Raw genomic sequence first — 66747 nt, forward strand, 5'->3', positions numbered from 1 at the left:
TAATTATTCAGTTTTTGTAACATTGAATGAAATAAGTGAACTTTCTCATTAAAAATTTTCTTTTGGCTAATCTTCAGTACTCTAGTCTTGCTCATAGTGAGCATTTTTATGGCAATAACCTTGAAACACTATTGTTCCAACTTCAAGAAGCCTGTGTCACATTGTAGAGCCAGTCACTTTTCTAGTTTTCCTTTGAAGCTTGGTTCCTTTGAAGGTCTTTGCTTGTTTTGTGATGATTAATCAGGCTATTTGGCAACAATAGATTTTTTCCTATTTCTCAGCATTAGGTTTTTATTTTTTGTTTTTGACTATGCTTTTCTTTGTGCTTCAAGGCAACTGATCCAGTTTCATTGCGGCCTTGAACGATCCTTGAAATGCTTTAGTGCCCGTATCCTACTATGGCTATATTGTGTCTACTAGTCATCGATTGTTGCATGTGTTTGTCTTTCATTCTTGAGGAGGACCATGACATCAGGGAAATGATGACATAACTTGTAGTTGGCTTTGATTTGAGTGAGAGACGGCTGTGCAAGGTCACCAGCCTCACTTTCTCCTCCAGAGCCATCTGGGTCCAGTGGCCTGATATCACTGGTCATTGAAGTGAGCTTAAGAGGAACTATACCTTTTGCTTTGGCTTTGCAATAATATTCATTCTTAAATATATATCTACCTCAAAGTGTTTCTATGAATATCAAGTGAGACAATATATGTAAAGCATTTTACAAAACTTAAAAGTGTTACATAAATGTTAGTAACTCTTATTATTAATATCAATAAAATGACATATTAAAAACACAACAAAAGAGAACAATGAAAGACAAGCATATGACATGAAATCCAGCACTCAACTGAAAAAGAACTAAATAAAGGATAAGAAATCTGATCAATCAGACTTCTTCTGGTCAAGTTCCGACTTCTAAGTAACCTAGTATCAATTACAGCACACACCAGAGGACTATTGCCCTCATAAAATGAAACAATTAAAAAAAACAACTTTATGGCTTGTCTAAAGTAACTTGCATAACACTATAGGTTCCTTCTAATGGGATAAGAGAGATAGATAGAAAGAGGGAATAACTGAACCTACTGAAGTCTGTTTATGTTTTTCACAAGGGGAGGATAGAGCAATGAGATTAGGCAGAGATAGTGAAGATTACCTGCTCTCTTCCTGGACCATCAATCTGAGTTTCCAACAAAAAACTCTTTCTGAAGGTTTGTGGGTTAGGACCCTCACCTTACTTGGCTTTTGAGTACCATCTTGATTAATTAGATCCTTTTAAAATTGACTTTCCTTCCAAATTTCAAAAGTTCACCCCTCATCAACACATATTTATTTATGTGCTTCCTGAGTAACCAGCTCAGTACCAGGTACTATAGGGCAAACAGAGAAGTGTAAATCAAAGCCCCTACCTACTACCAAGGTGTCAGTGTCTGAAGGTAGAATTAAGATTCCTACTCTGGGAACAGTGAAGGACCACTGGAAACTAGCCTGTGATTTCAATGACAGAAAAAACTCCATCCAAGGCAGAGGTGCCCCTACTTTGCAACTTATAGTCTTTGCAAGTTGCTAGAGCAGTGAGGTCAAATGCTAATAGAAAAGTGGGGGGATCCACCATAAGGATTCCTGTAGGCCACTTATTGACTAAGTTTTAAAATATGACATTATTTATGTTTTCTTAAAGTTTTATTAAATATCTTCAAATTACATTTTAATCTGATTCTGTCCTCACTGGGGAGTATTATAGGCCACTTACACCTGATATTTGACACCTCTGACCTTTAACATTAAGAGGTGGAATTTTCAGTCCTGGGTCACATAGCCAGTATGTGTCAGAGGTGGAACATGGCTTGAAGGCCCACTCTCTACATATTTCATCAAAGTGCCTCTGAATCAATATGCTATCAGAGCTAAATGGTGTGGGGTAGAATGGTGTGATCATGATATGCCCTTACATATTGCTTTAAGGTTTACAATGCTCATCACATGTTATCTCATTTGATCATCATAAAACCCTATATAATTAATATCTCCATTTTATAGAAAGGGAACTGAGAAAGAGAAGGTTAAGTGACTTGTCCAAGGTCATTAGTTTATGTCAGTCAGTGCCAGATATTGTGCTAGGTAATATCTGAGGAAAGATTCAAAATTTGTCTTTTTCTGATACTAAGTCAAGCACCCTAGCTACTGAACCACTTTGCTTCTTATAAATATTATTTTCTTCCCCAATAAAGGCAGAATCTTTTGTTAAAAATATGGAAGCATGCTTTGTTCTTAAAATTCGAACTCCCAGACTCTCTTGGATAGTTGAATTATATTCCACAATCACAACTTTGACCAACAGAGAAATCTAGTTTTTAGGAATCAAATTCAGCTCTCTGCTACCACCCCATGTTACTACCTCCCTTTCTCTTTCTTCATTCTGAAGTGGAGGAAGATTAGAGGCAGTTACACTTACCTGTATGTTGTAACTTAGTATGACGCTCATAGAAAGTCTCAAGAGTCATATCAAGTCAACAAGTATTTATTAAGTGATTGCAATGTACCAGGCACTATGCTAAACTGAGGATACAAAGAAAGGCAAAAGCATCCCCTACCCTTAAGGACCTCACAATCTAATAGGGAAAGCAACATGAAAAGACTATGTACATAGAGGGTAAATTGGACAAACTTTCAAATGAAAGACAAGGAGTGGAGCAAACAGAAAAGGTTCTTGCAAAAGGTAGGGATTGAAGTAAACAAAAGAGAGGATTCCATTCGTGGGGGACAGCTAGTAAAAAGTTATGAATTTGAGAGATGTCATGTCATGGCGGGAAGAGCAATAGAGAGTGGAGTATTTCTGGATCATAGAGTAAGTAGCAGGAGGAAATTGTAAAAATAATGAAAAAGGAGGAATACTTTAAAAGCCAGACAGGATTTATAAGCTCTTAGAACAAATGTTATAGGTAGCAAATACTAGAAGTGAAAGGGGCAACCATCGTACTTTATTGAGTGGAGTGGGATGGTCAGACTGGTACTTTAGGTAGGTCATTTTCGTAGCTGAAGAAAGGATGGACTGAATTGTGGAGATGCCTGAGGCAGGGAAACTAACCAAAAGGCTATTGCCATAATCCAGGTGTTAGGGCATGAGGGCTTTCAGAGTGGTGACCATGTCTAAGAGAACAAGGCATATACAAGAGATGTTTCAAATGTAAAAACTACAGAACTTTGAAACAGATTGAGCATAGGGAGAAGAGAATTAGGAGTCAAGGATCATACCTAGGTTGCGAGGATGGATAATCTAGAAGGTGGTGTTATCAAGGAAGTTGAGAAGGGAAGTTCCAGGAGGAAAGATGGTAAGTTCAGTTTTTAACATATTGAATATAAGATATCTAAAGGGCATTCAGATCAAGATGTCCAATAGGCACTTGGAGATGTTTATCTAAAGGTCAGGAGAGGGGTCGGTCTAGATAAATAACTTCTAGAGTACAGTAGATAGAGCACTGGGCCTAGAGTCAGTAAGACTTGAGTTCAAATCCAGCCTCAGACACTTACTAGCTTTGTGATCTTTGCCAAGTCATTTAACTTCTGTTTGCCTCAGGCATCATATAAATTAATTAGTAATAATAAATCTGAGAATCATATGCATATAGATGATAATTGAATCCAGAGAGAAGAGGTCTGGGATAGATCTTAGGGGATACTCATGGTTGGTACAAGCTAGATTCACAGTCAGTCAAGACCAAGAAGGAGTAGCCGGAGAGGTCAGGGCACAACCAAGAGAGAGCAGGGTCATGAAAACTTAGAGAGAAAAAATATCAGGGAGTAAAGGGTGACCAACAATGTCAAAGGCTGTACAAAAGTCAAGAAGAATGAGGAGTAAAAAAGAACCATCAGATTTGACAATTAGATTAATGGAATGTACAAGAAAGATGGAGAAGCTATACCAGTCAAACTACCAAATGATTACTTCATAAAACCAGGAAAAAAATTATACCAAAATTCATCTGGAGGAACAAAACATCAAGAATATCAAGGAAATTAGTGGAAACTTTTGAGGGAAGGGAGCATAATAGTACTAGGTCTCAAATTAGACTACAAAGCCATAATCATCAAAACCAAAATGGCACTCGGTAAGAAATAAAGGGATTGATCAGTGTAACAGATTAGATTCACAGTATAAAGAAACAAATGTGTAGGAGCTTAATGTTTAATAAACCCAAAGATCCCATCTATGGGGGGGTACTCACTATTTGACAAAAACTGTTGGGAAAACTAGAAAACATCTTATACTTTCTACCAAGATAAGCTCCAAATAGGTACATGATTTAAACATAAAGGTGGCATAATAAATAAATTAGAGGAACATCAAAGATGTCAACTCTACCGATAGGGGAAGCACTCATTGCCAAATAAGAGATAAAGAGGTTAACAAGAAGTAAAATGGACAATTTTGACTACATACACTTAAAACGTTTGTGTACAATCAAAACCAACCCAGCTAAAATTATAAGAGAAATAAGAAATGGGAAAACTCTTTGCAGCAAGTTTCTCTCATAAAGGTCTCATTTCTAATATATACATACATACATGTATATGTGTGTGCATATATGAAATATATATACAAAATTGATTCAAATTTCTAAGAATAAGAGCCATTCTCCAATTATGGTCAAAGGATATGAATAGGAAGTTTTCAAAGTAAGAAATCCAAGTTATCAATACCTATATGAAAAAACATTCTAAGCCACTAAAAGAGAAAATTCAAATTAAAACAACCCTAAGTTGCCACCGTATTCTCATCAGATTGGCATAATAGCAAAAGTGAAGAAGAAAAAAAGAAGATGACAAATTCTAGAGGGACTGTGGGGGAACAAAAAGGCACATTAATGCATTGTTGATAGAACTGTGAACTGGTCCAGCCATTATGGAAAGCATGTGGAACTATATAGGCATAGTTTTTTAAGCTTTTAATCTGTGCATGCCATTTATACCAGGAATACTTCTATTAGGTCTATACTCCAAAGAGATCAAAGAAAGAAGAAAATAACCCATATTGAAAAAATATTTATGACATCTATTGGTAGATAAGAATTAGAAATTGAGGCATAGCTGAACAAGCTATGGCATATGAATAATAAAATACTATTATGCTGTTATAAAAAAGTGAAGAAAGGAATAATTTCAGAGAAACCTGAGGTGACTTGCAATAATTGATGTGAAAATAAGTGAGCAGAACCAGGAGAAAAAAAAGGTATACAATAAAATAATCCTATAAAGACAAACGACTTTGAAAGACTTAGGCACTCTGATCAGTACAATGACCAATCACAATTCCAGATGTCTTATGATGAAGCATAGAACCCTCCTATAGATAGTGAGGTGATAGACTCAGAGTGAAAAAAAATGAAGTACTTGTATGTGTTTAAACTTATACTTATATAACACACACACAGCCAGTCCAATAATTTGTTTTGCTTGACTTTTTCTTGCTTTCTTTATGTGGAGGTAGTGGAAGTGAAGAGAGAGAGAATGTATAAGAAGGTAAAATCAAATTGACATTTTTAAAAACTCTTAAACAAGTTCTAAAATGAAATCATTGGTAATTTTGGAAAGAGTAGTTTCAATTGAACGATGAAATTGGAGGCCAAATTGCAGAGTCAAGACAGTGAAAGGAAAAGACATAGAAGCTCTTGTAGATGGCTTTCTCAAGGAGAGTAACTTTACAAAAGGGAGGGGAGATATAGGATAATAGCTAGCACATGCTCAGATCAAGTGAGAGGTAGTGTTATTTGGACAATGGAGATATAAGCATGTTTGTAGGCAGTAGCAAGCATCTAGTAGACAGAAAGATTAGTAAGAGAGTGGATGGAGATAGAGTAGAAAATCTGCTGAAGACAGGATAGAATAGGATCAAGGGTTTATGTTGCCTTTATATGGAGAAGGACTTCTTCATGTGAGGTGGGGTGAAGGAGGAGATAGTGAAAATAGGCAATTGTGATATGAGAAGAGGTGAAAGAAGAGGAAGCTTTCTGCAAATAGCTTCACTTTTCTCCCAATGATATATGAGGCAAGATTCTTATCTAAGTAGAGAGAAGAAGGGGAACAATCAGAAGCCTAATGAGGTATTTAAAAAAATTTGGAAAAGCCACTGAGGTGAGTGAAATAGTTAATTGATTAAAGAGGTTAAATGGGTTGCTTTTCTGCAATGAGGGCCCAGTTGAGACTATGTACCAAATTCGTAGTGGACCCAAGTCAACACAATTTCACAATTTTCTCCAGCTCTATTTAGTAATGAGTGAATATATGTGAAGGCAGCAGATGTGGGAGTAGTCCAAAGTTGGGTCTTGGCAACACATAATCAATGATAGATAAGGTATGAAAGATTTGAGTGTTGAGGAAAGAGTAAAGTTAAATTGGTTCACCAAGAGGTGAAGGCAAGGAAGGAGAATGTAGCCAGTGCAGGTGTGGTATGCTGGGAAAAAAACTAAAAGGTGGAGGAAGTCACAATGAGGATAAAGAACCAAGTTTGGGATTGTAAGGCAGAGGGAAAAATAGTATGATAAAATATTATGATCAGATGAAGGAATTTTTAAGTGTATGTATAGGAGAGGAATACATGTAGTTGATGGCAAAATCAGTGGTATGATCGTCTCTGAATTTAGCTGAGGTAGAATGGAGGAGTAAATCATAGAAAATGAGTAAATTGAAGAACTGGGACATTTGAGAGAGGTTTTTTGAGGGTGTGTCACTATGTAAATTGAAAACCCTTAGTATGAGGGCAGGAGTTGGGATGGAGAAAAAGACCTTGCTTGACCAAGTACTGAACTCATTGAGGAAGGAAGGATAATGTCCTCAGGTCAGTAGATAACAGTTACCAGAATCTTGACCGGGTATAAATGTAAATCAAATGACTCTAAATGGAGGACAGCTTCCTGAGTGTGGTAAAAGGAGAGTCTGGAAGTGACAATGGGGATTGAGGTATATTCAACCCCACTACTAGGACCAATGAATATAAGTGAAAGTGCAAGCTGTATTAGAAACGGCAGCCAGGGAATCCTTGTCATTAGAAGGGAGTCGGGTTTCAGTGAGTGCCAAAAGATTGAAAGAGAAAAGAAAAGATTTAAGATGAAAGGAAGCTGGAGTGGAACATTAAAGTGGTAGGGTTAGAGGTATGGGTGTAAGAGAGTAGGCAATTGAAGATGGGAAATAAGGTTTGTAGGGGGACATAGAAGTAGTCAGTATCTCTGAGACAGGGAGAGAATTATAGAGTAGGAGTATGGTAACTATGGAGGAATGAGTTCAAACAGATTGAAGAAGGTCCATAATTAGATGATTCAGGGCCCTCCCTGGATATCCAGTCTTGTGGCAGGAATTAATGATGAGTTCTGTGAGGCCTAAGAACCATTTCTGAAACACTGAAGAAGGTTCTAGGTTCATAGACAGTGATCAAAGCTTGGAGGGTATCTTGGATTGGGACCAACATAGGAGTTCCCTGGGAAAACTCAGGAGCGAGGAAGCCTCAGGAAGCAGTGGTTGGGATCAGTCAGTATAACATAAGGGTCTATTATGGGAGGAGTCCAGATTGATCATAAGAGAGTGAATTAATTTTCTTGTTTCAGCTCTGGAAAAAGTGCTCGATGATCCAGATCCTTCCATCAAGCGGATGGCTGATTTTACCTATATGTTATTTATGGAAGTAGACAATGAAGTGAAAGACAATAGGCTTAAAAAATATTTCAGAAAGTTAATCCATTTCTACCAATTCAAAGACACATTGCTTCTTTATAATTATGGAGGTAGAGATGCTCTTCTCTCTTTTGTAGAGAGTGACAAACACATAATAGAACATATGGAAACAGAGGGCAGTGAGAGCGTATCATAACATTCCAATACCAATATTTGATAGAGGCTTCGTGTCCACAAGACAAAATCTGGTTGAAGGCCTATTTGCCTAAATTGGTGTTGGAAGGCCCTGCCACTGCTTCATTTTTCTGTATCCAGGTATACAATTTAGGGAAAATCCATTGTGTATCAGTGTTAAACACAAAGGCTAGAAACTCTTATTTTGCCAGATGTACCAATAAAAAGAAAACAGAGGATGGTCATAATTATTTTGGATATGGCCCTAACTCTTTCACAAATGACATAGGTTTCACCCCTGTAGTATGTATGCTTACCGGTGAAATCCCAGATGCATGAAATAAGAGATTAAAATGTATAATATATTTACTATCATCTCCCAGGTCCCTAAATACATTATTTTCATTCCCACCTCAATTGTTACCTTGTCTCCTATCCAAAGCCTACATAATCTATAAAACCCTAACTCAGGTCTCCATGTTCTTCAGCTCACACAGATACTGCTGATCTCTGAGCTTCTGTTGCTCTGTAACTAACACCAGCACACATATAGTTACCATTTAACCCTCTAATAGTGGTTTCAAGTCTTTTATTTCCTCAAATTTATAAGCTCTCTGATGGCAGGTTTCATTCTTTAAGTGTCTTCTATATAGAGCATCCCAAAAGTCTTAGTGCAATTTTAACCTTCAAACCTAGGGTTTCTTGGTCAACCTCCTTTTGATAAGCTTTTCTGGAGTGAAGGAGGCTGATCCTTATATCAAAAGTGATATGGCCAAAAGTGATGCACCTAGTCAATACCAGGTCTTTACATCAAACATTTCAGCATAGCACTCACTCTGGAGTGGGTCTTCCAACACTCACTGGCACTAGTGGGTTGGATCCCCAGAGTTCAGGTGGTTAATTGTCACCTTAGAGTTCTTTGAGCAGCCCTGAGGATTTTGCTTTTCCACTGATGCTATAGCTCAAAAGCCCCTAAAAGTGTGCTTCCCTGCATGATTATTGGTTGATGTCAGTCAGATAATTCACTTTTTTTTAAATTAGATTTTTATTTTAGTTTACAGCACTTAGTTTTACATGTTCTTGAGTTTCAAATTTTCTTCCTTTCCCTTCCCTCTCCACTCTCCCCCAAGACGGCATGTAGTCCAATACAGATTCTACATAAACCATTGCATTAAACTTATTTACACAATAGTCATGTTGGAAAGAAGAATCATGACCAATGGAATGAATCATAAGAGAGAAGAAACAAAACGAAAAAAGAGAGAGAGAGTAAATAGTTTGCCTCAATCTGCATTCTGACTCCACAGTTCTTTCTCTGGATGTAGCTAGGTTTTTCCGTCATGAGTCCTTTGGAGCTGTCTTTGAGCCTTGTATTGCTGAGGAGATCCAAGTCTACTAAAGTTAGTCATCACGGAATCAACATGTCTGTTGTTGTGTACAATGTTCTCCTGGTTCTGCTTCTCTCACTCGGCATCATAATCATTCCAGGTTACTATGAAGTCTGTATCATCCCCATTTCCCCACAATAGTATTCTATTACATTCATATACCACAACTTGTTCAGCCATTCCCCAATTGATGGGCATCCCCTTATTCACTTTTTAAAAACAGGCATTTACTATGGTGTTATAATTAGCACAAAATACTCTCTCCCCACCCAATCCCCACCCCACCCCCCCAAAAAAAGTCTGTGACACTTCTCCACAAGTACATTCAGAGTCCAGGGGAAAGTGAGCTCAGGCTTAGAGCAGATGTGGCCAAGAGATCACAGACTTTAGTTTCTATAAGTCCTTTTCTTTTCCTGGGGGGTGGGTATTCATGAAGTTCATCCCATGTTTAACATTTCTATTGGATTCCTTGAAGAACTCTTAATCTATCTTTACTCATTGCATCCAGTCTGTCCCAAGCTCCCAACGAAGACACCGCCATCATGGTAATGTTGCAAGAATATGGATTTCAAAAAATCCAAATCATATGGTAATCTAAGATTCGCAAGGTCAAGGAAAGGGGAAGGAGGGAGTTGGTGAAAGAAACCCATGCCAAGGCCAAGAACTCTCTCCTGCCACCCAAGAAATTCCTTCTCAGGGGTGTGGCTAGAGGGTTCCATCACTAATCTAATGGGCTCTCAATTTTCTTATTCCAAACCAGTTCTCTTGTTTTATATGTGCCCCACAGAATGTGACCAAATCCTTCAATGAAGAGAAATGTATATTTAAATCTAGTTGAAATTCTTGGCTTGAGATATCCAGGCCTTTTTCATACCTAGGTCACTCCTCTAATTGAATCAATTGACTGACTTCTGACTTCTGAGGCAGCTAGGTAACCCATTGGATTAAGTGCTGGGCCTGGAGTCAGGATGATCTGAGTTCAAATAGTCTCTGTTTGCCTCAGTTTCTTTAACTGTACAGGGTGTCCCTAAAGTATGGACACATAGGCAAACATGCATAACTTGGAATATTAATAGATCTTAGCCCCCTTGACTTCTTTTCCTGGGATGTGCTAAAGGAGAAGGTGTACTTAATGAAAATCACAGATGCAACACAATTTATTGAATGCACAAAGAGTGAATTGCTAAAATTGATGGCAATGTGGAGTTACGGCATCGAGTTCACATGAATCCTGCAAAGCGCATCAACCTTTGCATCGCAAATGATGGAAATCATATTGAAGATGTTATTTGTTAATATTCCAATTAAATAAAATGTTGTCGAAAATTTCATTCATTTCATTTCTTGAAAATATATATTTTTGCCTATGTATCTAGACTGTAGGACCACCCTGTAAAATGGAGAGAGTAATAGCACCTTACCTCCTAGTGTTATTATAAAGGTCAAATGAGATATTTGTAAAAAAAAAAAAAAGCACTTAGTATAGTTCCTGGCACATAGTAGGTGCCACGTAAATACTTATGCAAATATGTATTTCCTTCTCTTCCTCCTTCTGATCTGACAGAGGTATCGCTAGTGATACATGGGGTAGGGGGATTTGACTGATCAACTCAATCAGTCCCAACATTTACACCCACTTGAGAAAATCTGCCATAACTTGCATCCTTCTGATGCCCACTGAGGGCTCACCTCCACACCATGGTGAAGCAGGGAAGGAGGATTTTAGAAAAGGAAAGGGCTAGATTATGAAGGGTTTTACAAGTCAAACAGAGGAATATTAACTTGATGCAGCAGGGGAAAGTAAATGAAGTCATAGGGAACTCCTTCTACCTCCTCCCTCAAGAGGAGAGGGGAAAGGAATAAGGAATAGTCATGGTCCCCAGTTCCGGTCCCTTAACACAGAGTAGAGAGAATGAGTAATGTGATTTAAGAGAAATTCCCATCCATCCTACCCTACCCAAAATATCACCATTAAACTGACTGAAAATCTGCCAATTAAACAATTCATTGGGTAGGACAGCTTTCAGAAATTTGCATTTTTAAATGGATTAATTTAATCTGATTGCTTCTTAACATCTTACTGAAATCCTGAACATGGGAATTTTGATGGAGGTGGGAGTATAAGATGGAACTTGTAGGAAGGCAGGTATGGGTAGGTCTGTAATATAAATGAAAACTTGGGGACCAAGAAGACTTTCTAGAAGGTACTGGTCTCCTAGAGAAAAGGAGCTATTATTGCTCAGCTGCCAAAGTGACTTGCCTGAAGTGCATATTTGACCATGTTACCTCCCCTACTCAATAAACTCCGGTGGTTCCCTATTGTGTCCAGGATCAAAAATAAAATCCTCTTTGACTTTTAAAGCCCTGCACATCCCTTCCTACATAAACAGATCAAATGACATAATATGCATCATGCTTCAAAAAATTAAAGTACTATATAAGTCCTAGCTGCTAGTATTAATAATTATTACTATAATTATTATCTGTTCATCCCTTCCATATACGTTCTCTGCAATCCAGCAACATTGGCCTTCTGGATGTTCCTCACACAAGACACTCCATCCCTGGACTCCCATAAATATCTTCCATGCATGGCATGCTTTCTCTCCTTACTTATGACTCCTGGCTACCCTGACTTTTTTTTGAGACTGTTCAAATCTCACTTTCTGCAAGAAATCTTTCCTGCTCTACTCCCCATTCACCTCCTCCATTACTAGTACTTTCAATCTGTAGTTACCTTCCATTTACAACTTTTTGCATCTGTCTGTCCAATTAAAATGTAAGTTCCTTGAGGGGAGGGAATATGGACCATATTTTTGCCTTTCTCTGTAACCCGAGTGCTGAGTCCAGGGGTTGACACATAGTAGGTACTTAATTAAAAAAATACTTTTTGATTGATAGTAAAAAATTGCTGGCTTGGGAATCAGAGAGCCTGAGCTCATACCCTGTTCTGTGGCTTCCTACAAGTGTATGTGTTGCAAATAGGCAAGTCACTCAATCTTTCTAGCTCCAGGTCCCATCTGCAGTTCTAAAGATAGAATATAATGTGAAATTTCATTTTATGCAGAGAGGGAAGTTTTAAGGAAATCCATTTGAAGCACTAAAAGATGACTCTTTACTTCCGGAGATAAGCCCCTCTCTTCAGGTGTTTAACCCTTGGATGAATTGTGGTTAGCTCAATCCAGAGGGATGGGGAGATAAGGAAAAAGAGGAATACAGAATTCCAGTATCAGCCCCACACATTTATGCCCACACTGGGACTTCAATAAGGGAAGTATTTAAGGAGAGAAATTACCAGAGGCAAATGCTAATATCATCTACAAGGGGCCAGTGCATGGTGCCTTGCAGAGAGCTGTGTGAGATGAGACCAGGTGAGATAAGAACAGTACAGTAATGTGGGCAGTCTTCTGGAGCTTCTGAGTACTTTTCCCTTTTGGATCTGCATTTGTATATGTGGCCATACACTACTCACCTGGGAGACCCGAGGAAGGTCAGGGGTCCGCATCCCTTGAGCTATCTACCTGGGTAGCTATTGGGAAACATCCTGGACTTCTCTAGATTGCAGACATTGGTCAGACCACTGGGGAGAAGAGAAATGATGGACTGTGTGTCAGCCTTGCTGACTTATCTAACCACAGGCTAAGCTTATCTACCATTCCTTGGGTACCACAACATATAATATATGAGCAAAGGTCTGGTGTGTCTTCTGGGCAGCTAGGTGGTACTTTGCATAGAGTGCTGGGTCTGGAGTCAGACTTATCTTTATGAATTCAAATCCAGTCTCAGACACTAGCTGTGTGACCCTGGGCCAGTCACTTAACCCTGTTTTCCTCAGTTTCCTCATCTATAAAATGAGTTACAGAAGGAAATAGAAAACCACTCCAGTATCTCTGCCAATAAAACCCCAAATGTTCGATTCCACCCAGAATTATACAAAAACTAAGGAGCCCACTCCTGAGAAGTCTTAAGTCAACTCTTTCAATGAGCATGAGCTCTCTGCATACCTAATACGATTCAATGCAACAAGCATGTATTAAGATCAGGAAAAAAACAGCTGAAGTATTAACTGGAACAGGATACCACTGAAATATAGAGGGCATTGGCAGCACTTGTATTCCACAGGTAGAAATCATTATGCCTAGCATCTATTTGTTGAAAATAATTCATTAAAATAGGAAGCTATATCAGATTGCTTGCCATCTTGGGGAGGAGGGAGAGGAAGGAGGGGGAAAATTTGGAATTCAAAAGCTTGTGGAACTGTATGTTTTAAACTAAAAATAAATAATTAAAAAAATAGGAAGCTATCAGGACATATTTCCTCCTTCAAGCAACCATGCCTTATGTGACCTCTTCTCCAGCATGATTTCACCATGTTCTCTCCTAACTTCTCACTGACACCATTACAACGCTCATTTCTTCTATGAATTTCTTCTTTGAAGGTTTTATTTGCAATGAGTGCTCTTTTCCTGAGGCTGTCTCTGTGTCTCATTAAGTGGTTCTTGCCCTGGGGGTCAGATTCCCTAGTTAAAGCTCTGAAAGAAGACCAGACACATAAGGACTCTGGAAAATGTTTTAGCATTAAATCATTTTTCGATTTAACAAACATTTACTTTTTAAATAAATGACCTTTTTATTATAAATATAAATATCAATAAGCACAAATGTGCTAATAAGTGAAGAATAATTTTTAAAAGGTTATTGCATATGAAACCATCAACTTCTGTTATATTTTTCCCACTAAGTATGTCTTTAAAAAAAAAAAGGTTTTTTTGGTAGAATTGAAATTGAACATGCTAATTCCTATATGGCCCTGCTTGTCTGTGTCTCCTGTTCTCTGTTTCTGTTTAAAATAATTCACATAATTCACTGATATTCTTTTCTTTTCATAGAATCACTTTCACTGTGCTTCCCCTTTACACTCCCCACCACCACCAAACCCCCCCCAAAACTAACAAGTATAGCCCCACAAAACACATGATCTTGTATGAAAATTTATGTCTCATTTTTCACCTTAAGTTTATCAATTTTTTCATTAAGAGGTAGGAAGTATGTTTCATCATCAGTCTTCCAAAGTCATTATATATATCAGAGTTCTTAACTAAGACTTTGAGGACACCCTGTATATATATACATACATATATATATATATATATATATATATATATATATATGTATGTATATATATACACACATGTATATGTATGTATGTATATGCAAATTGTGCAAGATATAAAATTGCATTATGTGTCACTTTTAAGACAACAAGTTTTAGGCAAGTTTATAAAATTGAGATATAGTGAAATCCTACTGGAGTCTGGTCATGGAAGACTGAATTATGTGTTATGGGCACACATCATGAAGATGGAAATGAGCACGAGACACCAAAAGGTTAAACAGACAGAGCAAAGACAAATTTTGTTCACTTCCAGGTTTTTCCCAAGACTGGCATGGCTATTATGGAGTAGTTATCATGCTGAGTCTTACACAAGAGGGAAAGTTCAGAGACTGCACCAAACCCTCTGTCTTCCTTATTCCTTAATTCCAGTAACATTATTTAAAAAAAAAGAGGAGATTGAGTAAAGCATTGGGAAAAAAACAATCATCTAAGGAGGCAAGTAAGTTAATCAATTGAAAACTGATTTTTAACAATTAAAAATGTATCTCCTAGGAAATCTCAGGCTAATTTTTTTTTCACTTTTTCCCATAAAAAGGGAGGAATTGCCTTTTGGGATGTGCAAACATGTCTTGCATCATTTATGAAGCTTTTGTTAGTAGCATCTACAATGAGAAGTTATGACTTTAGATACTGGGGCCAAACCTCTACAGCTGGAATTCCGTAGATGATTAGTGGTGGGAGGAGAATTTATTGGACTTGAATTACTCTAATACATGACTCTGATAAATCTAGGTACATAATAAATGTTATTGACCACCTTGCTGACAATCTCAGATAAGTAAGAGCAAGGTGGTAAAGAGTTTGGCTAAACCATTCAGGTGTTGTCTATACAGTCTAAATACATCAGATAATTGCTCATTTCTAAATAAACTATAATTTTTAAATCTCCTCTATTTATTGTTAGGATTTTTTTGAAGAACTCAACTATGGAGGAATCAACCTCAGTTTCTTCTTGAATGATAAAATGTTGCTGACAATGATTTTATCTTAGTATCCTTGGTACTCTATTTCTGTACTTCAATGGTGGCACCCTTGTAGGAGGTGATACAGTACCATACAAAGAGCACTGGATTTTATGAAAGAAGACATGGGTTTGAATCCCATTTTTGCTATTGACTCACCTGTGGAATCTTGGATGAATCAATCTAGACCTTAATTATTTCATCTACAAAGTGTATTCAGGACTGGGTGACCCCCTAAGATACCTTCCAGTGCCGAATCATCCAAAATCCTATGAATTGCTGTATGTTCTCAAGTCCACTTTAGTATAAAAAAACCATCTCCCTGAATGTCTGTTATGTGCAAGGCATTGTGCTTGACCCTGGTGATGTAAAAATGAATGATGAGAGACAACATGGTACAATGGAGGAAGTAGTGAACTTGGAGTCATGGGACCAGAGTCCAGATCCTGACTCTGTTACTTGCCTGTGTGACCTTGTGCAAAATTGCTTAGCCTCACTGGGCCTCAGTTTCCACATCTATAAAATGAAACATCAGATTACCTCAAAGGCTCTATCCAGATCTAGAAATATACGATCTTATGCCTTTTCAGGTTGGTTATGAGAAGAGCTGAGATAATTGACAAGATACTTCTAGTTCTACCAGGGTACCCGTCAGCTCTACATAACTGATCCCTAATTCTCTTCTGTAACTAGTCAGGCAAATTGGAGAACCTGACAATAGCATATCTGGATAACTCATGACTATCTTCCTCACCCATAAGTCACTCTTGCTTACCTAACATAAGCCAGAGGTGGAAAAATGAGGGTGTAAGAAAGACACAGAAATACAAACACACACACACACACACACACACACACACAGAGGAGATGAGAGAGAGAGAAAGAGAAAGAGAGAGAGGTGGGGGGAAGAAGGAAGGGAAGGGAAGGGAAGGGAAGGGAAGGGAAGGGAAGGGAAGGGAAGGGAAGGGAAGGGAAGGGAAGGGAAGGGAAGGGAAGGGAAGGGAAGGGAAGGGAGGGAAGGGAAGGGAAGGGAAGGGAAGGGAAGGGAAGGGAAGGGAAGGGAAGGGAAGGGAAAGGAAGGGAAGGGAAGGGAACGGAAGGGGATGGAAGGGAAGGGAACGGAAGGGCAGGGTAGGGGAGGGGAGGAAGGGAAGGGGAGGGGGGGGAGGGAGGGGAGGGGAGGGGAGGGAGGGGAGGGGAGGGGAGGGGAGGGGAGGGGAGGGGAGGGGAAAGGAAAGAAGGTGGTTAATTCCAAGTATGCAAAAACATGCCAAAAAAAACCATGCAAGACAGTCCCTGCCCTCAAGAAGTTTAGATTCAAATATAGGAAGACAATGCATAAAGGGTAAGGAGAAGCGGGTAGGAGATACTGCAGCAGCATGGTGTAGAGATGCCAGGAAGTAATTTGGAGGTAAGATAAGGTAACAGCTCAACTATCAAAGACCATCATACAAGGGGGTAGAATACAAGATGCTGGTGGGAAGGAAATGAAAATGAAGAGGCAGTACAGAAGCCAAGACAGAAATCCATCTGCCCTTCAGATGTGATTCTTTTCTGTGAATCAAAAGTTTCCTTTGTTCATCAAAAAGTCTTCTTTTCTTTTCTATGATAGTGGTTGTAATGTATGCATTTGTTTAAGGGTGGGGATTGTGGTGGGACTGCGGCTTGGGAATAGGTGGTGGAGACAGTAGATATCAAAGGACCTATCAGAGAACATCATACCAGGGCAGAGTGACTCCAGGGCTCTGGAGGGAGTGAAATGAAGATGAAGATAAAAGACAGACACCCACCTGTTCTGCTTTGACTTTATGCTGTGAATCCAAAGTTCCCTTTCTTCATCAAGACTCTTTTCCATGTCTAGTGCTATTTATTGTCCTTGCTTGAGATAGGGAAGAAAAGGGGGAGAAGGGAAATTTATTAAGCATCTATCATATAGCAGACATTGTGCTAAGTACTTTTCATTTGATTTTCACAGCAACACTGTAAAGGAAATGCTATTATTGTCCCATATTACAGTTAAGGAAACTGAGGCAGTCAGAGGTTCAGTCACACCACCGTTAAATGTTTGAGGCCAGATTTGAACTCCCTGATTACAGGCCTAATGCCTATATATATACTTCTTCAGGGTCAGAGGGCATCACAATCATGTGACTCAAACTCATGTGGCTTAGGCTTTCTTGTGACTTAAGCAGGTCATCAAAGACTCATGATTCAAACAAAGACAAGACTCAGTCAAAGGCACTTGATTGCCTTGGTGCCAAGAAGCACTCCAAAAGAAAAAAAAACAGCAAAAAGTCCCACTTTGCTTGCCATTACAGAGCTCTGGTTCACCCCTCCTTGTGCAGCCTAGTGGCCCCCCATTCCCAGGGCTTACCATATTGGTGCTGGACTTCATGTGGACCCCTGATTAACTTCAGCGCACTGCAGCTTAGAAATCTCAAGCTTGAGCAACTCACCAGCCACAGTTTCTCCAGTAGCAGGAATTAAAGGCATGTACCCAAGCTCATCCTGTGCCAGAGACCAGCTGAGGACTTTAGGATATGTAGCATATGTAAAAGAAAACTTAAGAGATCTTCAAATATTTTGTGGACTCTTCTTATAGGATTAGATTTGTTAAGTTGCAGAAACAGATTTTCAATCATTATCAATTAATCCTCATTTATTAAGCACCTACTATGTGCCTAGCACCATGCTAAGAGCTGGGGATACAAAATATCCCTATATCTAATACTCAGTATTAAAAAAAAACAGTCAGATCTAGCATTGAGATTGTGCCTCAGAGTTCCCTAAAAATGGGTGCACTCAAATAGAAGCTACCTGAATATTTGTCGGGACTCTGTGGAAAGGATTCCTCTTTTAATAAGTGATGACATCTTCTAGAGTTCTGACATTCTGTGATTCCATGAGTCAATGCTTCTACCATTAGGTGATATCTAAGCTCCCTTCCTTTCAGTTTTAACATTCAGTGTGATTCTGGTTCTGTTTGTGGGAATCTGGGAAGACTGTCTTGACTAGATAGAGTGTTTTATACAGTGGGAAGAACACAGGCTTTGGTATCAGAGAATCAGAGAACTGGCTGCCAATACTTAATGTCTGAGGGGCTTTGGGAAAATCATCTCACGTCCATAGGCCTTGGTTTTCTCAGCTGTAAAATTAGAGGTGAGGGGAGAGACACTCAAAGCCCTCTAAGCTCTCTTTAAGCTTTGAATCTATTAGCCCATAAGTATGGGAAGTTGGGGGCCAGGATGAAAGCTAGATGGTAGAGTGAGCAGAGCTCTGGACTTGGAGTTAGGAAAACCTGAGTTCAAATGTAGTCTCAGATTCTTGCTAGCTGTGTTACCCTGAGCAAGGCACTTAACCCCTATCTGTTTCCTTTTACTAATCAGTGAAATGGGATACTAACAGCACTTACCTCCCAGGAGTGTTGGGGAGATCAAATGAGATAATATTTGTAAAGTGTTTTGAAAATCTTAAAGCACTATGTAAAGGCCAGCTATCATTATTACTGTTATTATTTTGTTTGCTTTTCATGATAAGGCCACCTTAGAATAAGACTTCATGTTTAACCAGAAGTCACATTTTTACCTCCCCTTTTCCCATTTCTTGCACAAGGCCAACCAAAAGACAGTTTGCTCTGTCTTAGACACCAAAGGTCAATGACAGATGATAATATTAGAAAGTCATTCCCTCCCCTTCCTTTGAAACACAGCAAACTGTCCCTTAAGGCCAATAGCTAACTGATTATGAACCAGTATGAATGGGTTTCTGGATTCTGTAAGTACTAGTAACTCATATTTAGGAGTCTATTATGGAAGGTCTTAAAGGCCAAGAGGAGGCACTGAACAAATTAAGAAGTATTATATTTTACTTACTGTACTGATATTGTACTAAGAAATAGTGAACGATGGAAGTTTGAGCAGAAAATGACGCAATCACAGTGTTGTTTAAGGAAGATTAGCTTGAAAGTGGCCTGTAAGACAGTTTGGAAGTAGAGAGAGAACAGAATCCTGAAATGAGGTAGCCAGCATTTCAACTAAAAAGATGATGGTGGAAACAGAGGGTGTGGCCTTTCATTTATCTAAAGCTTTTAACTTTTCAAACCCAAGGTTTTTCTTTTCGCTTTTTACTAACATCTCTTTTCCCATTTTTATCCTTCTAACATCCGTTTGAGGTAGGCAGAATGAGCATGATACAGATTAAAAAACTGAAGGCCAAAGAGATTATGTAAGTTTCCTAAATTGAGGTTATACACTTGAATCTATATCTGACTTCAGTCCTACATTCTATCTACCTCATCCGGCTGTCTTCAAAAATGATTCCTTTTTTTGAAGACTCAGCGACAATAATTGAATTCAGCCAAAGAATTTCAAAACTGTAGCTCAGGGATATGTTTTTGTTCGGCTTCATTTTTTGATGTAGGCTTTTGATTTCAGCAGTGTGGCAAACTCCACCATCATAGATGAGTCACTCCTTTGTAAGGTATAGTCTTGGAGAGTGGGCTGGGGCATGAGAAGGTTAAGGGTTATCCCCCATGTTCACTCACCCAGCATATTTCAGAGACAGAACTTGAAACACAGGTCCTCCTGAGCCCAAGGTTGGGCCCTATATAGCCTTATTGTTGAAATATAGACTAGAAATCTATTTCCACGTATATTTATTTTAGTGAGACCAGAAGTGATTAACAGTCACAAATAATAACCTTGCTTTTTAGACATTAATATTTTAAGTGGGGGGTGGTGGTGGGAAGAGGGAAGGGGACAGGAGGAAAGGAGGAAGTAGGGCTTTATACCTCCCTCCTTGGTATGAGGAAACGAGCAGCTATGATATGAAGTAGAGCTAGTAACAGCTAATATTTATGTAGTGCTTGAAGGTTTGCAAAGTGCTTTACAAATAGTCTCACTTTATCCTCACAACAACTGCATGAGGTAGGTGCTTTTAAGGCAGACAGAGGTTAAGTGACATGCCCATGATCACAAAGCTAGTAAGTGTCTGAGGTCAAATCTGAACTCAGGTCTTTCTGACTCCATGTCCAGAACTCTATCCACTGTGTCACCAGCTGCCTGAGCTTGAATCCTGGTTCTATTACTTAATTCCTATGTGACCTTAAACAAGAGTCACCTTTCTGAATCTCGGTTTCCTCAGATGTAAAATGAGGCAACAAAATATAGTAGCTGGCTCAGAGAGTTGTAAGGATCAAATGGGATCCTTTAAAAAGTATATAGCCCTTTGCAACCCTAAGGTACAGTGGGTGTGCACCATGATTATCAATTAGGGGTAAGGGAGAGCCCTCCAACTGTTGCAAAACTTAGTGCCATTGAGAAGACTTGAATTTTCCATGAAAGAGATTGAGCCAATGGAGCAAAACATTTAGCAATGAGAGGCAGACCATCTCTGCCAAGATTTGTTGCAATGAGCAAACATTTAGGTGTAATAAAATAAAGAACAGCAGGTACTTGAAGGGGAATTTGGGAGTCATGAGTAACTTTCCAGGGGAGCCAGAGCAATTAAATCAGTAGGGTAGTCTTATTTATCCACAAGTGCTGCCATCCTCCCAGAATGTGAGATATTTTGGTTACTCCTTGATTATAAGTAAATCAATAAAATCCATCATCTAAGACTAGTGTTTATTAGAAACTCATGAAATAATCCCCTCCATCAAATCTTATCTAATTAATCTAAGCAATTTATTATAAACAGCAAGTTTACATAACCAGAAGAATGTGATTAGGCTGTTCCAAATGTTCGCTCTTTCTAAACTCTTTTCACAAAAAGTCCAGATGTTTGATCCAAGCAACTGTAATCTTGCTCATATCATTTTCTTCAAGTTCAATAGTTATTTCTTAGCTGCCTACTATATGTAAAGCACTGTGCCAGGCATTGGGAGAAATGCAGAGTTTAGATAGCCCCTGCTTTCAGTCCACTCTATAATCTAATGAAGGTGGGGTGGGTAGAAATACTATGTACTTTCAGTCATTATAAAATGTAATATTGTATGACAGACGTATTGGAGAAGCACAAAACAGAGTTTTGTGGAGCCTTGGTGTGAGGGGAGACTACTACTGTAAGCAAAGATTTGGGAAGGTTTCATAGCAAAAGTGACATTTGATCTGGATGCTAGGAACTGGTAGGAATTCAATGGGGACAGAGAGATTGTTCCAGGCATAGGGAATAAAATCTCAGAAGCAAGGAAATGTGATGCCTGCTTAGGAATAGAGTGGTCCAAGGTGGCTACATCATGGATTGGAATTAATATGAGACAAGGAATTAATACAGAGGTTCTTGGCCTTTTTGTCATGAACCCCTTTAAGTAAAACCTAGAGATCCCTTTTGAAAATGTTTTAAAATGCATTAGAAAAAAATCCTTGAATTACAAAGGAAACCTACTATTTAGAAATAACAACTATCAAAATATTTTTAAGTAGATTTATATGAGACAAGACTAGAATAGTAGGATGATACCAAATTGTTGAAAGCCTTGAACGCAGCAAAGGAATTTGAATTTAATTCTGTAAGTAATAGGAAACTATACTTCAATACACTGTTGAATCCATGATTTCCTCAGTATGGATATCCTGCTCACTGGTGTATGTAACCCCTCCACACCTGCTCATCAGTGCAATGCTTGCTTGAGTCTTTCCATAAATTATAGTATCATAGATTTAGAGCTAGAAGGGTGCTTAGAAGTGATTGAATCCAATTGTCTTATTTTACAGACAAGGAAAGTGAGTTCCAGAGAGGCCCAAGGTCATGTAGGTATTAAGTGGCAGAAACAAGTTTTCAAGCCAGGTACTCTCACTATAAATCCAGGGTTCTTTATACTGTACCACATTGCTTCATATATTTCACAGAGGATCTGTCCAGTGTACTAAAAATCTTTCTTTGTTTTTTGTCTTTAACACTTCATATATTTCATATGTATCTAATACTTCATGAGCATAGCACCTGAACATCCGTAAGTATCACTTCCTGTGAAGCTAGTTAAGTTCTGTTTTCGTTTTTAATGACAGGCGGGACATGATCAGATAAACAACAAAGGTTAGTCTACCAGCTTTGTGAACAAAGGGAGCGAATAGAGGCAAAATGAGGAGGAAACACATGAGTTTGGTCTCAATAGAAACCAGGGATTCTAAAAAAAAAAAAAAGAGTTGAGAAGGGCATGCATTCCAGGAACTAGGTGTGTCCTATTGAAAGGCACAGAGATGGGAAATGGGAGGTCAGGTTCAGGAAGCAGTATGTCATGTTGTCTAGAAATGTAGAATAAGCCAAGGGGGAGTAATGTGAGATGAGAGTGGAAAGTTAAGTGGGGGTCAGATTGTCAAGGGCTTTAAATGACAGGATGATCATACATAATTCATATTGAGCAATAAATAGGAAGCCATTGAAGTTTTCCAAACAGGGAGGTGATATGCTAAGACCTGTGGTTTAGGAATATCAATTTGGCAAATGTGAAGATCCAATTTGGAGGGGAGAACAATTAGGAAACTATTGTTCTTTATACCATTTTTCCATCCAAGTCACCACTAATAATTCGCTATATTCTATGCCCCTTTCCATTGCCTTTTGAATAATCTGTAGTTTCAGTTCTTTTAAGATCACATTGTTTCATGTTTTATTTTATTGCTGCTGTTGTGTTTTTACTGTTTTGTTTTGCTATTTTAAGGAATGAAACCATGGGGGATAGTTGGGGGTCGGAGGAGCTGGTGTTTAATTGAGCAGTAACTATGGTACATAAAGCAAAATGTTTTAGTGGGTTTAAAAAAACATTCACTAAATAAAAGAGAAAACTTTATCTCAGCTGTACATGGCACTTTCAGAAAAACTGACCATGTGTTAGGGCATAAAAATCTCATAGCCAGATGCAGAAAAGCAGAAATATTAAACGCACCCTTTTCAGATAATAATGGTTTAAAAATTACATTAAAAAGGCTGTGGAATCGTAGATTAAAAGCTAATTGGAAATTAAAGAGTCTAATCCTAGAGAATGTGTGGGTTGAAGAACAAATCATAGAAACAATAAATTTCATTAACGAGCATGACAACAATGAGATAACATTTCAAAATTTATGGGATACAATCAATACATCACTTAGGGGAAATTTTAGTCTCTAAATGCATATATCAATTAAATAGAGAAAGAGTAGATCATTGAATTGGGCATGCAACTAAAAAAACTAGAAAAGAACAAATTAAAAACCCCCAATTAAACACCAAAATGGAAATCCTGAAAAAACTAAAGTAGAGATTAATAAAATTGAAAGTAAAAGACTGTTGAACTAATATATAAAACTAGGAGCTGGTTTTATGAATAATAAAATAGATAAATTATTGCTTAATTTGATTTTTAAAAAGAAAATGAAATTATTAGTATCAAAAAGGAGAAGGGTGAATTTACCACCAATGAAGATGAAATTAAAGCAATTATTAAGAGTTATTTTGCCCACTAACATTCCAGTACAACTGATGATCTAAGTGAAATGGATTAGTCTTTGCAAAAATATGAACATTCCAGTTTAACAGAAGAAATAGAATAGTTAAGTTTATTTTTTTAAAAAAAGAAATTAAATGAGCTATTGATGAGCTCCCTAAGGAAAAATCTCCAGGACCAATTGGATTCACAAGTTAATTCTACAAAGCATTTAAGGAACAATTCATCCCAATACTATATAAACTATTTGGAAAAATATGTGAAGAAGGAGTCCTACCAAATTCCTTTTATGACATAAATATGGTTTTGATACCTAAACCATGGAGAACAAACACTGAAAAAGAAAACTATAAACCAATTTCCTTAATGAATATCATTGCAAAAATGTTAAATAAAATACTAGCAAGGAGATTACAGCAACATATCATGAAGATCGTACAGTGTGACCAGGTGGACTTCATACCAGGAATCCAAGACTGGTTCAATAATAGGAAAACTATCAGCCTATTTGACCCTCCCAATAACAAAAACAACAAAAATCATACGATCATCTAAATAGCTGTAGAAAAAACTTTGACAAAATACAAAACCCGTTCCTATTTAAAACACTAGAAAGCATGGAAATAAATGGAGCCTTTTAAAAAATGCTAAGTAGTATCCATCTAAAGCCAAGAGCAAGCATTACCTATAATGGATATAAACCCGAAGCCTTCCCGATGAGATCAGGAGTGAAGCAAGTGTCCATTTTCACCACCATTACTTGATATTGCACTAGAAATGCTAGCTATGGCATTGATAAGAAAAAGAAATTGAAGGAATAAAAACAGGTAGTGAGGAAACAAAATTATCACTCTTTACAGATGATATGATGGTACACTTAGAGAATTAATCAACTAAAAAAAAAACTAGTTGAAACAACAACTTCAGCAAAGTTGTGAGATATAAAATTAACCCATACAAATCATCACCATTTCTTTATATCACCAACAAAATCAAGCAGCAAGAGATAGAAAGAGAAATTCCATTTTTTTTTGTTTTCTAATGAAATTTTTATTGATTTTTTTACATAACCCAAACTCCCTCAGTATCCTTTCCCTTCCTGCTTCCAGAGAACCATCCCACAAAAGTTAATATTTTAGTGAAAAAAACAACAGAAAAAGGTTATATATGTATGTGTATGTATATATATATATATTTTTTAAAAGTTGGAGAATATGTGCAATGCACCCACTCTACCTCTGCAAAGGGGTGGGGATATTCTCTCATATCAGTTCTTTGGAACCATGTTTGTTCTTGGTAATTTTACAACATTCTCCCCATCTCACTCTTTTTTTTTACTTCTTTATTAATTTCTTTTCTTATTTTAATACCCAAGTTTTCCAAGTGTTCCTCTCTTGATGAACCATCCTATATAACAAATAATATTTTAAAGACAAAAAGAAAATGAAAAGAGGAAAAATCAGCAAAACTGATTAATACATTGGAAATGTGTGGAGTGTGCAGATAAATGTTTCACAATTGGTTGGGTGGGGGGCAGGAAGGAATGTGCCCACAACACACTAAGTTAAATTTGCATTAACATTTTCATCACTTTTTTAAGTCTAGACAATCAACAAAACTATAAATCGAAGACTAATTTGTAGCATTAGCTGATTTTTGAGGTACAAATGCTCACAATGGAAATTTAACAATTGGCTCTCCCCATCCTATTAGATCTGGCTCTAGCCAGAATCTGAATGTACCAGACCTGTGTTGCTCCCACCTCTGCAAAAGGATGGAATGGAGGCATTTTCTCATCTCTTCTTTGGAGTGATGCTTGTTTTTTTTTTTAATGTTTTTATTGCTGTCTTTATTTTTTTACATCATTGTTAGTTTTCCACAGTATCATTATCCATTACTTCTCCCAGAAAGCCATCCCATTTAACAAATAATATTTTTAAAGACAGGGAAAAAATTATCATAAATGATCAATACATAAAAAAGTCTGAAAACATATGTGCTATTTCATACTTGTGGATCTCTGGCCTCCGATAAGGGGAGTGAGGAGAGTGTCTTCTTGTCTCTCCTCTTTTAAGCCATGTAGCCGTGCTTTTTTTATGATTTCTCAAAATTCACTGTTCTCTCTGCCCTGGAACTGCTCTCCTGCAAGTGCTCACAGCCATCAGGATTCCTGCCCCTCTCTACTGTACTCTCCAGGTGCACGTTAGCTCCTTCTCCCCCATAGCCACAGCCAGGATGTGTCTGGTCAACACAGCTGTTTGGCATCACTTGACACTGGAAGGTCCTTCAATCTTCTCCTACTCAGCCATCAGAACCCCACACTGTGTGTGAGATGAAAATTTCTAAGGCTGAGGCTGCCTCTGAACCCTGCTGCCCCCAGGGCCTGTTTATGGTTTCTGCAGTCAGCCTGATGATGTTTGCACTTTACTCAGGCCAAATCTCGGCCCCTGGAGGTTAGGTCTTTCCTGGGATCTTCTCAAATTTTCTTAGGAGGACAACTGCTTTACCCCATGTTTATTTCTGCTACTCTAAGGTGATGCTCAGTCTTTTTTTGTAGAGGAAATTTAGAGAGTTGAAAGTTTCCTGACCTACTCTTCCATCTCCCCAGATCCAAGACAGTCTTAAAAGGGCCAGAAGTAAAATTTCTATCCACTCCCAGAGAGAGAACTGATGAATTCTGAATGTACAAGGAAACATACTTTTTTCAATTTATTTATCTTTATTGTTTTATTTTGTTTGTGTTTTCTTTTGCAACATGGTGGAAATATGTTTTGCAGGACTTCACATGTATAATCAAAATCAAATTGCTTGTCTTCTCAATGAGGTGGATAGGGCAAGAGTAAAAGAGAGAATTTAGAATTCAATTTTTAAATAATTGTTAAAAATACATGTAATTGAGAAATATTTAATAAAATAAATGAAAATAAGAAAGAAAGTGGGGTATGACTGCTTATAGACTAGAGAGTTCTATGTTCCATGTTTGGGGGGCATGTGCCAGCTGTGCCACACCAGCACTCCTCCTTCCCCAAGAACCCCCAACCCAGCCTGGGCTTAAATCTTCAGCAGGCTGTGCACTCCTGCTCTAATCTGCCACTTAATTCCTCCCACCACGTGGGCCTGGGGCCAGAAGCAACAGCAGCTGTAGCTGCCCCACCTCCGCTGCACCCCTGGCCGGTAGCTGAACCTCGCACTCCTTCCACTCCTACAGCTTTTCCCACTAACCTTCTCTGTTGTCTTTGGTGTTTGTGGATTGAGAAGTCTGGTAACTGCTGCAGCTCACTGATTCAGGGTGCTAGGGCCCGCTCCGCCCGGCTCCCGGTCTGGTTGGTCTGCTCCGCTCCCAGCTCCCAGCTCCCAGCTCCGTGTGGGATAGACCTCACCCAGGGACCATCCAGGCTGTCCTGGGCTTCCCTCTGCTGTTTTGTGGGTTCTGCAGTTCTAGAATTGGCTCAGAGTCATTTTTATAGGTTTTTGGAGGGTCTAGGCATGGGAGCTCACGCTAGTCCCTACTTTCCTGCTGCCATCTTGGCTCCCTCCCCCCTAAATAAATTTAAAAAAAAAAGAAAAAAAAAGAAAAGTTGAGCAGTGACCTGAAAATCCACGGTTTGGAAGCTGGAACTGATGAGAAAGGAATGGACTAGTCTAAAAACAGAAATGCAAAAGTCTAAACACAAGGACCCAAAGGTCAAGCATGCCAAGTGATAACATGCAACATGCCTACTGTGAACTCAAGAGAAAATGTTTAATTTACATCTTGTGACTCAAGTATCAGCCAAACTACTAAGAAAATCTAAAATGCCACCTACAATAAAGAAAGCTTGTGTGCTGGTCCAGTGTGTTGAAGACCTAGTGAAGGACTGCACAAAATTACATTTGACATCTTTAACTGCAACCTACAAAAGACATGCTCCTCTTCTCCTCTGTCCAGGGATATATTTTATGAGAGACAGCAAGTCTCTACTCTTGGGCAGATAATGAGAGAGTCATCCCTATTGGTGGTACAAACTTTCAAGAACTAAATTCCTATGACAGAAATTCTTTAGAAGAAAATTCATGGATATTCCCAAGCCCCCCCCCAAAGGCTAGTGAGACAGCATTTGGTGAAAGTAAAAGTAAAACACCTTCCCCCAGCCTACATCACCCCGATTGGCATAATCCAAACTACCTTTACAAGAACTAATTCAGAAGAGACTTGCAGTTGGTCACTTTGGGAAAAGTTGTCTGGCATTGAGAGGGTGTGTGAGAAACACATGTAAGAAATTGATTCCCAGGGAACCTTGAGTCACACTCTGAGAACCACTGCTCAAGGGCATAGGAACTAACCTGTCTACTAAGGCAGGGAAATACAAGGATATATGGATCTATAATCCCCCCATGGGTTCAGCATCATAATTTACTGAGGGTCATTCTCTGACTTCATATCTCAGTTCAAGTAATTTAGCATTTTCATAGGATAATAGATTTAGAGTTGGAAGGGGCCCTGAAGGCTGTGAAGTCCAACTCTCATTTTAGAGATGAGGAAAATGAGGATGAAGAAGGTACAATGACTTGCTCCTGGTCCAAAAACTACTTAGTGTTTGAGATAGCATTCAAACTGCTGGTCCTCCTGACACTAATGTATGTATCCATTAAGCCACCTAGTTATTTCTGTGACTAAATCTTCAGTCTTCTGTCTTTTTCACATCCCTGAGTTCCTGCCTTGGTTTTCTCCTCAGTTCCTCTGGAAATGGGGTCCTTCCTTGTCTAGTACTCCGGCCTATGTCTTTCCCAAGGCTGAATGATCAGTTATTTAGCCCCAGTATCTGTGGCTAGTTTTCTACTTGCTGTCAGACTTTGATGCACCTACCCACCTGGATCTGTACCTATTGTCTACTGAAAGAATCTTATCAATTCAACATCTATTAAGCTCCTACTATATCAAAATGCTATGCTGTAGTAGAGATACAAAACACATTAAAAAAAAAGCTTGCTCCCAAGAAGCAGTGAGGTATGATATGTATGCAAATAAACAAATACATAGTATATAAAAATGTTATGAAATGATTCTAAAAGGAGAAAATGTTAATAACTCAGGAAATCAGGAAAGACCTAGCATTGGAGGTATTACCTGGTATCTTGAAAGAAGCCAAGGATTCCAGGAGGAATCTAAGAAGTGAAGAGGCATGCATTCTAGATACAGGTGACCACTTGTGCTTCACCTCTGAGAATACCTCTCATTTGCAATGTGTATATCTTGTTTGTACATAGTCATTTTCATGTCATTTCTCCCATTAGAATGAGAGCTCTGTAAGGGCCAAGACCACAGAGTGTTTTTAACCTTTCTTTGTATCCTCAGAACTTGGGGATGTGCATGACACACAGCAAGCTCTGAAGAAATGCTTGTTGACTGGTTGACTGGTGTGTAAAAGCTCAGAGACGGAAGATGGAAAAATAAATTTACGAAATACAGATATTTTTGGAACCTTTGTCGAGCGTTTGTCTGACCCTGGTGGCTCTGCTCTTCAGGTGCTTGAAACCCTTGATCTGTCTTTAACCATCCCTCACTAATCCCTGGTTCTGACCTTTCTGAGCCACTGGCCTCACTATCTACAAAGCTGTTATTACGTTTGCTCTTCGGGCAGCTAGATGTTGCAGTGGACAGAACGCAGGGCCTGAAGTCAGGAAGACTCATATTCCTGAGTTCAAATATGGCCCCAGACACTTACTAGCTGTGTGACCCTCAGGTAAGTCACTACTTCCTGTTTGCCTCAGTTTCCTCACCTATAAAATAAACTAGAATAGAAAATGGCAAACCACTCCACTACCTTTGCCAAGAAAACCCTAAATGGGGTCACAAACAGTCAGACATGACTGAAAATAACTGAACAGTGTTCACTTTGGTACAAAGAAAAGATGCAGTGTGTTCTTTTTTTCCCTCTTTGTTGAGCAAGCAACTCCCTGAATTTCCAAATTTCAATGATAATTTAAAATGAAATGGAACAGATCTCATTACCTGGAATTCTCTATGGAGATAGTAAAATGAATTGGTACTAGTCATACTTTAGGAAAAGGAGGAGATAATCTGTGGAATTTGTTTTGGAAAAATAAAAGATAAGGAAGGTACATCCTGAGGAAAACAGAACTACATTCATAAATCTGACCAAAATGCAGAGGGTGAGGGATGGCACAGCCTAAGACTGGGTTAGAATATTTAAAGGGAAGCCTGCCTATTGAGCCCAGAGACAAAGATCTCCAGAAGAAGACAAAGAAGAATCCCTTTCAGATTTGCTGTCATACAACTGATAGAATCTGAGTTAGAAGCATCTCCAAAATCCTCAGCTCTTACCTATTTAACAGTGATTGCAGTAACATAGAAGATCCTCTCTGACATCTGCCCTGTGGTGAAGTTCCAAAGATTTAAAAATGGTCCCAGCTCCCTGGCTTGCTATGTGATAGAATGCTTAATAGGGATGCAATGGGGAATTTTTAAAAAATAAGATGGATTTTTCTCTCCTCCATTCAATTGCTTTTAAAAGAACAAAACCCACCTCCTTCTTTTCCTTTTACATCACCCTTTCCTCCTATTTTCTTTGGTTGACCAGGATGCACTTATCTAGATTTTCTAACTAGAGTCCCTCGAAGTCCTTTTCTGTGTTTATTATGGTTGTTACTTTTATTACTTATTATTACTCTTTATTACTGTTGTTGCTTTAATTCTTGTTTTAGAGAGGCAAGGAGGTATAAAGAAAAGTTCGCCACACTCATGTCCAGAGTCCTAGATTCAAAATCTAGTCCCTACACCTAGAGGTGATGATAATGTAGTTTCATTGGAATGGGTTGAGAAAAATATCTTATGATATTTAAAACATTACTAAGCTATAAACAGTTAGGTGGTGCATGGCCAGAGCCTTGAACCTGGAATCAGGAAGATCTGTGTTCAAATCCTGCCTCAGACACTTACTAGCTACGTGGCCTTGGGCAAATCAATAAACCTCTGGTTTCTTGTCTGTAAAATGAGTTTGCTACTAACACCTGCTTCCCAGGTGCTTCAAGTGCATGACTGTTCGGAGTAATTACTCAAATCGAAGATCCCTGAGTAAGGGAAAAGAAAATGTACTTAAAGGGAAAGAACACAATTAGATTTCCGTAGAGATGGGTACATAAACAGTGGGACAAGCTGAGGCAGGATTATTTCTGTGGAGAAGGGAACACAAACAGTGGAGTCCATGGAGATGGGAGTACAAACAGTGGGGTCAATGGAGATGGGAGTAAAAACAGTAGGGTGTTGTATGATTTAGCTAAAGGCTGCTTTTTATTGCTTAAAAAATCTGTATATACAATGATCACTCCTAGTTCATTCATGTCTAACAAGTTAGCATGAGGTAGCATGGTGGCAAAATCAGGAGAATGAAGGATTGTTGGTCCAGGTTTTTCCTCCAAATAGATACCTGAGAAGGAACTCTCCAATGGGAGAAGAGGGCCGCTGAAGCAGAGGGAGAAGGCAGTTGATTTTGCCAGCATGCTTTTCCTCTTCCTACACTACCAGGAACCTCATCACTTCATGCCCATACTATTTCAAAAGCTTCCTGGTTCGTCTCTTTACCAAACGTTTCTCTCCATTCCAGTTTGTCCTCCTCTTAGCTGTCACAGTGATTTTCTTCAAGGGCAACTTGCAAATGGACATTAAAATGTACAAATGCCAGCTTAATTCATTTAACAAGGACTTTCAGTTCAATAACAATTCAGTCACTATCAGTGAGAACTGATCATGCAGAGGCATTGGGAGATCTTAAATCACGCTTTCTCAATTGCTAAAAGATTTAATTCTTTCTACTCTAATTTTCATGTAAAGTAGTTTTTCTTTGAAAGTTGATTATATGTGGAGTGTTTGTGGCAACTCTATCAATCAGAATATAACTCTGAACTAGCAACGATATTCAATTAACTATTAGCTCAGCCCCCACCATATGCCTGGCATAGTACTTGGCACTGGAAATGTGAAGACAATAGTTAAATAGTCCTTACCCTGAAAGGGCTTATATTCTATTGGGAATTTACATTCTAGTCATTTATTAAGAACACACTATGTACCGGATACTCTTTGGTGTCCTGGGGGAGATACAAAGTCCATACAAAATATAATACTTTTTCACGTGGAATCCACAGTCTGATAGGAAAGTAAGACACTAGTATCCCATAACACATGATAACTACATCAGAATCTTCTGAGTGAGAAGCTACATTTCTTCTTGCCAGGAGGATGGCACAGCTCCTTGATAGCATTTTTGTGTTACTCCTTCCATTTCAGCAATACTAATATATGAGCTGTTTTACTCCCTCTTCTCACCAGAAAGTACAGAAGGTAGAAACCAGGAACCAAAGAGCCCTCGTTGTTATGCCCTGCTCACCCCCTTTTCAGTTTCTCCATCTTGTCCCAGCTCACCCTACTGTTTGTACTCCCATCTCCATGGACTCCATTGTTTGTGTTCCCTTCTTCACAGAAATAATCCTGCCTCAGCTTGTCCCACTGTTTATGTACCCATCTCCACGGAAATCTAATTGTGTTCTTTCCCTTTAAGTACGTTTTCTTTTCCCTTACTCAGGGATCTTCGATTTGAGTAATTACTCCGAACAGTCACGCACTTGAATAAATCCACATCCAAATCCACATCCAAATTTATAAATCCACATCGCTCACTTTTTTTGGCACAACGCTGTCACCGAAAGAAGACTCATCTGCTTTCCCCTTGACACAGGACACTATGGTAAAGAGAGTTGCAATCATTGGTGCTGGGTCCTGTGGCCTCCCTGCCATTAAGTGTTGTCTGGATGAGGGGCTTGAGCCCACCTGCTTTGAGCAGAACGATGATGTCGGAGGACTCTGGAAATTTCAGGTAAGGAATATTTCCTATCTAGGTCTGGCTTTTTGTATATTGCTATTTTGTTTATCAAGCTCAAAAAGTTCTGGTAATATAGCTGATGGAATCTGATTAAAAATATGTTCTTTATTGAAATGTAGAGCTAAGTTGGACATCATAGGATAATGAAAAGGACATTAGATTTGGAGTCAGAAGACCTCGGTTCTAATCTGTGTGTTTCCTGTGTGACCTTGGGCAAATCATTTAACCTCTCTGGGCCTCAGTTTCTCCATCTGTTAAATAAGGACAGTGACCTAGAAAATGTCTAAGGCCCTTACAGTTTTAAACCCTATTATCCCTATTTTTTTTTTCAAATCCTAAAGAACTGGCCTTCCATTTATTGAATGTAGAACTGGAAGTAACCTTATAGGTCATCTATTACAACATCCTCATTTTATACATGAGGAAATTGAAGTTCAGAGAAGCAAATGGCCTTGCCCACATTCACACAGGTATTGAATAATAGAGTCATATTGGCATTTTGACATCAAATCTTTCCACTTTGTCTCACTGCTTTCCATTTCCTGCTTCAAGTAGAATTCAAGATTGATTAAGGAAAAAGGTAATAAGTCCAGAATTCTACTCTTGCTGCCCAAATAAACTGAACTACATAGCAGAACATTTTGTAACAAGCCATGAAAATAGGATAAATGATAAAAACCAGATCATGCTTCAAAGATTTTCCAATCTAAAAAAAAAAAAATAATTAAATTGCTATCTTCCAAGCTCTGGATTTTTTTTTTCTAAAATTTGTGATCATGTTATAAAATCCTCCAAGCAAAGTCTAAGACTCCAGGCACAGACTTGCAAATTTGCTTGCGATTGTCACCTTGGAGAGGTGCGAATGCTGTTTGAGTGACCTAAGTATGAAAGTTCTTGGGCATTCATTTATGAGGGTTCTTGACATGCTCCAGGTGGTCTGCTCTTGAGGGATCAGCTGTAACTATTTTGTACCTCACCATATTTTTTTTTCATTTAAAATTGTGGGGTTGAAAAAGTTTGCATAAAACCATTATTCTGCTCTCTTGCTGGTAACTTGATCCCCTTCCCCTATTTCCTAATAAAAATAAGAACTTCAGAATTAGAAGAGACCAATGAAGTCACTTGGTCTTACTTGTACCTGAATAAGCATCTCTTCAACAACATTCCCAACAAGTGGCCAGCCAGGAAGACCTTTGTTCAATAGCATAGAACACACTACACACCAAGACTGCCCATTCCATTTTTGAATACCTCTAATTGTTAGGAAGGGGTTTTTTTTGTTGTCATTTTTAATACCACACCTAAATCTACCTCTTTGCTTCTAATCTCTGCTGCTATTTAGGGTCAACCAGAACATATCCAACACCTGTTACATATGACAGCCCCTCAAATATTTAAAGTCAGCTCTTATGTCCCACTACCACCACCACCCCCACCACTACTGAGATTTTTCCAGGACAAATATCTCTGATTTATTTCACCCTAAGTTTATGCATCTTAGCCTCCAGTCCCCAAATCATCTTCTTAAATGTGCTTCTATATCACCCATATATTCACTTTTCCTGTCACTTTTTTACTCCCTCAATTTGCTTTTAATTTCTCTACAAAGTGAGTCAGTGTCCATTTTTATGGCTACTGATCACATTCATTACAGAGAGATGGGAACCATGATGGAAATATAATTAAAAAATCCCCTTTCCACAGAAAGGATTGACTTGGAAGTTTGTGAGGCTAATAAAAGTACTTTAAAGGTGCTTTCAATTTTCATAAGCACCTTAATTCTTATCTTTTCACTTTATCTTCACAACAGCCCTATGAAGTTGATAGGATCCATATTATAAACCTATTTTACAGATGAGGAAACTGAGACTCAGTGATGTTATATGACTTGTCCATTGTCACAGAGTTGGTTAGTATATAGATGTCTTGAATCTCAATGTAAAACTCTCTTCACTAAACAAACATTAACCATTATAAATTACTTTTGAAGCATAAAGCAGTAGTAGATAAAGTGCAGCAGTATATATTAATGATATAATTTAATAGTATTCTAAATAACTAAATTATGTTAAAATAGTATATGTTAAATTTTTTAATGATTTTCATTTGTCAAGATATTGGCAGGAAAGCAGAAGCATAGTTTTTAATTAAGAGCTCTCAAGAAAAAAAATTTCAACCACTTGGTGTTCATTTCAAACTAAACCAATGTCAGTTGCAAAGAGATACTTACTTTCCTGCACCTAAAGTCTTGTAGTAATATATACAGTTATGCTAGAAAGAAAGATCCAAATATTTATATACCATTGGTCATGGAGTAAATATTGTACAGACAGAAACAAGAATGTCCAGGAAGATGCTTTTCATAAGACTTTGATACTTCTTAGAGGATCAGAGGACTGAGAGTGGTCTTTTGCCTATGTGACACAAGAAATCAGGGATTGGGGGGTGGAGCCAAGATGGCAGCTGGAAAGCAGGGACTTGCCAGAGCTCCCCTCCAGGTCTCTCCAAAAACCTATAAAAATGGCTCTGAACAAATTCTAGAACTGCAGAACCCACAAAATAGCAGAGGAAATCAGGGATCCAGCCCAGGACAGTCTGGATAGTCACTGGGTGAGGTCTATCGCACACTGAGTGGAGGGGAGCGGAGGGGAGTGGAGCTCAGCGTGGGAGGCAGCAGGACCAACCAGACCAGGAGCTGGGCAGAACAAGCCCTAGCACCCTGAATTAGTGAGCTGTGGCAGTTACCAGACTTCTCAACCCACAAACACCAAAGACAACAGAGAAGGTTCATGTGAAAAGTTGCAGGGGACAGAGTGAAAAGAGTTCACAGTTCGGCCACTGCCCTGGGGCAGCGGGGGTGGTGCAGCTAAAGAACTACAGCTGCAGTTTCTTCTGGCCCCAGGCCCACCAGGTGGGAGGAATTAAGTGGTGGATCAGAGCAGGAGTGCAGAGCAGAGCCTGTTTAAGATTTGCTTTAGGTCCAGGTTGGGGGTTCTTGGGAAAGGAAGAGTGCTGGTGTGGCAGAGCTGGCTGTATAGAAGTAGCTCTGAAATCAACAGCGCTTCCCCCCAAGCTTGGAACAAAGTACTCTTTACTCTAAAAGCAGTCATACCCTGCTGAAAAACTCAAGGGTCAAGTAAGTTGGCTGGGAACATGGCCAGGCAGCAAAAATGCACTCAGATTCAGTCTCAGACTTTGGAATCTTTCTTTGGTGACAAAGAAGACCAAAACATACAGCCAGAAGAAGTCAACAAAGTCAAAGAGCATACATCAAAACCCTCCAAGAAAAATATGAACTGGTCTCAGGCCATGGAAGAGCTCAAAAAGGATTTGGAAAAGCAAGTTAGAGAAGTAGAGGAAAAATTGGGATGAGAAATGAGAATGATGCGAGAAAACCATGAAAAACAAGTCAACGAATTGCTAAAGGAGACCCCAAAAAATACTCAAAAAAATATTGAAGAAAACAACACCTTAAAAAATAGACTAACTCAAAAGGCAAAAGAGCTCCAAAAAGTCAATGAGGAGAAGAATGCCTTGAAAGGCAGAATTAGCCAAATGGAAAAGGAGGTCCAAAAGACCACTGAAGAAAATACTACCTTAAAAATTAGATTGGAGTGAGTGGAAGCTAGTGACTTTATGAGAAATCAAGATATTATAAAACAGAACCAAAGGAATGAAAAAGTGGAAGATAATGTGAAATATCTCATTGGAAAAACCACTGACCTGGAAAATAGATCCAGGAAAGATAATTTAAAAATTATTGGACTACCTGAAAGCCATGATCAAAAAAAGAGCCTAGATATCATCTTTCAAGAAATTATCTAGGAGAACTGCCCTGATATTCTAGAGCCAAAGGGTAAAATAGAAATTGAAAGAATCCACAGATCGCCTCCTCAAAAAGATCCCAAAAAGAAAACTCCTAGGAATATTGTCACCAAATTCCAGAGCTCCCAGGTCAAGGAGAAAATAATGCAAGCAGCCAGGAAGAAAGAATTTGAGTATTGTGGAAAAACAATCAGGATAATACAGGATCTAGCAGCTTCCACATTAAGGGATTGAAGGGCTTGGAATACGATATTCCAGAGGTCTATGGAGCTAGGATTAAAACCTAGAATCACCTACCCAGCAAAACTGAGTATCAGGCTCCAAGGCAAAATATGGATTTTCAACAAAATAGAGGACTTTCAAGGTTTCTCAGTGAAAAGACCAGAGCTGAATAGAAAATCTGACTTTCAAACCCAAGAATCAAGAGAAGCATGAAAAGTTAAACAAGAAAGATAAATCATAAGGGACTTACTAAAATTGAACTGTTTTGTTACATTCCTACATGGAAAGATGATGTGTATGATTCATGAGACCTCAGTATCATAGTAGCTGAATGGAATATACATATATGTGTATATATATATATGTGTATGTGTGTGTGTGTGTGTGTGTGTCTAGGTATATATATATATATATGTAGGTGTATATGTATACATACATACATATATATATAAATACACAGAGGGCACAGGGTGAGTTGAATATGAAGAGATGATATCTAAAAACAAATCAAATAATGGATAAGAGAGGAATATATTGAGAGAGAGAGAAAGGGAGAGATAGAATGGGGTAAACTATCTCGCATGAAACTGGCAAGCAAAAGCAGTTCTGTAGGAAGGGAAGAGGGGGCAGGTGAGGAAGAATGAGTAAATCTCGCTCTCATTGGATTTGACCTGAGGAGGGAATACCATACACACCCAATTGGGTATCTTACCTACAGGAAAGAAGGAGGAAGAAGATAAAAGAGGGGGCACGATAGAAGGGAGGGCAGACAGGGAGAGGAGGTAATCAAAAACAAACACTTTCGAAAAGGGACAGGGTCAAGGGAGAAAATTCAATAAAGGGGGATAGGTTAGGAAGGAGCAAAGCATAGTTAATCTTTCACAACATGAGTATCCTGGAAGGGTTTTACATAATGATATGCATGTGGCCTATGTTGAATTGCTTGCCTTCTTAGGGAGGGTGGGTGGGGAGGGAAGATGGGAGAGAATTTATAACTCAAAGTTTTAAAAACAGACGTTTAAAAACAACAAAAAAAAAGTTTTTGCATGCAACTAGGAAATAAGATACACAGTACACAGGTAATGGGGTGTAGAAATTTATCTTGCCCTACAAGAGAAAAAGGGACAGGGGATGGGAGGGGAGTGGCATGACAGAAGGGAGGACTGAGTGGGGAACATGGCAACCAGAATATACGCCATCTTGGAGTCAGCAGGAGGGTAGAAACGAGGAGAAAATTCGTAATTCAAACTCTTGTGAAAATCAATGCTGAAAACTAAATATATTAAATAAATTAAATAAAACAAATATACAAAAAAAAGAAATCAGGGATTTCTGAGATTTATGAATTTAATCTTGGATGACAAACCTAAACAGTTTTGGCTTGCTTGCTTCCTGAAGGATAAATCTATCGAGGGAAGGGCCAGCATATATAAATCTCTGACAATTAACACATCTAAGGAGATGATGGCCTTTAGTGATTTCCCTGTCCCAGAAGATTATCCGAACTACATGCACAATAGCCAAGTAATGGATTACTTCCAGGCATATGCCACGAACTTTGGACTGCTGCCATATATATGTTTTAAGGTAAGGCACGGGGAACACTGTATTGTCTATAGGAAAAAATGCCAACTCCTCAGCTTTACATTGAAAGTCCTTCATAATTTGGCTCATGCTTATTTCTGCAGGCTTTCTGCCTGTTACTCCCCTCAACATGGTCTACATTTCTGCAGTCGGTTTTCTGGGTCTTCTCTGAACTTGGTCTTTCTAACTCCAGACTCGTGGATTTTGCACAGGCTGCCTCTCATGCCTAGAATGTGACACTTCCTCATTTCTGCCTCTTACAATTCTGGATTCATTTAAAGCTCAGTTTATGTGACAGCTCTTACAGGAAGGCTTTTCCAATCCACATCATTGTTAACATTCTCTCCCTCCTCTTCAAGTTATAATGTCTATTTTTACCTGTTTACATTTGTAATTCCCTAGCAAAATATAAGCCTCTTGAGGGTATGGACTGTTGTGAGGTTTTGTTTTCTTTTTTTCTTTTTTTGGTGTGTGTATATGTGTTTCACCTAAATGGGGTCACAAAAAGTTGGACACAACTGAACAACTTTTTTGATACAATGGATCAGTTCATAATATACTTTGAGCAGTGAGAATATACAAATTCTAAAATTCTAATGCAACATTAGTAATAATAGTACTTACATTTTGAGAAGCATTTAAGATTATTTTCATATATGCAAACCCAGTGTCTGGGACTTGATTAGGAGTGGATAACATCAGAGTAGGGAAGCTAATATTCAGAAACTAGATTGATCTCATGGAGGATGGAGATTAGGGGCAGGGGGAGAGAGAATGCATTGGGATGAACCAGGAAGGTCCTAGTAGTAGGCAAGAGAAAGACATTTGTAAAAGTTTTCATTATCCTGACAATCTGGCAGCAGGCGGTAAAAAGAAGTCCAGGTAGGCCAACGGTCATGTCAGAAATATCCAGTGGTGGACAGCAAAACTGGGTGATATATAACCTCAGAGGGATCTGACATTATGTGATTGAAGTTGGCAGTCCAGAAAGTCAGATTCTGATAGACAGAAACTTGGTAGCAGGGACCTCACCAGTACCAGGGACCCCATCAATCAGACTGAGGCTCAGAAATAGTACTTTAGCCTTTAGGACAGCTGAGAGGAGGAAAGAGGAGCCCCATTACTACAGTGTTCTATGAAACAGAAATCTCACCTGGCTATGTACTTCCTTCTAACAACACAAGAAGTTTTATTATTTGAGGGCCAGTTGAGTAACATAACACCCAGAAGACTGGGCTACTCTTCCATTGTATGCTGGCTACAGATAACCTCTGAAGGAGAAGGCTAATCTCCTTAACTGAGTTATTGGCAACAGTTCTCATCACATCTCAGGATCAATTCATCTTCCTCCTCATTTGTGATTTTTCTGCTTTCTTTCAGACCACTGTCCTCAGTGTGACAAAACAACCAGATTTCTCTATCACTGGTCAATGGAATGTCATCACTGAGTCTTCTGGGGAGAAGGAATCATCTGTCTTCGATGCTGTTTTGGTTTGCACTGGTCATCATGTTGATCCTTACCTACCTCTGTCATTTTTTCCAGGCAAGCTATCCATGGGGAGTGTCATCTTTTACAAAGCTGCATATTTTAAATAAAAAAGGGAAAAGCCTCATTAAAATTATAGGATAAATTATTAGATTTGTCTTATAAGGAAAAAAATTGAATTACTATTAAGCTTAATCGTTAGGGTAACCAAAAACACAGGACTGATACAGGGACAAATCTCTCATCTATCAAACTGATTCTTTTTGTTTGGAAATGTGGTGTGCTGGAGCAGTTAGGTGGCATAGTGGATAGCCCTGGAGTCAGGAGAAATTGAGTTCAAATCCAGCCTCAGACACTTACTAGCTGTGTGACCCTAGGCAAGTCACTTAATGCTAGTTGCCTCCAAAAAAGGAAGAAATCAGGAAGAAAGAAGGAAAGAAAGAAAGAAAGAAAGGAAGGAAGGAAGAAAGAAGAATTGAAACCTCTAATTTATTGTTTACTATATTGTATAGTAATATCACCCTGATTTCACTCCTGACAAACCTTCTTTATGTATAGATTTAATCATATGAATAGATAAAAGACCTCTGATTTTAGTAACATAGAGAACTTCTGGGTAATGAAACACTTTTCAGCAATGCAGATTGGTACCTTCCCTACAAGGGTCACACAGACAAGATACGTCCTAAGTGGACCTTGAACATATGTCTTCCTGGCTCCAACACTGTCTATTTCATTATGCCGATCTGCGTATTACTCCTCTTCAAAGTCCTTCAAAAGGTCCCTAAATTCATTTCAAATTCTAGTATTCAAGGCCCCCTACCATCTGGCAGCACCTTACAGATCTGTATCCATCTCATACCAATTCCTTCACCTATTCCATATCCTAGTTAAATCAGGCTTCTCATCTCCACTTCACTCTCATACTCTGTGCTTTTTCACTTGTGGCTAGTTTTCACACTCTCATGTGCCTAGGATGCTTATTCTGGACCCTCACAATGTTGAGATCCTACCCATTCTTAAATGCCAGTTCAAATGCCATCTCCTCTGTGAAAACCTTCATGATTCCTACAAGCCCAGATCAGTAATGATCTCTCCCCCAATACCTTATGTTCTCCAACTTGCCAATGGATATCTGATGTCATCCCTGTAGATGCTATCTCAAAAGGTTCAGATTCAGAGCCTTCTGTGACTTTTATGCATTTCTTATCAATAGCTTCCCAGGAAACTAGTATACTAAAGGACATTCTTTAGGTCTTTTGACATTTCAAGCAAAACTCACCTTGTTTCCATATTATCCATTTCTCTCAGCTCCTTTTCCTATCCTGCCTTTCCTGGATGACTTTCCTTATGTTTTACCAAAGTTTTGTCTAATTGTTTTCCCCTCCTTATTGGGGAGCACAGTGCTCTGTACATAATAGGCACTTAATAAATGTTTGTTAACTCGTTGTTTAAGTCCACAAACATTGACTGAACACCAGTGGTCTGTGGATCCTCTGCCTTCTTGGAACTTCAATCTAATTGGTAGATAAGATACATAAACAGATTTTTGTGTGTATATATATAAATATATATATATATATACACACACACACACACACATATATATACATTATATATGTATATACACACACACATATACACATATACCTATATATACACACATACATATGTATATACATATATTTATATATATTTATATACACGCATATATACATACACATATATACACACATACATAGGTATATACATATATATTTATATACAAACATGTGTACATATACATATGTGTGTATACATGTGGTGTATATGTATTTATATGTATGCAATAATATAGGATTCATGCTTTAAAGAGGTTAAATTAAGTGCTAAGGTCATGAGATCAAGTATCTAGAGGAACCTCACTAGTTATCTGGTCCAACACGCTCATTTTACAGATGAGGGAACTGATGGAGTATGGGAAGTGACTTGCCCAAATTCTCATAGGGCTGGCTAATTAAAGGCAGGATTAGACCTTTTCTTTACTTCTGAGTTTCCTTTGCTTCTTTTATGACTCAGTTCAAATCTCACTTTCTGCAGGACTCTTCCCAGTCACCCCCCTCCAGCTATGAATGCCTTTCCTTTTCAAATTACCTAATAGGATGGACTTTGGAGGCTCTTCTAAATACATAATAATAATAATAGCTAACATTTATATAGCACTTACTATATACCAGGCATTGTGTTAAACATTTTACAATTATTATCTCATTTGAGCCTCACAATAACCCTGGGAAGTAGGTGTTATGGTTATCCCCATTTTACAGATGAGGAAACTGAGGCATATAGAGGCTAAGTGACCTGCCCAGGGTCCAGTGTCTGAGTCAGAATTTGAACTCAGATCTCCCTGATTCCAAGCCTAGCACTCAATCTACTTCACCACTTAGCTGCCCTTGTGATATGTGATGCCATGACTTTAGCACTTTATTATAGATCTCTCTGTACATATCTTGCATGTACTTTGTTATTTATATATTATCTTTCTCCATATCCCACGTGGCCCTAGGGCTTAACATGGTGCCTGGCACACAGTAAATGTTTCATAAATGCCCATTTCTGGATTGGCTGAACACAGTGCCTGGAAGGGAGGGTGAGGTGAGAAATGGCATTAACTGATGTGTGACTTACTCAAGGTCATGTCTTCATTTAGTGTTGAAGATGAGACTAGAGTTCAAGCCTCGCCTACTCCCTCAAACTCAATTCTGAAAACAGCATGAACATTTATAAAGAATACATATGGTGCTAGAATATGACATTTACAATTTCTGGTTTGGGGAAAATCTCTGCCTTGGACAGTCTTCACTTTGGAATGAGATAGGCTCTTTAAGGCCTTTTGTCGTTGGTTTTTGTCCTTACAGGTATAAGAAAATTCAAAGGGCAAATCTTGCACAGCTGGAAATATAAACAGCCTGAAAATTTCAGAGACAAAAGAGTGGTTATGATTGGGCTGGGAAACTCTGGAGCAGATATCACTGTGGATCTCAGCCATGCCGTGAAAAAGGTTCAATTTATTCCAACCTCCCACTGGGGTTGCTCTTTTAAAGACCTATTAAGTGCTCTCCAGTTGAGGGATATTTTACGGGAATTTCTATCCTCTCAACTTTAATGACACATTTTACATTCCAGTTTTATGCCTCCCCTTCCCCATCTCCCCTCAACACAGCTAAGATGCAGGCAAACATTACATACTATCAACCCCAAAGCCCTAAATAATGTACCACTTGAGGTCTATCTCTTACCTTATTTTCCCCTTTCTTCCCTATCTCCACTCCTTTCCCCATTCTGTTCTTTGAAGGGCTAGAAGGTAGCTTGACCCAAAATGAAACCCTCTTATCCCATACTCCTATCCCTATTTACAAGAATAATTAATTGAGATCTGATCAACCTAATCTGAAGTTTTTGCCTTTTGAAAAAGATTTTCCTCAGCACCAGGTCAGGATCATGGGTGCTCAGTCGTGTTGCGGATAATGGCTACCCATTGGATGTTACATACTTTACTCGCTTCAAAAATATCATCCGTCATGTTACCCCCTTGTGCCTACTGAATAGGTGGGGAGAAAAAAAACTGAATGCGAGATTCAACCATGCAAACTATGGCCTGAAGCCTTCCCACAGGTACAGACTATCACTCTAAAATGCTATTTCTCATAAAAGATATGTTAAATGGAAATTTAATAATATAGCAGTGACCCAAAATCTTGACAGATGGTAAATGGTCCAAATCATTTTCCAGGTTTTTAATTTTTCTGAATTCTCTGAAAGTCTTGCTTCTAGGGACTGAATTTTCATTTCAGAAGTTTCTGTTTTGTCAGGGACAGAGCCACCAGGCATCGACATTGGTGAGGGAGCTATTATTTTTCCAACATAGCAGCCCGAAGAACACTGTCTCAACACCTCACCACCATCCCTGTATTTCTCTGTCTTATGCTAGCCTACACCTATATAGAGAATTTGCTGGTAGTGAGGGTGGGAGGAGGCATGAAAAGGAAATAGTGTGAGATTGTGGGCAGTAAAGATCAAGGAAGAGGAAAGGATGATGAGACACTCACTCTCCTAACAGAATTGTATCCCTGGTTGAAGTGTCTTTCCTGGGGCCTTTCCTAAATTGCCACCCTACGTGGTCCTTACCGGACTCCCCACTCCATATTGATTTGACACTAGATGCCAGGATTCCTAATTGCACCTTTAGTCATAAGTGCTATAGACAGAATTCCTTATTGTATGAAAGATTGTACTTGACCATACATAAACTCTCTTCTAAATCTAAATTTTAATTTAGTTGGTAGAGATGGCTAGGTATGTGAACCACATTTAAGAATAAAAAACTGCATTTTCTTTCGCAAAATTATGAAATTTTTGTTCAAATAAGGAACGTTTTCAACTATAATTTTTAATTTCACAAAGGTGGAAAGTTTCCAAATAATTAAATATGAGAAAGGGGGAAAAATGAAACTAATTTCTTTCAGGCTCTAGAAATAGGAAGTACTTACTAGGCATGTCCATAGGGAAATAAATATATCTTATTGTGCATTAAGGTTTGAATTCTTTAGTGGTGACTGAGAGGCCTGTGGCTAGGGCCCCAGCTGTGAATCTTTGCACCACAAGCAATAATAAGCAAGTATTCTACAATGAATATTCCTAGAGTCACCTGAGGCATTAAGAGGTTGAGTGATTTGTCCTGAGTTAGATACACAAGCAGCAAAACACATAGTCAGGATTTGAAACCTGTCAGAGGTCTTCCTTCTCTCCAAGAACAACTCTCTACCCACTAGGCCACATTTCCTCTCATATTATTAGAAAAGGCACTTAAAATAAGTCATATAGCAAGAAAGCATTATGGAGGTGGAAAACAAGATGGGCTGGTCACTTAGTGAAAGGAAGAATGACTGACATGTAGCTTGTGCCCTCCCTTGGTAGCCACAAAATACCAAGTGATCTGGAAGAAGCCCTCCAGTCTGTAAGGCAGATGCAATGTGGAAGAATGTGGACGAGAGGGAGTGAGGTACCATCCATACCAATGGAAGAAGCACCAACAAAATCATAATATAATTACTAGAGTTAACATTTACTCACTGATTTAAAATTTTCATGGCATTTTATAAATGCTATGTCATTTTGTTCTCACAATTACCCTGGTAGAAGGTGTCAATATTGTTCCCATTTTACAGATGAGAAAACTAAAGCTGGCAGAGGTTAAGTGACTCGCCCAGGGTCACACAGTAAATAACTGAGGCAGGATTTGAACTCAAGTCTTCTAGATTCTGAGCTCTATCTATTGTAGTCCACCTAGCTTACCTAGAACATGAATGTATCATGTTGTTGTTATTGTTCAGTTATCCAGTATTGTCCCACTCTTTGTGACTGTCCATGGGGTTTTCTTGGCAAAGATACTGGAACAGTTTGCCATTTCCTCTTCTAGTGGATTAAGGCAAATGGGGGTTAAGTGATTTGCCCAGGGTCACACAGTAAGTATTTGAGATCAAATTTGAACTCACGTCTTCCTGACTCCAGTCCCAGCACTCCATCCACTGAACCAACTAGCTGCCTCCACATGTAGCATCAATTTCTAGACTGTGTTTTAAAAATGACACTAGTGTTGGGAATTCACTGACAACATCATCATAGTCTTCAGCACTCCTTAGCCTGCCAGCACTACTTTCAAGCAATAAATTTATATTTACTTGGTACCTATTACATATAAGATAGCATGGTAGAATGCTAAAATAGAAACAGATAAGTACAAAATCTTGTTCCTACTCCACAGAAGTTTAAAAATCTAATTCAGGAGATAAGAAATAGATGCATGAACAGAGAAAGAGCAATGTAAAGCAGTAAATGCCCAGGATCCAATGGCTGATATTAGCACTATACTGAAAAATTCTTCTCCCACCCAACGTTAGCAATCGTGGACATTTTGAGGGCCTTTAGTTGGATGTGTCTGCACCTATCTGGTGAAATGATGAGCCACAAATAAAACAGGTCTTACATTCTTTCTACCTCCCTCTAGAGATAAAAGATCAATGTAGACCAGTCCCAAAGATTTTCTAGTGCTACAGAAATTCACCCTTGCTGGTGGGTCAGTAGTATCATTGTCCTTTAGAGGAGTACACATTTCAACGAATAGAGTGGGAAAGGCCCAGGGTACATTTGGCTGAACGATTGAATCATCCTTACTACTTAGATGGAGATCCTGCATAAATCTGATCTCAAAGCTGTTTGCTTTCACCCCTGTTTTTTTGAACTTCCCCTAAAAGGTTCCTCAGTAAGTATCCTATCGTGGGTGATGACCTTCCCAATGCTATCATCTCTGGCCGGATCGCTGTGAAGCCCAACGTGAAGGAGTTTACTGAAACCGCTGTGATTTTTGAAGATGGTACCAAGGAAGATAATATTGATGCTGTCATCTTTGCAACGGGTTACTCCTTCTCTTTCCCATTTCTCGAGGAATCTGTCATCAAAATCAAGAACAACCACATCTCCCTTTACAAACATGTCTTCCCTCCATTTCTGGAAAAGCCAACACTGGCTATAATTGGCCTTCTCCAGCCTCTGGGGGCCATCATGCCAATTGCGGAGCTGCAGGTCCGAGGGGCTACTCGAGTCTTTAAGGGTAAGAGGAAAAATATGATGCATGAAAGAGAGACCCAAAAGTCATTACTTTCTGCTTATTAACTTTCTAAATCAGATATTGTGACTCTTGGGTTCTCTGCTCCATGCTGCCAGCTCCAAACACTTGGGCATTGCTCTCTGAGCTGAGGCCACGGGAAACTAGATAAATGCCTTTCCTGCTTGCCATATCTGCTCACATCACCCATTTTGTATATCTCAGGTTGATGGACAGTTGAATTTCAACATGGTGGTGAAGGGTATGCGAGACAGCTGAAGCTGACAGTGTGGTAGTAGAAAAAGCATTGGGTTTGGACTCAACTTGAACCTGTGTTCCCATTTTAATGTTGCTACTTATTACCTGTGAGACCTTGGTCAAGTCTCTAGGCCTCAGTTTTTCTCATCTATAAAATGAGAGGATTGAACCAGAGAATATGATAGTCTCACTGTAGTTTGTGTTTGTCAAACCTCATCTGGAATCTTGTGGCTCTTTACAGGGAAGGGCAGTGACAAGCTGCTATGGTCATGGAAAATTAAACTATTTTCTGGCCCCTGAATGAATGCTACCTAAGTTTCCCTATCCTGATGCCATGGTCCATATTTTCTCCATTCTTTGCATGCCTTCCAATCTCCTCTTCCCATATTTCATTCCTACTCATAATTTAAATTCTAACTCAAATACCGCTTCCTCCGTGAAGCCTTCTCTGATGCCTCCCAGTCAATAAAAGCTTTTCTCCTCCAATCTCAAACAGTACCTTCTTTTCTATTTATCATATAGTATATTATATATATTATAATTATCTCTAGATGTGTCATAGCCCCTTATGATAACAGATCTGTAAAGGACCTCAGAGATTACCTAAGGGTCATCAATTCCCTCATTTTACAGTTGTAGAAAGACCTAGAGAGGCTAAGTCACTTGCTGAAGGTTACACAGGTAATAAGTTGCTTAAACTATGAGTTTCACGAGGGCAGGCCCCATATCTCCACTCAGCATTGTATCTCACCCGTCACCTAGCCCAGTTCTCTATGCATAGTAGGAACTTCAATAAATGTTTTTTGAGCTTAATAAAGCCTAGAATTTCCAGAAGTCCAACTAACTCCAGGGCAGTTAGGTGGTGCAGTAGACAGTGCTGGGCCTGGAGTCAGAAAGACCCATATTTGTGAGTTCAAATCTGCTCTCAGACACTTGCTAGCTGTGTGGCCCTGGGCAAGTCACTTAACCCTGTATTTCTCAGTTTCCTCATCTGTAAAATCATCTGGAGAAGGAAATGGCAAACCACTCCAATATCTTTGCCAAGAAAACCCCAAATGGGGTCACAAAGAGTAAGACACTACCGAACAACAACAACCACACAGTGGTAGATGATACAAAGACACAGAAATGACATGCATTGTAAATCCCGACTTTGCCATTAGCTTTTTGTTAATACCCTTTGGCAAGACATTTCATTTCTAGGGACCTCAGCTTGTTGAACTAAAATCAGGAGAAGATATACTATGGCCCTAGAGACAAATCTGACCACTGCTTGTTTTCGTATGGCTGGTGAGCTATTTTGTACACCCGTAATCTCAGAACAGGTTGCTTGCTGACCCACAAAAACTAGTGGCTCTTGGTCCATAGTTTGAGGATCTCTGAAGTAGACAATCCCTGAAGTTCATTCCAGCCCTACCTGACAAAAGAAAGTTTACAAAGATCCCCTCATTTTGTTATCATACTCTTACAGATATAACTGCTTCTAATTGATAGCCCTTAGAAATGAGGACATTGCTTAGTTCAACCTTTAGATCAATTCAGCATACATCTGAGGCTCTGGGTAACTCACTGACATGTCTCATAGGAACCAAAGAATGGCATTTATAAGCTTTTGTTGTTGTTTTTGTTTTGTTTTTGTTTTTCCCCTGATAACTCTAGGCTCCATTGTGGCACAATTCTAGTCTAGTCTTATCTGTTGAGCCTTATCGGTTTGCCCTGATACTAGCATATGGTAAAAGATGACCCATCATGTCCATTCACAAGGATTATACCATCTCCTAGTCAAAAAGTAAAGATCTGTCCTTTGACTCTTTTTCAGGTTTGATCAAACTCCCTCCTGAAGATGTTATGATGGCTGATGTTATCCAAAAGATAAAAGAAAATGAGAAAAGGTATAACCCAAGTGTCCAAGGCTCCATCTATCTAATCATAAACCCGAATTTAGGGAAATTTTTCTCTGATGTTACATTCTCTTTTTATGTACTGCAGTTAAATTCCTAAAAACTGGATCTTAATGAGTAATTAATTTGCCAACAGTCAATTAACAGATTTATTGACCTTTCTTAATGTGTAGGGCATAGTGGTAATCATTAAAGCATACAAAAAAGAATAAAAAGTCCCCTCCTTCTAGAAGCAGATGGCTCTAAAACAGAGAGAATGAGGCTGATGACCTCCCTCACTTAAATCCAATTCACTTGCAAGTCATGGCATCGCCTTCCTGATGTCATCGGTCCTCCTCAAGAATGAAGAACAAACAATAACCATCTAACTAAAGAAATAAAACATGTCTAACTAAAAAGACAATTAATATAAGGGAATATAGACAATAAGGACCAGGAGAAGTCAGGAGAAGAGATCATTGTGGGCTGGGGTGAATTTCTATTTTAAACTGTTTTGGAATTACTAAGCAGGAAGCATGGTAGAGGAAAAGGCAATGGATTTGTAGTTGGGAGACCTGAGTTCAAGTCCTTGCTCTGATACTCCTTAGTTGGATGTATCACTTAATCACTCCGAACTTCAGTTTCCTCATTGCTAAAATTAGAATAATGATTATTTTGCAAATGAAAACTTTTTTGAGCTTAGATATTCACTTTGAATGATGGAAAAAAATTCAACTGATTTTTAAAAAAATAATGTTGAATTTTTGTTAGACTATGAAATAGCAATTTAGGGGTTAAAACACTGGTATTTATATGAGCCAAAGAAAAGGATACATAGGAATAAGTGATAATAAATTCAGAACTAAAAAGGACCTCAGGAAAAATTTCAATCATTACTTTTCATCCATACCACCAACCACAACAAAAAAATCAAAATACCCAAGAGCTCATTAGAACTGATATTCTCAGCTAACATTTATATAGTGCTTACTACATGCCAGGTATGATGCTAAGCACTTTCCAGTAATTATCTCATTTGATCTTCACAATAGCCCTGGGAGGTGGGTGCTATTAATATCCCCACTTTACAGATCAGGAAACTAAAGTAAACAGCAGTTAAGTGACTTGCCCAGGGTCACACAGCTAATAAATATCTGGGCCTGGATTTGAACTCAAGTCTTCTTGACTCCAGGTCCAATGTTTTATCTACTATACCACTATATATAAACATATATACACTCTTATGTGTTATCGCACAAATAGAAAGAACATAGGATGCAATATGATTCCCGGTTTTACTGCTTCTTAGTTATATGGCCTCCAGTTAATCATGTAACCCCTTTATAATTCAGCTTCCTCGTCTGTAAAATGAGGATCAGAACATTCATACTACATACCTCATAAGGATGAGGAAAACACCTTGAAAATTGTAAAGCATCTTATCGGTGTGAGATTTTTGTCAGTTTCATCATTGCCACCTGCATTTACCTATGTGAAAAAACAAACAAACATACTGGGGTTATATGTATAGATTAAGGAATCTCATAAATTATTTTTCCAACAATCTAATTTTACAGATAGGGAACCTGAGACTCACAGAGTTTTAGTGACTTTTCCAAGGTTAGCCTGGTGGTAATTAGCAAAGCTAGATTTGAAATTAGCTTCTCTGACTCTAAATCAAGCTTGTTCTATTACTTCAGGAAGTTTGGCAAATACCTCAAAATGATAATTATGAACTGTGTCACGGCTACTGTATTAACAGAACAAATATATTGGAACTTATACATTCATGTGAGTCCTCACATCCCTCCTCAGAAGCCTATGAACTTATTCTTCCAGTGGCACTTCCATTGGCTCAAATTTTTTTTTTTGAGGAATCTCTTCTTTTGGGATTGCCTACAGCTCATTATTTTGAATCTCCTCAATGGTAGCTAATGCCTTGGTCCTTTGAGGGTGGATTTAATTTTGGGAAAAAGCCCAGTCATTTAGAACTCAGTTTAATGAATAAGATAAGTGGTCAAACTGGGTAATAGCATTTCTGTCCAAAAAGGAAAGAAAGGAAGGAAGGAAGGAAGGAAGGAAGGAAGGAAGGAAGGAAAGATGGAAGGAAGAAAGGAAGAAAGGATGGAAGGAAGGAAGGAAAGAAGGAGAGAAAGAGAAAAAAGATATAAAAAGAAAGAAAGGAAAGAGAGAAAAAAGAAAATTGGGACCCTATTATAAGTATGTCTCATAATATAACTCTGAAAGTAATTTGAGAGGAAATTCTGAAATATTTGGCTCAATAGCAGTGTTGTTTGAATAAGTGTCATGGGAGAGTTCCTGGAAGCATAGAGTGCTAGGCCTAGAGTTTATTGGAAAAAAAAATCACACTGAAAAATAGGGACTTGTCGATCGTCATAATAATCATAATGATAGAATGCCACTTTAAACTTTTTATATTACTTTGAAATCTATTGCCTTATTTTTTCACAACTACAACCTGAATGGCTTTTGGAACCCTTCCCTCAAAAGATGAGAACTGAGACGTATTTGTTTGCAAAATTTGGCCTGAGGTCGTAGAATGTAAGCTATTGTTAACCATTCAACAAGCCACTCTAAAGGATTTATTAAGTTGTTCCTAGTAGCTGAACACCATGGTATGGGATGGTGATAAAAAGACAAAAACAAGATAATTTCTGCCCTCAGGGAGCTTATATTCTACCATAAGCTCATTCAGGAATAGAACCCAAAATGTAGCAGCTAGCATGGTTCCTCCTGTGTAAAATGATCTGGAGAAGGAAATGGCAAACTACTCCAGTATCTTTGCCAAGGAAACCCCAAATGGGGTCATGAAAAGTTGGACACAACTGAAACAACTCAACAACAACAAGTGAGACAAGGTGAATTTGCAAAGGGATAGAAATGAAGAAAAGACATAACAATTCTTTAGCCTCCATATGCCCTACCTAGAGAGGGCTATTTTCTCATTCTGATCTGGCCACTGTAAATTTTAATACACCAAAGGGTATAGTATAGTGGAAAGATCTGTAGATTAGGAGTCAAGAAACCTGGGTGCTCATGTCAGCTCTGCCATTGTTGGGCTGTATGACTTTCACTTTCCTCCTCTGTATTTCTGTTTATACTTCTATAAAATGAGGGGATTGGGAGTAGACAATCTCCAGTTGCTTCAAATTCTAAAATTCAGTGTTTCCAGGTAGGGTTTGTTAATCTTTTTTTAAAAGAAAGACCCAGAAGTTAATGTCAAGCTTACCCACTGACTGACAGGCTTCCTATTTCCCTCCCTTTTGTCTCTAGGTATGTGCCTAGTAAAAACATCAACTTGCAAGTGGAATATATCGAGTACATGGATGAAATTTCCAGCTTCTGTGGAGTCAAGCCCAACGTGCTGTCGCTATTCCTCAGAGATCCAAAACTGGCTTGGGAAGTCTTCTTTGGTCCATGTACACCAATCCAATTCCGCCTCGTGGGACCAGGGAAGTGGGATCAAGCCCGGGAGGCTATTCTATCCCAGAGAAAAAGGATCATCAAAGCAACAAAGACCAGGGATCCTCCTAACAACATCAAGGAAAACCCTTGGTCTTTGGGCTTCCCGTTTTTGGGAACTCTGTGGTTCTTGGCATTTTTCATGGCAATTTTTGTCTATTTGTAACTTGAGTGGTCTCTCCTAGAAAGGTCCCAGATGAGATTTAAAAGTCATATTATTGTCCAGCATGTCTGGAACTCCTTTTCACCAGCCTCTTCTCTTATTCCTAGTGCTTTTTCTCTCCCCACCATAGAGGTAATGCCAAAAGGCAGAGAGATGCTGACTTTCCCCGTAGTATGTAGCTAATCTGGGAAAGGGAAACCAAGTAACTTCAAATGGATGTGGTCCTGCTCTGCCGGACAAATGTTCATCCTCTTTGGCAGGCCCTGGTCCCCAATCCAAGAGATTCACAGTTAATCCAAACTTTCAGCACTTGTCTTCTTAGATACCTCCTGACCAGAAGTTCAAATGTTCTAGTTCAGGAGCAGAACTTAAGTGAAGTATAAATGAATGGTTTGTGGGGAACACTAAAACAGATTGTGCTTGTGTAAAAAAAAATCCACCCAGTGAACCAAAATCAAACTTTTCTAAGTTCAAAGAACTGAGGACCATTTTACTGTATTTCCACCATCTCAGAAACTACTGAGGGTTGGGAGATTCTTGCTCATTTCTCTCTCCAGCCCATCAGGACTCCATTTGAGACTCCTTTCCCTTTTCTATGTTAAGAATAAAGAAGTAGGGGATAGTCCCTCTCCCCAGGGTTAAATGGTCATGAAAAAATTTTAAATGATTGGATTCACTCCCACCAGCTCATTTCTCTTTCAGGCTGTGGAATCGCCATTATTTTAAAAACTGATTCCCTAAGACATCTTTCCAACTGGCAAAAAGGAGTTCCTCCTTGACCACCTCTGTAGTTCTTCCCTGAAGGCTTCTCATCTGTTCTACATCTTTCCCTTGCTTGTAGAGTCCAGATTCACATCTGACCTCAAATGTGACTGGTTTGGGCTGGGGCTGCCTTTGAATTGTTATTATATACCTACTACAACCTGCATGTCTACATGTACTTATTCTAATATACTTATTTTCACAATGTTGCCATTGCTAAAAACACTTCAGGAATTTCTCTTTTGGGGTTGCCTTCAAAGCCCATTTACCTTTCTCACTGCTTAATAGAAATAACGCCATGGTGTTTTTGTTGTTGCTGCTGTTTTAAACCAAAACCAATAGTACTTAGCCTGATTATAGAGTAGAATGTCAAAGCCTGGTGCAGCCTTAGTGATGATTTAGTCTGATCCCTCATTGGATAAATGAGGGAACTGAGGAGCAGAGAAATTATTTCATCTGTCCTGCAATATTGCTTTGCGGGGGGTGGGAGAGCGGGGAGAGAGAGAGACAGATAGACAGACAGACAGAGACAGACAGACAGAGACAGACAGAGAGAGACAGACAGAGAGAGAGACAGAGAGACAGAGATGCACAGAGAGAGACCAAGAGACTGAGACACACACACACACACACACACACACACAGAGAGAAAGAGAGAGAGAGAGAGAATTCCAGGCCTATTTTTTAATCAGTTACTATGAATCCACCAGGCGATTTGCTTATAAATTAACATAATAGTCAAAAGGATCGGGGGAGCCAAGAAGGCAGCGTCTTACCAGAGCTCTCTGTGTCAACAACCCGGCTGGCAGCTTCTGTGGGGGTATAAGATTCACCCACAGCCAACACCCAGAAAGCTGCCAACAGCAAGGTTCTTTCGATCTGCTTAATTAAGGAAAGCAAGGTGAAGGGGTTGACAAGCTTACTTTTAATTCAAATATCATTCAGTTAGTTCAGGGGAAAAAAACCAGCACCCTGAACTTCAAAACAAAATGCAAATTACAGACATCAATAGACTTTGTCTGATTCAAGTCCCAACAGATAGTTACCACAGTTCAACAAAGTTTCAACATCCGGGTTTACAAGCTGGAGGGCTCCTTAGCTACAGCTGCCCGGAGTCTCCTCATCAACACCATCTCCAGAGCCCCGCACCAATAGCTCTGTCCTCCCTTCTTATAGGGCTTTAGACATCATCAGACATCATCTGAATCACCAGAGCTCAGGCTCTGGTGATTGGTTCTTGAGTTGGCCCCTCCCCTTAGGACCCTGGGATGTTCACATCCACATGGATTACATTAACACCTAATGGGGTTTGGGCCTGGGGCTTAGCACCTAGTAAAGCTCACTGAGATAAATTGAGTCACTCAAAGAAAACAAAGACAATTCTGGTTACACTCTCTCACAAGGTCTGTCAGATTCCTATAAAAAAGTGAATTTGAGCAGATTTGAGAGAGTCAGAAACCACGAGCAGTCTGCGTGGGGCAAATTTCTGAGCCAGGAGAATCTGAAAGGCTGGGAAATCCACGTGAGAGACAGGCTGGGAGAAAGCTGGGCGCCGAAACCGGCAGAGATCCCCAGGCCTCCCAACATGGGACGGCAGTCTGTGGAAGTGAGGAGAGGCAGCACAACGTGACTGGCCAGGAAAACACCTACTCCTGAGGCTTGCAGCCCGAAGGAATGAAACGCGGCATCTTGAACTTCCGGGAGACATAATGTCCAGGTAAATGACCCTAATCAGGCCCCCACTCACCCAGAGAATTCCTCGGGAAAAAAAAAGAAAGCTGGAACAGAGGAGAAGGAAGTGGGGCTTCAGTGGTCAAATAGTAGAAGTTCATTAGTCCCAGAGGGATAGAGTCGGCAGGGGTCAACACGAGGAGCCCAGACGTAATCTTGCTCCCCCAGGGGAAGTGCCAGACATCAGCTCAAACAACAAACAGCTGAGACCATTGCTGAAGAGCAACAGTGCTGGAGAGCACCCATAGGGAGTGAGATGTCAGGGAGCCAGACCCCTCCCCCACACCTCAGGAAACTGAAGGCTATAATTCTAGACTCACAATCCCCAGAATAAGAAAGCTGGGACAGAGAGCCCTGAGCTCCAAAGGCAGAAATTTGTTGTAAAGCCAGGAAAAGGCAAACCAACAAACATGAAGAAGAACACAACAAAAAAACGAGGACAATAGATTCTTTTTATGGAGACAGGCAGGATCAAAATACCAATATGGAAGATAGCAGCAATGACACTGTAAATACATCGGATACCTCAAAAGGTAATGTGAACTGGTCTCCAGCCCAAAAAGCACTGCTAGAAGAGCTAAAGGAGGATTTTAAAAACCAAATTAGGAGCTAAAAGAAAATATGGAAAAAAAGATTGGCGAAATGGCTACAGAGATTCAGAATCTAGAGAGAGAAAATGACACCCTGAGAGGCAAAATCAACCAATTGGAAAAGGAGACTCAAAAGCAAAATGAAAACACTAACTCATTAAAAATTAGAGTTGAGCAAGTGGAAACTAATGAATATATGAGGCACCAAGAAGTAGTAAAACAAAATGTAAAGAATGAAAAAAATAGAAAAAAATGTGAAATATCTGATTGGGAAAACAACTGACCTGGAAAATAGATCCAGGAGAGACAATTTAAGAGTTACTGGTTTACTGGAAATCCACGATGAAAAAAAGAGCCTTGACAGTATCTTCGAAGAAATTATCAAAGACAACTGCCCAGAGGTCCTAGAACCAGAGGGCAAAATAGTCATTGAAAGAATTCACCGATCACCTCCTGAAACAGACCCCAAACTGAAAACACCAAGAAATATTATAGCCAAATTTCAGAACTATATACTCAAGGAGAAAATACTGCAAGCAGCCAAAAAGAAGCAATTCAAATATCGTGGAACTACAGTAAGGATCACACAGGATCTCTCAGCTTCCACATTAAAAGACAGGAGAAATTGGAATATAATATTCTGAAGGGCAAAAGAGCTGGGACTACAACCAAGGATCAACTACCCAGCAAAACTAAGCATAATTTTTCAGGCAAGGTGATGGACATTCAATGAAATAAGGGAATTCCAGACCTTCCTGATGAAAAGGCCAGAACTCAATGGAAAATTTAATCTCCAAATACAAAACTCAAGAGAGACATAAAAAGGTAACCAGGGGGGAAAACCCCCACAAACCTTATTAACCAATAAGGGCAGGTTGTCTGCATCTTTATGTGGTAGTATATCATCATATGTATGTTATATATATATATATATATATATATATATATATATATATATATATATATATATATATATAGATATATATGTCAGTCTTGAGAATGGTACAGCTATTATGACAATTGAAAGGGATACACATAGATTGTGAATGCCTGTGTAAATTAACTGATGTAAAAATAAAAAAAAACATAAGTAAGAGATGTAAAGGGAGGGCTATGAGAGAAGAGGTAAGGAGGTAGTAGAAAAGGGTAAATTACACCAAATGAAGAGGCACAAAAACATATTATAGTAGAGAGAAAGAAGGGAGGGAGAAGAGCAGTATTTGAGCATCACTGTCATCTGATCTGGTTCAAGAAGGGAATAACATACCCTGATAAGTTTAGAAATCTAACTTGACCTATGGGAAGTAGGAGGGGAAGGGGGAAAAAAGGGAGAAGGGTGGTCAGAAAGGAGGGGAGAAGTAGCAAGTGGGAAATGGTAAGATAAGGGAGGGGAATAAAGAGGGAGGGTAAACTGAGGAAGGTGGCAGACAAAAGCAAAACTTTGTTGAGGAGGAGAAGGGGAAAGGGAGAAATAAAAGCATAAACAGGCGGAATTAGGATGGAGAAAAAGACACAGATAGAAATCACAACTCTGAACGTGAAGGGGATGAACTCTCTCATAAAACAGAAGAGGATAGCAGAATGGATTAAAAACCATAATCCTACAATATGCTGTTTACAAGAAACACATTTGAAACAGGGGGATACACACAGGGTAAAGGTAAAAGGCTGGAGTAAAATATATTGCACCTCAGCTAAAGTACAAAAAAGCAGGTGTAGCAATCCTAATCTCAGACAAAGCAAAAGTAAAGATAGATTTAATTAAAAGAGATAAGGAAGCACATTATATCCTGCTAAAAGGCACCATAAACAATGAAGCAATATCATTGTTTAACATATATGCACCAAGTGGTAAGGTATACAAATTGTTAGAGGAGAGGTTAAGGGAGTTACAGGAAGAAATAGACAGCAAAACTATAATATTGGGACACTTCAACCTCCCCCTTTCTGAACTTGATAAATTTAACCTCAAAATAAATAAGAAAAAAGTTAAGGAGGTAAACAGAATTTTAGAAAAGGCAGATATGATAGACCTCTGGAGAAAACTGAATGGGGATAAAAAGGAATATACTTTCTTCTCAGCGGTACATGGCACATACTCAAAAATTGACCATGTACTAGGGCATAAAAACCTCACAATCCAGTGCAGAAAGGCAGAAGTAGTTGAAGCATCCTTTTCAGATCATGATGCAATAAGAATTATTTTTAATAAAGAACCATGGAAAAATAAGCTAAAAACTAATTGGAAACTAAAAATTCTAATTCTAAAGAATGAGTGGGCCAAAGAACAAATCAGAGAAACAATTAATAACTTCATTCAAGAGAATGACAATAATGAAACAACATAACAAAACTTATGGGATGCAGCAAAAGCAGTTCTTAGGGGAAGTTTTATATCCCTAAACGCTTACATGAATAAAATAGGGGAAAAGGAGATAAATGATCTGGGCATACAGCTGAAAAACTAGAAAAAGAGCAAATTGAAAATCCCCAATTAAATACCAAATTAGAAATTCTGAAAATCAAAGGAGAGATTAATAAAATTGAAACCAAGAAAACCATTGAATTAATAAATAAAACAAAGAGCTGGTTTTATGAAAAAACCAATAAAATTGATAAACCTTTGGTCAATTTAATTTAAAAAAAGAAAGAAGAAAATCAAATTACCAGTGTCAAAAATGAAAAGGGTGAGTTCACCTCTAATGAAGAGGAAATGAAAACAATAATTAGGAATTATTTTGCCCAATTGTATGCCCATAAATTTGACAACCTTAGAGATATGGATGAATATCTACAAAAACATGTACTGCCCAGGTTAACAGAAAAAGAAGTAAAATTTCTAAATAACCCCATCTCAGAAAAAGAAATTGAGCATGCCATCAATGAACTCCCTAGGAAAAAATCTCCAGGGCCAGATGGTTTTACATGTGAATTCTATCAAACATTTAAAGAACAACTAATTCCAATACTTTGTAGACTATTTGGGAAAATAGGTGAAGAAGGAGTCATACTAAATTCTTTTTATGACACAAATATGGTACTAATACCCAAACCAGGTAGAGTCAAAACAGAGAAAGAAAATTTTACACCAATTTCCCTAGTGAATATTGATGCAAAAATTTTAAATAAAATATTGGCAAAAGGACTGCGGCAACTCATCACCAGAATAATACACTATGATCAGGTAGGATTTATTCCAGGAATGCAAGGCTGGTTCAATATTAGGAAAACTATTAGAATAATTGACCATATCAACAACAAAACCAGCAGAAACCATATGATCATCTCAATAGACGCAGAAAAAGCCTTTGACAAAATACAACACCCATTCCTATTAAAAACACTAGAAAGCATAGGAATAAATGGAACCTTCCTTAAAATTATAAGTAGCATCTACTTAAAACCATCAACAAGCATTATTTGTAGTGGGGATAAGCTAGGTGCATTCCCAATAAGATCAGGGGTGAAACAAGGATGTCCATTATCACCCCTACTATACAATTTGGTACTAGAAACGTTAGCTGTAGCAATAAGAAAAGAAAAAGAAATTGAAGGAATTAGAATAGGAAAAGAAGAAACTAAATTATCACTTTTTGCAGATGACATGATGATTTATTTAGAAAATCCTAGAGAATCAAGTAAAAAACTACTTGAAATAATAAACAACTTTAGCAAAGTTGCAGGATATAAAATAAACCCACATAAATCCTCAGCATTCCTATACATTACTGACAAAGCCCAACAGCAAGAGATAGAAAGAGAAATTCCATTCAAAGTTACTGTAGACACTATAAAATATTTGGGAGTCTATTTGCCAAGACAAACCCAGGGACTATATGAACATAACTACGACACACTTTTTACACAAATGAAATCAGATCTGAATAAATGGAAAAATATCAGTTGCTCATGGTTAGGCCAAGCTAATATAATAAAAATGTCAATTTTACCTAAATTAATCTATCTATTCAGTGCCATACCAATCGAACTACCAAAAAATTATTTTACGGAGCTGGACAAAATAATAACAAAATTCATCTGGAAAAACGAGAAGTCTAGAATATCTAGGGCATTAATGAAAAGAAATGCTAGAGAAGGTGGCCTAGCCATACCAGATATTAAACTGTACTACAGAGCAGCAGTCATCAAAACTATCTGGTACTGGCTAAGAAACAGAGGTGTGGATCGGTGGAATAGGATAGGAATACAAGATGGAGAAGTCAACAACTATAGCAATCTACTCTTTGATAAACCCAAAGAGGCCAGCTTCTGGGCTAATAATTCACTATTTCACAAAAACTGTTGGGAAAATTGGAAAATGGTAGGACAGAAACTGGCATAGATCAATATCTTACACCATATACCAAAGTAAAGTCAAAATGGGTTCATGATTTAGGAGTAAAGGCTGATACTATAAGTAATTTGGGAAAGCAAGGAATAGTTTACTTATCAGATTTATGGAAAAGAAAAGAATTCATGACCCAACAAGAGATAGAGAGCATTACAAAATGCAAAATGGATAATTCTTATTATGTTAAATTGAAATGTTTTTGTACAAAAAAAGCCAATGCAACAAAAATTAGGAGGGAAGCAGAAAATTGGGAGAAAATCTTTACAACTAGTATCTCTGATAAAGGCCTCATTTCTAAAATATACAGGGAACTGAGCCAAATATATAGGAATATAAGCCATTCCCCAACTGAGAAATGGTCAAAGGATATGAACAGGCAGTTTTCAGAGGAAGAAATTAAAGCTATCTATAGGCATATGAAAAAATGCTCTAAATCACTACTGATTAGAGAAATGCAAATCAAAACAACTCTTAGATACCACATCTCTCCTGTCAGATTGGCTAAAATAACAAAACAGGAAAATGATAAATGCTGGAGAGGATGTGGGAAAATTGGAACATTGTTGCATTGCTGGTGGAGTTGTGAGATGATCCAGCCATTTTGGAGAGTAATTTGGAACTATGCCCAAAGGGCCACAGGAATGTTCATACCCTTTGACCCAGCAATACCACTTCTAGGGTGGTATCCCAAAGAAATCACACAAACAGGAAAAGGACCCATATGTACAAGGATATTTATAGCAGCTCTTTTTGTGGTAGCCAAGAATTGGAAATCAAAGGGATGCCCATCAATTGGGGAATGGTTGAACATGCTGTGGTATATGAAGTTAATGGAATACTATTGTGCCATAAGAAATTGGAATGATACAGGCTTCATAACAACCTGGAAAAACCTACACGACATAATGCTGAGTGAGCGGAGCAGAACCAGGAGAACACTGTACACAACCACAGATATATGGATTCCATGAGGACCAACTCTAACAGACTTTGCTCTTCTCAGCAACACAAGGTGCAGGCACAACTCCAAAGGACTCACGATGGAGAATGCTATCTACATCCAGAAAAAGAACTATGAAGTTTGAATGCAGATTGAGGCACACTTCATGCTCGCCTTTTTCTCTTCTCTTTTGTTTTTGTTTTTGTTTTTTTTTTGTTTTTTGTTTTGGTTCTGTTTCTTCTTTCTCATGACTCATTCCATTGGTCATAATTCTTCTCCGCAACTTGACTAGTGTATAAATTAATTCAATGCAAAGTTATTCATGGTAGTTATATGAGATTCCATGCCATATTGGGAAGGGAATTGGGAGGGAGGGGAGAAAATCTGGAACTCAAAATTATGTAGAACCATCTGTTGTAAACTAAAAATAAAAAAAAGATGTGCAAAAATATGTAAAACAAGGTCACTCTTCACTCTAATTTTTTTGTGTTTTGGAAAATAGTCATTTTTCATAAAGCATGTTATTTATGTTAACACAATTGGTTTATTTTTAAAAATAAAGTAGTATGTAAATATTTTTTAAAAAATAAAATTTTGTCAGAAGAAAAAAAAATAGTCAAAAGGATCATTCTAACTTCATGCATCCATAAGACTTCAAATCTGTGTTGGGCTTTAGACATCTTTTACAAGGGCTTAACTCTGCCCTTCCTTCAAGCTAATATAGTTAGTATCTCAATTTCCACATCAAGTTAAGTATTAGCCCATGGTTTGTTAGCATTCAGGGATACAATAATCATCAACAACACAATTATACTAATAATTTAAATTTGTATATTTTATTATTACAGAGCATTTGTATATACATCACCTAATTTTATACTGGATTGTAAACTCCAGGAAGGAAAAAATTTGTATTCTACTCTTCTTTACATTTTGGCATAGTCACCTTCATGTAGAAGACACTCAATAAATATTTTTAAACAAAAGAATGAATGAATTAATCATTTTTCCTATGTCATGAACTCTCTACAATGCCATTCTGCATAGGAATCTCTGTAAATGTGAACTCAGTCAAAAAGGTAACATATCTTTGTTTTTTCTGAAACATATATAAACTCAAATACAAATTTTCAGTTTCTCTCCCAACAATACTCTGGGAGTGCAGCCAACTGGCCTCTAAGACAGTATTTATCAGAGAAATCTTTCAATTGAGAGGAATTTATGAAGTCTGAGGATTTGTGGTACCTAGTATATATCTATAAAATGTGTGCTCCATGGGAGCAATGATAATGCTATAGTGAATGGGTGGTATCAAGGAGATTAAACAAGAAATTTAAAGAAAATTAACATCTTAAAGCATCTTAAAACCTTTCTGAAAGCAACATGTAGATGCCAGATTCATGGAAGATTTCATAGAAAAAACACGTGGCCCAACAAAAGAATGTAGAGAATCAGTTCAGAAAGAAATTCATTTGAAGTCACATAGATAGCCAATGGAGGAGTTGATGGCAAAGTTCCCACATCCTGTGGGAGCATTCCCCTCAGCCATTTTGCTATGGGAAGGAGTCTGCAGAAGAGTCTCCAACCCCCAAACAGAACTGATGGAAGACCATATGATAAAACAAATATTGTATCATTTTGCTGCCATCTACAAATTTGTGCTATATAATTTTAACTGGGCCCTCAATGAAGGAAGACAATTTTTTACACCTCCCTAATCAACACTATCCTACTCACCACAGAGGCTTTTCCAAACCTCCTGTGAGAACCTTGCCTCATACTTCAGTGAAAAAACTGAAGCCCTTCACTGAGAGCTCCCTCATCTCTTCTCCTCCTCATCTCACATTACTCAGATGCTCCCCCACTCTCTCTTCCTTCACCCCTGTTGAAATGAAGAAGCAACCCTTCTCCTTGCCAAAACAAATCCCTCCACATGCACATGTGATCCCATTCCATTCTGTCTTCTTCAGCAGATCTTCTCCTCTATCATCCCTACTTTTTCACTTATCTCCAATGTCTCTCAGTATATTGGCTGCTTCCCTACTGCCTACAATCATGCCCATGTCTCCTCCATCCTTAAAAAGAATCCTCACTCCATCCATCCATCCATCCATCCATCCATCTATCCATCCATCCATCTATCCATCTATCCATCTATCCATCCATCCATCCATCCATCCATCCATCCATCCATCCATCTATTCTAGGTCTCTCCTTCCTTTCGTGACTAAATTTAAGAAAGCCATCTATAATTTGTGCTTCCACTCCCTCTATTCATACTTTTTAAAACTCTGCAGTCTGTCTTCTGGCCTCATCATCCAACTCCAAAGTTACTCTGAACCTCTCTCCAAAGTAAACAATGATCTCTTCATTACCATGTCTAATAGCCTTTTCTCAATTGTTTATGTGAGGACCTGTATTTAGACTACAGTTGCTCAAACAAGTTTCCATTTCTGAATAATAATGTAAAAAAAAACCTAGCACCAGAGGGCACTATAGAGTCAGATCAAATTTGCTAAATTTTCCTGAATTGGGGTCTCAAAGCAATTGGTTGCCAGTTTTCCAGAAATTCTCCCCCGGACCATTGCAATAACCTCCTAAGCGATCTCCCTGCTCCAAGCAACAATCTACTCTGGGCCCTCTTCCAATCAATGACCAAAATGATTTTCTTAAAGAACAGAGAAGGTCATAGACACACTACGTACATTAGACCAAAGTACAAATTAAACATAATACCTAACATGTAGCATCACACAGAAGTATGGCACACTGTGACAAAATGCACAGGTCACATGTGGAAGCATAATGCTTGCACATAGAACAAAGAGATTTGAACAGCATTAGCATATCAGCATATACACACATCAAAGGAACATATATATATATATATATATATATCACCATACATAACAAAGGAAAATCATATTCCTATGTGCAAAAACATTGCATAGTAAGCATGTGTCACATACAGTATGTATGTATTTTGTTGTTACATAAATAACATATTATTTGCACTCCAGCAATAGGAGTCATCTGGCTACATTGGCAACTTCTATTATTCAAGAAATGTCATGGTAATTTGGTCACTGGCCATTATTCCTAGCACTTCTGCTGTGATGTCCTGAGCTTGTGAGTGACACAGGTTGACTATTGCCATTCTTAGGCTTATTGGTCTACGGTTCCAGTCTTCCTACTGTTGAAGGTCCAGGCTTACTGTGATTGTCTTTGGAAGCCCTTTGTCCCCTGAGAGCCTCAACAACTATAGTTTGAGACAAAAAACGGTCAGAATCAGAGTCTATGGCAGAGTAGAAAAGGGGGAGGAGAGTTCTACATTATTCAAGACTTTGAATGCCAAACAGAGCATTCTGTATTGGATCCTAGAGGTGGTAGGGAGCCACTGGAGTTTATTGAGTAGGGGAGTGACATGGTTGGACCTGAACTTTAGGAAAATCACTGGTGGCTGAAACATCACTGGTGGCTGAGTGGAGGATGGATTGGAGTGGGAAGAGACTTGAGGCAGGCAGACTCACCAGCAGTACATTACAGTGGTCCAAATATAAAGTGACACCAGAGTAGTGGCAGGGTCAGAGGAGAGAAGGGGACATATTTGAGAGATGTTGAAAAGGTGAAATTTACAGGCCTTGGCAAGAGCTTGGATATAGGGAAAAATATATTAGTGAGGAGTCAAAGATGACTCCTAGTTTGCAAGACTGAGGGGATGAGAGGATGGTCCTGCCCTCTACATTAATAGGAAAGATAAGAGAAGGTGAAAGCTTAAGGGGAAAGATAACGAGTTCTATTTTGGATATGTAGAGTTTAAGATTTCTGTTTCGGGTATATATTGAGTATAACATTTTGGATATGTTTGAGCACAAGTATATATGATGAATATGAGATATTTGAGAATAAGAGTTCAGTTTGAGATGTCTGAAAAGCCGTTGTTAATGCAAGACTGGAAAGCAATGGTAGATCCTGAGTCCCAGAGCACTGGAACAGGCAAACTACAACACCAGGACCCCCCATGTGCCTCAGAATAGCAAGGGAATGGGCAGACTCCAGCTCTGAGAAATGCCACATGCATCAGCATAGTCCTGGGCAAAGAGACAATCTACAGAGGTCAGACTCCAAGCACTCAGTGTAGGCCTGGACAAACAGGTGACTGCCAACCTTACAAGTGCCTAAGCAAACAGGCAGCCACCGGCCACCAGACTGCCATGTGCTTCAATGCAGCCGTGGGGAAATGCAGAAACACCCCCATTGGCCTCAGCACATGCCAGACACCACCACTAGGACTCTGGCTCAGCACCAGGTAAGCAGCCAGACCCCTAAGGCCTCCAGTAGTGCCAGCCACTCTCTACCCCCTCAGCATAGCACCAGACACAAGGGTCCCCCATGGTCCTAATGGCAACATCAGAGCAACTCCAGGTAAACAGCCAGCACCTACAGCCTCTGGAACAAGAAACCTGAGACAGCACCACTCTTATCCTGGGATCAGAGCTCCAATTTAAAAGAAAAGAAAAATGCGAAAAAAAAAAAAGACAAGCAAAGAATAACAACAAGAAAAAGAATCTGACCATAAAACGTTTTTATGGTGACAGGAAAGATCAAGACACAAACATGGAAGAGGACAACAGTGTCAAAATACCTATGGGCAAAACCCTAAAGAAAAATGGAAAGTGGTCTCAAGTCCAGAAAGAACTCATGGAAGAGTTCAAAAAGGAGCTTAAAATCATATAAGAGAGGTAGAAGAAAATTTGGGAAAAGAAAATGAGGATGATGCAAGAGAATTATGGAAAAAAAAGAGTTAACAGCTTGAAAAAAGGAAATGCAAGACTGGAGGTTGGCAAAGAGGTTAGGACAGAGTAGAGGGATTTGAGAATCATAGGTGTAGAGATGATAATTTCCATGGATGCTGATTAGATCACCAAGTGAAGTAGTATAGAGGGAGAAGAGAAGAAGGCCTAGGACAGAACCCTGGGGGACACTTACAGTTAGAGGATATGAACTGCATGAGGATCCCAACAAAGGAGACTGAGGAGTGATCAGATAACTAGGACAAGAACCAGGACAGAGCAGTAATTTGAAAACTTAGAGAGAGGAGACTATCGAGGAGGAGAGAATGTTCAACAGGCTTCAGAGAGATTGCAGAGAATGAGAACTGTGAAAAAGCCATTGGATTTGGCAGCTTAGAGATCATCAGTAATGTTGGAAAGAGCAGTTTTGGGGGAATGATAAAGTCAGAAGCTGGATTGTAAAGGGTTAAGAAGAGAATGAGAAGAGAGATAGTGAAGCCACCTGTTGTACATGCCTTGTTCAAGTTTAGCCACAGATGGCAGATGGGGTTCTTTTGGTCGTTTTTTTTTTCAGGATGGGGGAAACATGGACACATTTGTAAGCTGTAGGGAATGAGCCAGTAGACAGCGGAAGATTGAAAATAAGTATAGAGTGGGGATGACAAAGGAAACAGTCTGGTGGAGGAGACAAGATGGAATAAAACTGCTTGAATAGGTAGAGGTGATTAGCTTTGGTAAGGAGTAAAGACTTTTCATCATGTGAGATAAGGAGGAGACAGCAATACAAGGCACTTTTCAGAGTTCTTACTAATGACCAGTAGAATTTTCAAATCAAAATTTCCAGATGTTAAAGATGTCCTTTGGGCCACTGTCAATTTCTAGATGCAGAACTTAATTCTTGTTTGTTTGTCAAGGGATTTTTTTAAGTGCGGAAGGTAACAAGAATTTATTAAGCACTTACTATGGGCCAGTCACTGTGCTAAGCACTTTTACAAAAATTCTATGTTTTGATCCTCACAGTAAACTTGGTAGGTAAGACATATTATATTAAATCTTTTTTTTGGACAGTTGAGGAGACTGAGGCAGAGGTTAAGTTTACCTGGGATCACAGAGTAACTAAGTACTTGAGGCCACATTTGAACTCAGGACTTCCTAACTCTAGGACCAACATTCTATCCACTGCCTAGCTCTTTTTATTAAAATAAACAAACAAATATAATGTATTATTTCATATGTGTGATTCTAATTTGAATTTTTTTTATTTGCTTTCTTCACTTTTCTTATTGAACCCCCTGCTTGTGTTAAATTGTATACGATCCAAGGCAGCAATAATTTAAGTGCAAACCGTATGCAGTACCCTATGCTA

At 38.7% G+C, this 66747-nt stretch overlaps 1 protein-coding gene and 1 pseudogene across 1 annotated transcript; both read left to right on the forward strand.

Moving 5' to 3' along the window:
- The first annotated feature begins 3269 nt into the window (after nt 1-3269).
- On the forward strand, nt 3270-27971 carry LOC118846746 (annotated as a pseudogene).
- A 4561-nt stretch (nt 27972-32532) lies between these two features.
- Nucleotides 32533-52217, forward strand: LOC118846747 (flavin-containing monooxygenase 5-like). The gene is made up of 8 exons (XM_036755490.1): nt 32533-32664; nt 38116-38304; nt 39682-39844; nt 42685-42827; nt 43242-43441; nt 46081-46436; nt 48508-48580; nt 51863-52217. The coding sequence occupies exons 1-8, from the start codon at nt 32533-32535 to the stop codon at nt 52215-52217; spliced, it is 1611 nt and encodes a 536-aa protein (XP_036611385.1).
- Nucleotides 52218-66747: the final 14530 nt, after the last annotated feature.

Source organism: Trichosurus vulpecula, chromosome 4 (assembly GCF_011100635.1).
Source record: "Trichosurus vulpecula isolate mTriVul1 chromosome 4, mTriVul1.pri, whole genome shotgun sequence".
NCBI lineage: Eukaryota > Metazoa > Chordata > Mammalia > Diprotodontia > Phalangeridae > Trichosurus > Trichosurus vulpecula.

What these genes read in the sequence shown, in the direction of transcription:
- LOC118846747 (XM_036755490.1), top strand. Translation starts at nt 32,533, where the DNA reads ATGGTAAAGAGAGTTGCAATCATTGGTGCTGGGTCCTGTGGCCTCCCT. An exon ending in ACCTCTGTCATTTTTTCCAG is followed by an intron (nt 39,845 to 42,684) that starts GCAAGCTATCCA and finishes TTGTCCTTACAG; the next exon opens with GTATAAGAAAATTCAAAGGG. An exon ending in GGCTACTCGAGTCTTTAAGG is followed by an intron (nt 46,437 to 48,507) that starts GTAAGAGGAAAA and finishes ACTCTTTTTCAG; the next exon opens with GTTTGATCAAACTCCCTCCT.